Here is a 72089-nt window from a genome sequence, read left to right as displayed (position 1 = left end):
CAGTTCGGGATGGTTGGATGAAAATTACAATGGTAGTAAATTAAGTTTATTACCATTTTATTTTTCATCTCTGGGTTTTATTTGGACCATTTTTGTTTGTGGGGTGATGCTCCTTCGCTCAAATGGAGGAGTCGCCCCAGACTGTATCAGGGATTTTGCACCACCCTCCATGCCCACTTGTTGCTAATGGTCCACCCTCTATTCTCTAGACCCTGTCTAGCAGCAGGATCACTTCTCTAGTAAACTATGCACACTCTCCCTGCAGAAAGTTCTCACGCGCAGGGTCAGAAGTCAGAAGTCGTGGCGATTCCATTTGAGAAGCCCACTTCACAGATGTTGTGTCTACTAAGGTGGAGTAGTGACAGCATGAAACAAACATTTGCAATGCAATAGGTCTCGCATTTTCTTTAGAGTTAGAGTTATTGGTGTTGCAATGGAAATGTTTTTTACTTTTGTGTTTTGGAGGGAAGTGGATGTATGTGATGGCAATTGTATGTTTTACAATATAAATGTAATGACAAACTAGTCCAACATACCTTACACACAGAGACAGTATACATATGCTACAGACATGTAGTGCTTGTATGTAATTGAATGCAATCATTTTCGGTGAATGCACCTGCTACTTCCTGTCCTAGTACTTTTTTCTGGAAGGGGGTTATACTCCAATGGTTTTCACCTACAGCACCAAAGTAATGTTTTTCATACTGCAAACACATTAGCAATCCTATAAGATAAACAAACATGATATGTTTCTTTGTTTTTCAATGCTTCATTCTTTCTTCCAGCATAATATTTATTCTGTCATCTACAGCATACCTTATTAAAGCTATTCAGTATCTTTCACTGAAGTATGGCTTGTATGTAAGTTCTGCAGAAACAACACAAGGTTTAGACTTGTAAGCATGGTTAGCCTGCATGGTGACTTTAATAACTGACAAACACTGCTGTTGTCTAAAGTATGTTGTCACAAGTTTATTCGTTAGCCAGTTTAGGACAACATAAACAGCCTTGACGTCAGCAGAGTCCCATCCTGCAATAACTGCAGGCGCACTATTACCATTGGTAACCAACATTTCCCATATATTAATTCTAAACTCATTAAATGTAATTGAAGGGACAAACTTACTCCTGTGTCAGGGGAGCAACTAAGTTGCTGTTCTCTTTATTATCACCCGAAATCACCAATTTAAGAAGTTGACCACCAGTGCTTGACGCCAAGCAGGCCAAACAACACAAACCACTACATCAGCTGTATGTTTTTGAGCAAACCAGTAAAGGTAATCTAGGACAATGCCAAAGTGTTTGCTTTTTCCAGATATGGGCAAAAACTGGAAAGGCATTCCCGCCTAAGAGAAAAAAAATGTACACAGCTGCCAAGGAAATACTGAAAATCATGCTGCAACCCTCATCTCAGTGTCCAACGGGAATACTACTTGTCCTAGCACACACCTTTGAATTGACACAGTGTATCATACACAGAAACACAAGCGCCTGTGTTATGCTAGTTTTATTTTTATTTGTTTTATTTTATCTTTAAAGGTAGAGGCAAGGAGCAGCGATCTTAGAGCAGAGGGGCCAGGAAAACAAGGCACAGGGAGACAATCCGAACATAAATGAAAGAAGAGCGTCCCGACGGCAATCTTGGAGGGTTGCAAGAAGGCACGGACAATGGGAGTCTGGGGGAGGGGGAAGAAGGCACAGGCAACGGGAGTGCGGGCAGGAGGGGGCAAGAAGGCACGGATAATCGGAGTGCGGGTGTGGGAGGGGGGAGAGGGCAAGGACAACGGGTGTGCAGGCAGGGGAGGGGGTGAGAAGGCACAGAAAAAAATAGTGCTCTAAATAACACGTACCGTACAGTGTAACACTCGAAGTAAAGGGGCCAATAGCCATGGGAAGGGTACAAATGACGACATGGCCATAATAAGCCGAGACTAACAAGCCTCATAATCAATCAGAAGACAGAATATACAAAGGAAAAAGACAGAAGCCAATGAAAAATATGATATTATCTAAAGCAATGGGGTAACCCAGTGTCCCTCAGAACCTAGGCGTATATATGATACAAATAACAATCGGTTCTGTTGGGTCAAACTATTTCTTTGAAGTATTCAATATTCAATTAAAACAAAGTGATTAAATAAAAGCGAAAATCTTGAACACAAAAGAGAATAAACACATTTATCTCATTCATAAAGAAAAATGTATTTTACTTCATATTTGCAAATCTTTGAATAAAGTCAAGAATTATCAAGACATAAGAGCTGTCTGATAACTCATTAAAAAGGCGGCGCATGTGGGCGTGATTATAGTGACATGGTGAGTGAAGTGACAAAGTGACAGGTTTTGTGTATTATACAACAAGGTGAGCCAATACTGTACAAGTGATTACATAAAAAGATATTGAGAAATTGGTCCAATTACACATCAAGTAGTGGCGGTCACACTAGCTTAGTCAATGAATTACATAAAATGGTGTGCTAGGTGACCTAATGCATGGACCAAAAAACCGTCGATGTTTCGACTCTGACAATCTGCATTGGGGGCCAACCAAACAGTCTTTGTGCACTCAGGGCAGAAGTGGGCACACTGCTCCTACCCTGATCCCAGAGCAGCCCCGTCCACCCGCAACCAAACATAAAATGGTAATACCTACAAGGTATTACCATTTTATGTTTCTGCATCTCGCACTGTGAGAAAGCAGTGGGGCGACGTTCCTCAGCCCTTGTGGAGGAGCCGCTCCTACAAACATACGCACTCACTCATCACCAAATAAGGTGCAAATACCAATTATGTTATATCATGAAAAAACACTAGTCAAATAGATTGTGGAAAAAACAGTAAACATGCAGTGCTTGTTCAACTTTTATTTTTGGTAAAAGTACGAAACAATTCAATATTAGGTAACAACATTTCTTACCTAAGCCAGTACATTTCTTCACAAGTCATTAACCATGCTAGGCCACATAAAGATATATCTACTGATTGCTATCATGTGCAATGTCCAGTTGCTATTCCCAATTGTTTTTTATAGGATTGTACCTTAAATTAACATTTTGGAGTTACAATAAGCAGGTATGAGTCTTGCACATTTTTGTACAATCTGTGTTAAAAAGTAAACTTAGGGACTGATCACAAGTTTGGTGGTGCAACCGCAGTGCCACTGTGGCAGTGGTTCCTAGAATACCGCTGAGCTGGTGGTCTTCTGCCTGCCGTCTTATGATGCATGCAGCCCAAACCTCCGACTGCGGCGATGGCGTAGTTCCCACCCGGGCCGCGGCGGTCTAAAATGTTTGCGATGTACTCCAAAGCTATCAAGGCTGCGGTTTCCCGCTGAGCTGATTACGAGAACTCTGTTGAACTGCTAGTCCCCCTGCGGCAGTTCCCCGATGGTGGTAGATTGCCACTCTATGCTCACAGCAAAGCACCACAACAGTGGCCATTGGATGATTCAAAAACTTCACAACTGATAGCCATTGGCCAAGTGGGCACACCTGCAAATCACACTATAAAACACACCCATTCCCAGACCATGTCTTATTCTGTAGCACAGCATGACAGAGCAGCACATTTCCTCACATAAGGCGTTCCATTTTTCCACTATCCCATTTAACACCTCCACACACTTTAAAAAAAAAAAATCACTAATATCCCTGGGTGTTTTTTGTTAGTTATTGTCACCCACTTAAATATCTAGTTATGTTACAAACAAAAAATCCAAGTTTTTCAGAGGCTGAGTTGTCAATCATGGTAGATGTAATCATTTGATTGGTCACAATTGTTTAAAGCCCAAGTCCAACATCCTCTTCTTAGTAGGAGAATGGAAATGTGGACCAGGATAGTCAACAAAGTGAATGCTGTAGGTACCGCCCTGCGCATGCAGCTGGATATCAGGAGAGGTGGCATGGCCTGAGGTAGAAGGGCTGTTCCTTGGCCTCCAAGCATCACCTGGAGGCCCAGAACACTGGTGGTGGTCCTCCCAGCCCCCATTGCAACTCTTTCGCTGTAAGGAGAACGTCTATGCCATGCTGCATTCTGAGTGGGGTCTGGTAAGTTACACCTCTTTGTCACAACACTTCAATGTTCTGTATGCTCTCATCCCAGCTTTTGCTACTGTGTTCTCTATCTACTTTCCTAACATACAGCACTCAGAGTATCAGAGATGTTTGATTGTCAGTTTCAATGTCTATTGTTGCATATAAGATCACATGTGTCAATTTCCATTACATGCCACATTTTGCAATGCTGTCTATAGGTGATTTACTATTAAGTTATCATGATATGTGTAAATATGTAAATGTATGATCCAGCTCAACTGCATTTAGGCAACATGTATGTTGCACTAAACATTTGTCATGTGTTGGGAAGTAGAGATAGAAATACCTACAACTACCATGAGACCTTGTTTCTGTAACTCTTAACAAGAAGCAATAGTGTAATTTGCCCATTCTCACTTGGCAGTCACGTTCCAACTGATGTTCACCTCTCATTGAGTTACCCATTTGTCAAGTGTGGGTATGTAGAGATATACATGACTACAACTACTATGAAGCCCTGTTTCTGCAACAGAAAACAAGAAGCAATAGTGTTGATTGCCTATTCTCACTTGTCAGCCATGTTATAACTGTTTTCCACTTCTCATGGGTTGAGTGATCTACATGCAATGCTCTACTCAGAGATGTGTCTGCCTACTTAGCTTGATGTTATCCTGCAGCCATGGCTGCTGCAGGTAAGAACGGTGGGGCAGTAGGGCCGGCTGGGGGCGGGGGGGGGGGAATTTGACAGACTACCACAAAAGAAAATTAGATAAATAATTAATTTTCCCTTGTGGTCGTTTCTCAAAATCCCCCCAAACTGGCCCCACCGCTCCACCGCTCTTACCTGCAGCTGCTGTGGCTGTTGTCCTGGTCTCCTCAACTAAAACTATTGATGGCATGCTTGACACCATACCAAGTGTGTACCTCAAGTATATGTAAGGCATGAATGTAACTCAGCTGATTAGAAGTGGTAAGTGTCCCATTGACTCATCACTGCTCACATGGGGCCATATGTAGGAAGCCTAATACCGGTCGGTAACGGCCGATTTTCGGTAAATATACCGTTACCGACCGGTATTTAGGCTTTTGCTATGTAGGGGGATCATTTCATGATTCGGTAATTTACTGAATCGGTAAAATTACCGAATCGGTAATTTTACCGATTCGGTAAATACCGAATCATGAAATGAGATGTAGGGGGAGTGTGTCGTGGGTGTGGGGATTCGTTATTTACCACCAACTAAAAGTTGGTGGTAAATGACGAATAGGTGAAAAAAAGCATTTTTGTGCACGTTTAAGTGTGCAATGTGGCAGACATACATGCCCTTAGGGCATGTATGTGCGCCACATGTGCACACATGGACGAATCAGGGGTGCAACAGGGTGTCAATGTGACACCCTGCCACCCATGATGATGCCTCCCCCATTACCGATTCGGTATTTACCGATTCGGTAATGGCTACTGGCTTCCCATTCATTCCTATGGGCCTCCAGGCCCATAGGAATGAATGGGAAGCCAGTTGCCATTACCGAATCGGTAAATACCGATTCTAAAATACCGACACTTACCGATTCGGTATTTTTTTACCTACATTACATTTACCGATTCTTAAATACCGAATCGGTAAAATTCGGTATTTAAGAATCGGTAAATGTAATTTACCTACATATGGCCCATGATGACTAATATTAAATATACAACCAAGTTATGTGTTCATCTATATTGTACACAACTAGGCCTTGGAATGGTCAAATACACGTTACTTCTACACAGTGTTAGCTTAATGTTTGGGAGATGTCATGTTAATTCCTTAATCCAAAATTCAACATATCAGCACATCCAATGAGATTCTCAATTCTACTACACATATTGAATGTCTCCATATGTTTTGTAAACAAGTTCAATGCCAAGAAAATAGATCACAATAGTAATCTCTTCATATTTTGTTTATTCCTAGGTCTCTTCTTTCTGTGACACAAATAGTGTGGATGTAGATACCACACTTCACCAAGAACAATGTTCTCTATTTCTCAACAGGCTGATTTGGCACAGCACCTGGCCAGAGAGTTACTGTTGGCCCACTGAGTGAGCCCTCTGGGGCCACTCACACCCAGGCCACCATCGACCAAGTCTTGGTAGCCTATCAGGACTCTCAAGGCCTGATGGGCCATGTACTAATGGAAATCCAGGAGAGGAAGCAGATGCAGAGGGACATACACCAGAAGCTGGCCACCCACAAAACCAACATGTGCCAGCTCATTGTGCTGCTACAGGACATCAACACTACCCTCTACAGGGCCTTTCTACCACCATCTTCCCCTTCGTGTGGTCCAACTACATCCGGGCCCTCAACATCTGCGGTAGCTATAGGAAGGGAGGCCCTGTTAGAGAAAGACAAGTCTGTAGCCACTCCTGTTTCAGTAGCAGCAGATCCCACTTCCCTGGCAAGAGGGGACACCCTCCCAAAAATCCAGGAGGTGAGGATGGCAAGACACTCACCACCGCCTGTAAGAAACCTCACACCTAATTTCCTCCTGTGTGTGAAACACATTCACTTTGTGGACTATTTCCGAACTTTTTTCCATTTTTGATGGGAGTTGTATTTTGGACTTTAGACTTCAGACAATTTAGCTTCTCCAACTATAGCTTCATTCACCATAACTGATTTCTTCACTTTTGGTTTTAGCTGTTTGGTTTTGCACATTGTTTATTTTCTCAATGTTCACTGCAATAAATTCACTAGTCTCAAACTCATTGCCTCTTGTAGTAGCTCCCACATTTAGCAATGTATTTATACTCCCATGTGAACTTCACAATGCCAAAACAAGCTATTTATGTAAGCATGGATATGTTGAATGTAAGCAATGTTCAACTCAGGATCACAACCATGTAACACTAACACATACATACAAGTGTCTGGTCTTATAACATCTTTATTCCATTGTTCCAATCATAGGCTGACATGATGTCAGAAACATGACAAATCATATGTGACTCTAATATACTGTGTCAGAGATAACATTTTCAGTGGCAGACCTTAACAACATGGAAGGAAGGACACAGCTGACAATTTCCTATAGAATAGGCAACATAAAAATAGGTCTAAATCATCAGTTGGAGCCATATCGTCTACCTCACAAAAGGAATCCCACATAATTTAAACCAATTAACAGACACATGACATTACAACAGTTTCTGATCACAGGGTCATTCCAATCAAGTGTTGCAGCATCTGGTGGAATGTCACAAACAAATGTCAGTGATGTGCCACAAGCACTTTGGCCTCCAATGAGGAGACATATGAACAGCTACATACAGTTCATTCACAATGAAGATTTAACAAATGTAAAGATTGAATAGCATGATTTAGACTCAATACAACATTGTGTTAAAGCACATGATGGCACGCATTTTGCAGTAGGACCACCACACCACAAGGAACAAGTACAATGGAACCCTCTTAACCTCCATCCTATCGCTGTGCAAGCTGTCTTGGTACAGGTTTTATACACCCAAAGTCTGTGGCAGACATTCCCAGGAACAATCCATGTCCACTTCATACATCCAAACAGCATAATATACCGGCTAATGTCAAAACTCCGAAATGTTCAAATGAAGATGCCATGATGAAGGTACCTAAAACAGGCCAAAACAAAGAGATTAGCTATGACACCATACATATTACACAATTCATATAGTCAACTTCCAGAATACACAGTCCATGACAATATTCTAAGCCAAACAAAGCAACACTAACAAAAGTGAGCATCTGTCATAACTTTCCTCACACCTTTCACCAGATTTTGCCAGAGCTTTATCTTCTGAGTATTTCTTATAAACATCCTCTTCACATCATCACAACAAGAGTTGCTTTAATAGTCAAAGTCATTACATCTCACAACATACACTCATGAGCAGAAGTTGAAGATGAGATCTTGATGCAAGTCAGCTCCTTCCTCTTCATCACTAGCATCATCATTTGGCATTTCAGTATCTTCACCCAGTGGGTCATCATGGCCTTCATAGTCTGCAATATAATCAAAGTTCCAACGCAGGGCAATGTTATGGAGCATGCAGCAGTCCACAGGGATTTAACACACCTTCCCAGTCTTGTCCAGACATCTGAATCTGGCCTTCAGAATCCCAAAACCCACTCTACTGGGTGTTGTGTTTTTCCATGGGCCTCATTGAAGCCGACTTCCCCAGGCATAGTTGGATTCCTCAGCAGTGCCAACAACCAAGGATAGTTGGGATATGCTGAGTTTCCTAGATGGAATACAGATGGAAGTGAAACAATAAGTTACACACTTTCTGAATATCCCACGTGACATTGCCCACACAAAGTTAGGACAGATCAAACTTAAAAACAAGCCAGGCCCTCTCCAGTAGTAGTTGTGACATCAGCTTGGGTATGGTGCTGTTCCACAGTTTGAAGGAATCATGTGCTGATCCAGGGAACTGAGCACAGACGTTTGAGATGTACAAATCTGGTAAGCAGACAACGTGCACACTGATAGAATGGAAGTTCTTCCTGTTACGGTAAACTTGTTCCCTGGCTTGCAGTGGTACTAAGGCAATGTGGGTGCCATCAATGCCTACAACCAAATCTGTAAAAATCCTAATTCACCGTGGCAAATCCGGACATCTGGGAAACTGGATATAGCTATCCATGTGTCTCATCATTACTGAAAGCACGTCTCGTAGTACACCACTGAACATTGGTTGTGGCATACCACCAGATAAAGCCACAGTGTATTAAAATAAACCAGAAAGTGAAATACCAACATAAGTTTCACAATTGGTGTGATACATGTAGGATAATTGATTTGAGGAAGGAGATCAGGCTCCAACTGATGACATAAATCCTGTATTGTTTGCCTGTCCAAATGAAACTTCTTGATGACATCTCCTTCTTCCATAGTCTGAAGGTCTGGAAATAGGCTGTACACTGGAGGCTGATGCCTCCTCCCTTTCCCACGGTACCTATGTGAGGAGTGAAAACAATTTTGATACATTGGTCGCAGTGTTCAGAGTAACATACATGAAGAGTAAGTCAAATCTCATGAGAAAAAAAATAACTGCTTCATAAAGCATTACACATAAGTCACAAAGTCATTGTCTACAGTTCGACATCCACCAATAATGCCCACTGTGGCCTTCACATGTGTCTGTAACAGAAATGTGTGCATTATCCATTCAGAAATGAAAGATTTGCACAATAAAGATAATTTTAGGGATTTTTAGGTCAAACATCAATTGCAGTGTACAGTGCACCGCGAACATTTTGCCTTTATGCACATTAATGCACTACACAGAGGATTTATGTTCTGGAAATTACATAGCATTGGAGAATGTCAAATGTAAACATGTTAGCCCTCATTTGCAGAAGTGGTGACACACTTAACAGTCACCAATACTATAGTTCCAACCGATAAAATGGCAGATGCCTGACCTCACATATAGCACATTTGGAGCGAAGCCGGCGGCGAATGCCGACCGCTCGGTGGGCAGTTTAATCCATGGCGTACACAGCCATAGGCTGACATTGCTGATTGTGATGCTTGCGGTCCAATGGTTTTGTCCATCTATGTTGATGACTGCGTACATCTACACCGCTGTTTGAAAAATAAATACCTTGTCTCATGACACTGCTGCTATCAACAACCCCTCCACTTTAGCTGCTCTTTGACACCTCTGGGAGCAATCATGCCAGGCCAAGCAGGTAAGAGGGTCCATCCCTTCTCCCCAGAGGAGCTGGAGACCCTGGTTGGAGAGGTCCTCCCCCCTGTATGGCCCACCAGTCTCTCAAAGACATTCTTTACTCTGTTCAACTTCATCTTTTCCATTCTATAGGCTACAATGTGCCTCTGAGTCCCAGCATGAAAGCAGTATCCTTTTTCTTTCTTTTATTAACTCTTTTTTATTGAAAATAGGCGTGACATTTAGGTAAAACAGTTACATGCAAGTTGGCAATAAGTGTTACATTGTAAGTGGTTCATTAAATCATACGTGTCGCAAAATAAGAGTGACATTTACAATTGTACAAAGTTAGATCCCACTGATAAAATCCTCTCTGGACCTCGGAGGTTCACAAATCTCTCCCCTGTGGACATTCCTTTGCCCCCATATTTGCGTTTATTCGTTTGGGCAACCCCTGGCTTCGTAAATGGACTTCCCCGTGACCATACACCAGTCCATATCTTTACCCCAGTCTGCTGCAGTCGGTGGGCTCTGAGTCCGCCACAATCGGGCAATGTTCCTTTTTGCAACCATCATTACCAAGGTAACCCACGTTCGTTCCCTGGAGTTCAAGTCAGTAGGGTCCCATACGTTCAACAAAGCCAATTTAATATTGCAATGAATCTGTTGCCCCAACGCTTCCTCCCTCAGGCGCACAACCGCCTCCTAGTAACTCTGGATCACTCTGCATTCCCAGAGAGTACGAATACAAGTTCCCTCCTGCTCACATTGCCGCACAAAGCCACCAACTGGAGTGTAACCCATGCTAACCATCAGGGGCCCTGACAAGTAGGATCTATGGAGAAGTTTTAACTGCACCAGATGGAGCCTGGAAGAGATGGCCACCTCCCGAGGGGAGGCCACTGCTGCCTGCCACTCCTCATCATCCAGACCCGCCACATCGTGGTCCCATTTGGCTCTCAGGCGGGTCAGGTGATCCGTCATGTTGTTGATAAACTTTTTATAAATGAGTGATATGGCTTTCTCTGGTAGGTCACTGTCCAAAATTCTGTCTTCGAGTGGGGAGGATCCAGGGAGTTCACTACCCCTGGGAAGCACAGCGAGCAAGGCATGCCTAATTTGGAGATCTGAAATATTCAGACTTGGCTAGATCGTATTCTTGCTGCAACTGGGGAAAAGGGACCACCTCACCCGACTTCCATAAGTCTCCCACCTTGGAGATACCTATGTGGTCCCATCTATCGAAGCCCTTTGAGCGGATCAGCTTACCTAATTGCTCGCTGTGCCAGAGTGGCGTGGCCTGTGTGAGTTTTCCTTCCCATCCCAAACTCTTGGTAGCCACGCTCCACACATGCACCGCATGTCTGGTCGGACCAGTCAGGGCAGGCCTCAAAGACCGTACATATGGAGCACCCTCGAATCCGCCCCCCGGGAGGAGCCACCTGTTGATCTGAAAGGCCGGGTCACCCTGTGGCCTATACATACATTGGTTGATTGCTGCGAGCTGCAATGCCCAATAGTACTTCCTAATATCCTGAAGTCCGATGTCCCCATCAAACCACCCTAGCGTGAGTTTGTGTGTTGCAATACGAGGTGGTTTACCATCCCCAGCAAATCCCGAATGATACAGTCGAGTTCCTTGAAATACGAGGTGGCGACGGGAAGTGGAGTATTCTGTAGAGCATATAGGAATCTGGGAAGGGACATCATTTTGAATAGGGCCGCGCGCCCCAAAAGGGTCAACGGAAGCTATTTCCAGTGTTGAACATCTGATTTAAGACACACTAGAGGCGGCAGGAGATTACAATTGTAAAATCTGGATAGATCTGTAGAGACCCAGTTCCCCAAATATTTAAATCCATCGGCTGCCTGCCCCAAATGGCAGCCCCGAGGGAGCGAAGGTCGTTTGCCGTAAAGGACATAGAGCACAGATTTAGACCAATTTATCGAATATCCCGCAAACCTACCAAACATGAAATATGTCCAGGACCACATAGAGGGACGCAGCCGGGGAGGAAAAAAAGAGCAAGATATCATCCGGATATAGCGAGATGCGGTCCTCCCACCCTGACGTCCATTTAAGGCCCCTGATGATGGGATTCTGGCGAACCCATGTTGCCAGAGGCTCAAGGGTCAAGGTGAAGAGAAGCGGGGACAAGGGGCATCCCTGTCTGGTACCCCTGCCGAGAACTTTCTTTTGTTGATGACTACTTGGGCAAGCGACTGATGGTATAGAAGCTGCATCCAATTGACAAATTTGAGGCCAAAACCCAGTTTATGGAGAACTGCGAACATGTTGGGCCATTCGATGGTGTCGAATGCTGAAGCAACATCAAGGTATACCACAAAAGCGTCTTCTCTGATTGTGTCTACCCGGCACAGCACTCCGTGGAGCCTTTTCAAATTGAGGGTGGTATTTCTAGCAGGCATAAATCCCGATTGGTCTGGATGGACCAAGCGGGTGAGAACACTGAGCAGGCGAGTGGCAAGAACCTTCGCTAGGATTTTTGCCTCACAGTTAAGCAACAATATGGGCCTATAGGATGAACACTTGTTGGCTGGTTTATTCACTTTATGAATGACAACAATGTTGGCGAGTCTCTTATCCTCAGGACGAATACCCTCTTTTTTACTTTCGCTGTACATTTTGGTGAGATAAGGTGATGTTTTGCCTGCCGTGAGCTTGAACAACTCGATGGGAGACAGTTAGGGCCCGACTCCTTTCCCCCATGTAAATCCTGGATGGCTTTCTCAACCTCCGCGACTGTGATGTCGAGGTTGAGGCCAGAACACTCCTCCTTGGTGAGTGACGGCATCGAGATATCACGTAAAAGCGAGGAAGCCTCTTCCTCTGTATGTGGCGTGTGGGATGTGTAAACCGTCTGATAGTATTTGCCAAATGCGTACGCTATATTTCGGGGTGCAGTGAGGCGGGAATGGGAGTCTGATTCTATCTCAACCACTATGCGATGAGCCCTATCCCTGCGATCCAGCCAAGCCAGTAATTTGCCAGCCTTATCACCTACATCATAGATTCTGCTGAGCGTGGCCCTATAGTGCGTCTTGGCAGCCTCTGTAGCTGGGTTGGAGAACTCTTTGATCTTGATACGCAGTTTCTGACACACCTCCGCCGAATCCTGTATCCAGACTGCGTTCTCTAAGTCTAAGATTTCCCCATCTAAGCGAGTCATGTCTGCTCCCTTTTCTCTACGCTGTCCCGCAAACTGGGTCAAGACCACCCCCGTAAAACGACCTTGTAGGCCTCCTAAAGCAAATTCATCGAGTCAACCGACCCTTCGTTTTCCTGAAAATAAAGGTCTGACTCACTCAAGACCTTGTCCCTGATTTGGGGAGTCGTGAGGTACCAGGAGGTAATCAGGGCAATACAGCCGACTGTGGGCTCGCCTACCTCTAGGCGACACAGTATGGGTGAATGGTCTAAGATCCCCCTAGCCAAGTGCTGTATGTCCTTGACAGTGTGAAGTTGATGAGCTAGCATCAGCACATAGTCTATACGGGACATACTGCGATGAGGGCCAGAGAAGTAGGTGTATTGTAGTTCGGCCGGGTGCAGGTCCCTCCAGACATCTACCAGGCCCATCGCTCCCAAAAGCTGTGGATCCGCCTGCAGGAGGGCAGCAGGGTTCTCTGGGGCCATCGGTCGAGGGAATCAGAGACAATAGAATTGAAATCGCCCCCGATCAACAATCTGCCATCAGGCAAGTCTAAAAGGAGATCCCCAAGATCTATGAAGGCCTGAGTGTGCAGTCCCGGCGGTATGTAGACAGAAAGGAGATTGAGCGTGCACCCCTCCCAGGTCCCGGAGACAGCCACGAATCTTCCCAGGACATCAGTGCGGACCGAGTCAACAGTCATGGGGAATGATTTTCAGACCAGAATACCCACTCCCCGGGAACCAGAACCGAAGGCTGAGTGTGCCACCTGCTGGAAGCCCCATCGCAACCGGGCCTTGCAGGCAATCCCGAGCAGGTGAGTCTCCAGCAGGAGGACAACATCTGGGGAGTGATGTTTTAGAAATTGGAGAACTACGCCCCACTTAATCTTATCTCCCAGTCCATTGACATTCCACGACAGCAACTTGAGCTCCTGTCTAGCCGTCGTGCCCATCACTTCTTATTATGAGTACCCACAGTTGCAAAAGGAGCCACCCAGAAGGTCCCCCGAGGGGGAGACACTCCCGTAGACCACCTCCCCTTTCACAAAGAGATATACCATAGATATGGAACTTAAAAATATCACTACATGAAGCCAGTCAAATGTGTCACACCTGAAAAACAAAGAAAAAACAATACAAATTAAAACAATCCCCCCCAACCCTTGCAAAACCCGGACAACATTAACCTGAACACCCTTCCTGCCTCCCTGCATGGCGGTGTCAGAACCTCCAGCCCACCCAAACTTGCGGAGTGCCTATCACCCACCCCTCAAACTCATGGATGCGTGTAACCAACCAGGCACCCGTCCCTGAGACTTAAGCAGCCGGTGATCACACAATTTAGGTAAATATAATCATTAGGCACCAGTCAATAACCATAACACATTATGGCCATCCCAAGGAGGTCTGGAAATCATCAATCAATAGCAGTTCGGTCACTGAGAGGCCCCTGCCCGTGACTCAGTCCAGCGGTTAGTGGAAAGTAACCCTGCCCACAAAGAGTTTAGCATACAGACCTTTCATTAAGACCCTCCAGTCGCTGCCTCCCATTCGCGGGGCAGCGTGCTGCTGTCGGGTTCATCAGCACCCTTCGTGCCCTTTGCTCCTCGGGCACGATTGCTCTTCCGGCCCACAGTGCGCCAACCATCCAACCAGTCCCAGGCCTCTTCAGGGGTGACGAAGAACCAAGCTCTCCCGGTTGATTCCACCCTCAACTTGGCTGGGAAGACCAACGCGTATTTCAAATCCCTCTCGCGAAGCGCCTTTTTGACGTCAAGGAAGCTGTGGTGCACTTTAAGGGTAAAGTCCGGAAAAAAGGTACCTTGACTGTACTGAAAAGTTAGTGGGGGCACCGATCTGGCTGCTTGAAGGATGATGTCCCTATCTCTGAAGTTAAAAATCCTAGCCAGCAAAGGCTGGGGAGGGGCATCTGGTTTTGGCCTGCCGCCCAGCACCCCATGTCCCCCATTCCACAGAGGAGAAGTTGGAGAGACCCCGTGGTTTGAGGTGATCAATTCCTCCATGAACAGGTCTGCCGCCGGCCCCTCAGACCTCTCTGGGACCCCCAATATGCGGACATTGTTGCGCCTAGGGCGACCTTCATACTCGTCCAGCTGCGATTCTAGTTTATTAGTGTGGGCCTGAAGGTCATCCATCCTGCCTTCAGTCGTGTCTTCATGGAGCGCATGTCTGCCCAAATAAGGGAGACTTCAGAGGACACAGAGTCAATTTGTGACTCCAACAAAGTACGGACGGTCATGATGGCAGTGAGAATATCCTGCAGAGTAGGTTCTCTCGCTTCTCCTTCGGGCTGTAGCTTCTCCATTGCGGCTGCTTCCGCCTTTGGGTTCACACCAGGGGCCTTGTCCCATGCGAATTTACTCACCTTGGCCTGGACCGCTGTTTTCATGCCCCAACCTCCAGTCATGGCCCAGCCGCCTTAATCCGAGTGTGATCCAGGGGAACAGGGAGGGAACCAGCTCAGCGCCTCCAGCCAGCACCGCCGGACATCGATAGAGGCCCCTCTGTGAGGCCAAGGATAGTGATGTGGGCAGGGGGCCATCTAGGAACAGGCAATGTTGTCAGGCCGTTAGACCAGATCCCCGAGGAGAAGGTGGTAAGGCTTCCTCCAGGCCGCAAGAGAACACCCCACCTGTGTGCGAGGGACCGGGCACGACAGGTGTGCAGAAATTGTAGTGGTAGCTGGGCTACTGCTCGCAATGCCACTGTCGTGGTTTCTCTGCAGCTAAACAGCGCCCAAACCGGTCGTGAGGCCTCTGGGCCGCTTATCTTGCCACTTCAGGTGGGGGGCGGACCCCTTGCTTGCACCGCATCCAGCGATGACTGCCTCTGTGCCCTGCGGCTGCAGCGATCAGCCAGGCAGGCCACCCGCAGAGCCCAGGCACCGAGGAACAACAGTGTCACGTGCCTCCTCCCCTCTTCCGCCCCGAACAGTAGGCAGTGAGTGGGGCCGGTTCCAGCCGTCTCGGAACAGACGATGCACAGCTGTGCCTTGGGGCCAACAGTAAATCTCTGGGCCACCCCCCCAGAGCAGCTACATGGCTGGCAATAACTGTCCCACCATGGAGGCAAGCGCTCTCACCATCTGGCGTCTTCAACACTCGGTGCGCAGGTGAGTGCCGTCCTGATCTGCTCCAAACGTGCAGCCCAACGCGAGCCCCGAGGCCCGCTCAGTGTCTAGGGATGCAGCGGCGAGTGAAAGTATTTAGTCGGGCGCCGCGCGGCCCAGCTATTCACCTCGGGCCACCGCTCAGTGCTCTGGCAGTCCCCGGCCCCCCTCTCACAGCTACAGAAACTCAGCCGGCTCCGATCGAGACTCCTGCCCAGGATGGAGCCTCCAGAGGCGTTACGGGTGATTCCCGGGCTTGGTCTCAGCAGCCCCACCGGGCCGCAGCGCGCGTCGTCAGACTGAGAGCCGGACCTGCTAGCCAGAATCAGCGGTCACACAGCTTAATCATTCCGCAGCGTGTTCCGGTGTTTCGGTGCCACCAAATGCTTTTGAAAACCAGTTGAGAGTCGGATAAGTGGACGGATTAACTCAGGAACGGGCACACTCGGTCAGAGCCGCCATAGGAAGCGGCCATTTTTTTCGGCGGTTGGCCACGCCCCCCAAAGAAATCAGTATTCTTATTGTGAAATGTTGTGGTCCCTGCATAGGACAATCATGTAATGGATTATAGGGAACTGTACTTTGTGGACTTAACATCACCATTGTTATAACCCCAATATACTACATATCTATGCATGTATACATTTTATGGTACCTATGATATATTTGCTAATCAGATCATGATAAATGTGCAAATACATGTATAAGCTTTACAGTATGAGCTGTGTCTGTATACTGTAAGAAGCAGTTGAGGATGATGTTAGCTAGATGTACAGTCCTATATATCACTGAGCCCAGATCAGGCATTGCCAAAATGTTGTCTGGGAGCTAGCTATACATCATAGACCCCTTCAGAATGCCATACAACCTTCAGATCACATATTTGATAGCCAGAAAATTAAATTTTATGCATTGAATTGGTGGAAACGTGATGTTCATTTGGGATCAGTATGCTCAGCCTACAGAGAGCAAAGCCTGACAATGAGTTATGCCCATTCAAACCAATCATACAAGACATACAATGGTATGTTGAGTGTCATTCCTGTAACAGTGCCACATTTAGCAAAAGCTGTGCCTTGTGATTGCAGTACATACCACACAAACTCAATCAGACGTAGAATGATATCCAATTAAGTGCTCCACATGTTCACACATCCCCAGAGAGAAAGCTCCCAGTGACACACATGCCAGCCCTTTCATTGTGACCGTAGTCTTAGGATGTAGTCTGTACTGTGGTACCAGGATCTATGAACTTTATGCACTAAGTCAATGGGCCTGGTTGTTAAGGTGTCTATATAATCATGCACAAGTAGTTTACCTCATTAGAAGTTCACATTGCTGTGTTGTGTGTCATATTACCTCACATCACAATACATGTGGGATGGCCCTGGGCTACAGAATGATAGTGGGCTTGCTTAGTTAGTGCAGGTCATGAGCAGGGTTGAGGATAGTCAGCAGATGACTACGAAAGTGTATATTCATGTTTATTAGTGTTTAGCATGTGATATTTACACATATAGTGTGTTGACTATTGATTAATACTTGTGCTAGGTGTCTACAAAATGTGTATAAAACAATCAGATAACCAAAAACTTATAGTTACAATCTGTTTCTTCGTCTATTGCATCCATACATGTCAAATCCGATAAAAAAAGGCATTTGGAGAGCCATCACCCAGAAGGTGCGAACCCTGGGGGTCTTTAACCGGCACAATATCCATTGCAGGAAGAGGTGGGAGGATATGAGGCATTGGACCAGAAAGATTGCGGAGGTCCAACTGGGGAAGTCCTTCCAATGTGGATGGGGCATGTGCCAGACCCTGATGCCCCCTAATGGCCTGCATACTGGCGGTGGCCTACTCGGAGCTTTATGGGTAGTTGAAGCCCTGACAGCAGCTACAAGTGGGTGACTCCTGGCCAGAGTCATACATGTTACATTGTTAACTTTGTGTGTTACAGGCAGACATTTCCCCATCAAGATTGGGGATGGCCCATCTGTGATGCACAAGAAGAATTATTGTTTGCGTACGTCTGCCAGTAGGTGCATGCTGATGTGGTGTGCCTCTTGTCTTTATGACCAGGAACACAGCATAGTCCAGTCCACCACCAATTCGCTGTCTTGAGCAGACACCTATCTGAGTAAACTGATAATTAAGCTCATGTCCTTTGATGTTCTGTCTGTAAATTGTACCAAACAGGCCACTTGTCTTCCTTTCTCATGTGATGGTGGCCCTATTACATGTGGCATGGTATACAGTGCACTCTTTATGCAGTGAATTTACAACCCTTCCTTTTGGAAAGTTGTTATTCAACAGTGACATGAGTGTGCGAACATCACTGGTGTCATCAGCAAAAATGCCTACATGTTGCCCCAGATATACATTTCCCTCTTGTTAGTTCATCTGCAATAGTGTTTCAAAATGTATTTACTGACTGGTTACATGCATCAGGGAGTGAGATGTTGAAGTGTGAGTGTCTACAAGGCATTTGAGTTTGCTATACCAAAGAGTGCTGTGATGTGCCATCCCATTAGGACTGAAGTGATCCCACATCTTCATGTAATAGATATTCATTGACACCCAACAACCTTCAAAGGGCTATTGGCTTGTAGGAATGCAATCTATGAATGGTGTTATCACCTGCACAAAGCAGGCTTGGGGATGTTCATATTGCCATATGAATTCTTATGTTGTATGAATTTGGAGTATCTATCTCCCAAAATGTTGGCCCTCAATGTTTCAAGGCTACTTTTCTATGCTAAATGTGATACATAGCTAAACTACTTCAGTACAGCTTTTATTGGGGTTTTCAGGTAGTAGACATATCATGAAGTTTCAAGCCGAAATTGTCATCAGTGCGCAATGAGCAGTTGCATGACATGATTTCTGCTGCAGCAAATATTGATGGTACATTGGTCTTTAACTTGGCCTTTATGACATCATGATGTTATACAGGAAAAATAATATTTGTTGAAATCTGTGAACATCGTGTAAATGTAAACATTGTAGCTATCGTATTTGGTAGCATACTTTTACTATGGTATAGTGCAAGAGTCAAAGTTTATAAGGTGATCAACTATCCTAGTATGGACATAAAGATGGAGTGTAGACAAGTCCATCAATGCATTTTGAGCTGTCTGAGGTTCAGACATAAGTGGAACCAACTTTTTACAGGTTATGTAGCATGCATGCATGTGCTCCTGCATATTTAGAAGTATATATAGTGAACCATGAAGCTGGTGTGATATGTGCACATAATAAATGTTTTCTGTTGATATGAGATGGTCAGAAAGGGTCAGGTGTGGTAACGCAGTTGCAATAAACCTATTTTACATGTCGCTTCAGATTCATCCAGGGAAAGCAAAGGAGAAGGGGCCAATGTCATTGAGGACACAGTTGGTCACAATGGTCCCGGGCATGAAAGCACAGACACAGAGGAAACCAGTGTACAGGAGGGTGTGGGAGTTCCACAGAGGACACAAGCTCAAGTTCTTCATCATTTGAGTCATCCTCCGGTGGATACTCTAGAGTTGTGTCATACCCCACAGGATTAGTTCTACCTTCAACCCTGTCCGTCACCCCAAGTTCCATCACCACCATCCCTGTTGTCCCCCACACAATTGGCCGGGCCCGCCCCTCTGAGTGGGGAGCCATCACCTTCACTGCAGGCACCTCATCCTCTGCCACCCCTGCTGCCCCAAATGAGGAGGCTATTGACCTCCTGAGCAACATCTCTGTGGGTCAGACTGCACTCCTAAATGCCATCCAGGGGCAAGGCAGCCAGCTGACACTGATGGTGGCCTACCTGGAAGGCATCCACTGTGCTATGTCTGGCCTACAGAGGTCTTTTCATTCTCTGGCCTCATCGCTCATGGCAGCCTTCCCCATCCGATTTCCCCATTCCCATGCTTGTCCGAAGCACATGCACAGATCCACATGCACACACTTCATCAGACCCAAGCACCACACACAAACAAAAACACAAGAAAAATCACAGACATGCAACCACTCACCACTCACGCCCCTCACCACCACCCCAACATACCCCTAAACACCACAGCCACAGACGCATCCCCAACCACCAGCATTCCCACAGATATCACACCAGCACCCTCAGACCTCTTCACAACCACCAGCATTCCTGTAGATACCACACCAACACCCACAGACCCCTTCACAAACACCAGCATAACCACAGACACCACACCAACACCCACATAGATCTCTCCAAAACCACCAGCATAACTTCAGACACCACACCAACACCCAAAGACCCCTCTACAAACACCTGCATACTCATAGGTACCACACCAACAATCACAGGCCCCTCCACAACCATCAGCATGCCCACGGACACCATACCAACACCCCCAGACTCCTCCAGAACACCCATGTCCACATCACACACACCAAAAAAACACAAACACTCACAGTCACCCACAGAATACAGAACACACAGGAGATTCCGCATACACACCTCTCACTTTCACTCCCTCTACCTCGCAAACTAAACTCCCTCCCAAACATCCTGCCCATTTCCTCCATGAAAGTGGCCTATTTGCCTTTGCCCTTAGCCCGGTGAAATCCAAAACACCCCCTCTCAAAGTCAAAAAACCTTTCCCAAAGCCCAACCCATCCCTTCCACATCCCAATCCACCCCTGAAGAAACCTGATCCCCCACCCACTAAACACAGCCAAACCCCTAAGAAACCCATGAAAACCATTCCAAAAGCCCAACTCATCCCTTCCACATCCCAATCCAGCCCAGAAAAACCTGACCCCCCTCAACTAAACCCGGCCATACTCCTAAGAAACCCAAGAAAACCCCTACCAAAAGCAAACCCATCCCTCCTTAAGCCGAACCCCCTCCTCCCAATACGATCTTCGGGGTGCCTGCCATGCCCAATGGATGCCCCTTTGTGAGGAGGTTTACTGGCAGTGTCAGTAAGGGCAAGTGTATTGGCACATCATTGTGCTGTGGTGCAGATGGCCATTGGCCTTTGTTTGACATGTTTTCATGAAATAATTAAACATTTTCATAGTTTGGAAGACAATATTCCTGCCATTACTTTTCAAATTATTTGATGTTATTGGATAGTTTGTGATGTGAGATTACAGTTGTGTTCGTTTCTTCCCCGATTGGTGATCTAGTTGTTAGTATGATCTGACCTTGGACCCAGTGCTGCAGTTAAACAGGAAAAGGGGAAATGTTGAATGGATGTATGCATGGGATGAAATCCAACTGAGCCTGACATTGCATTGGGTGGTATAGTATATGGTAAGTATTTCAGCTTGGCCTGGCCAATGTCAACATCATTTAGGTTGCACTTCTCCCTATGATGTAGGTCGGATATGTGTTTGATGTGTTCAAGTTAGATATTTGTTTATCCACACATTGAGGGTTGTTGGACCTTTCTGCCTTAGGGCGGTCTCCCCCTACATTTTTGCCCTTTTTGCCTCCCACTTGACCATACATTTTTGTTGGACTTCGGACTCTGGGCGCCTTACCACAGCTAAACAGTGCTAAGGTGCAGGTGCTCTCCCCTACAAATATGGTGACATTGCCATACCCACCACAGGTCCCTGCTACCGCAGTGAGGCCTACCCCTCCATAGGCTAACATTGGGAACCCCCTTATGGAATAACTTCTGAATGGGACATAGGAAGTATGTCATATTTGGTATAGTTGGGATCGTAGCGGGGAACCCTCTCTAGTGGTGTATTGGGGTTGGGCGTTATTACTTTAGCAATCCCACTTTTAAAAAGTGGACATTTTCCTGCCTGCACTTAGTTTGTGCACTGCAGATTCCCCCCTCCCATCTGTATGCTGATAGCCTTCCTGGGCTGTGAGGAGAGAGTGGTGATTCACACCTTTACACTTGAATAGACTGGGCTTGGCTGCCCCAAAATAGACTTAACTACCCTGCCTTTGTCACTGTAGGCAGCCAGGAGTCAGGTCAGGGAAGGCAGGGACCACCCCAGAAACCCCTAGACCCTTCCAGAGCTTCTACTCCCTTTCTAGCGAATCGGCACCAGGGTATAAAAGGGAGGGTCCTGGCCACACATCTTTTCACACCCCTGGATCAAGAAGAAACTCTGCTGGAGTAGAGACTGCTGCGCCAGAAGGATTGCCGCCTTTGCTGAGGCTGACTGCTCCCAGGAACTGCTGCCCCACCTAGCTGAGCTGTCCTGCTGCCTGCTGATCTTGCCCTGCCAGAGGAAACTAAAAGTAACACCTCCAGAGTGTCTCCATTATTTTCTTCTTTTGACTTGCCCCCTGGTTACTGGGGGATCACAAAAACAATAAAGACTGCAAAGACTGTCCCTGCAATACTGTGCACGCAGAACTGTGCCCAGCTTCACCCCTGCCTTGCTGGAAAAGGGAACTTGTGCTCAAGATCCTGAATTCACCGCCGCCGGCCCAGGAGCCTAAATGTGCTGTGTGCCTGCCAACCCGTGAACTGTAAGCGCTGTGGAGAAAAGCCTGTGTGCCTGTACTCACCGCCTCCGGCTCGGGAGCCGTGAGAGCCCTCTGATTCCTTCATCGCCGCCGGCCCAGAGTCCACCGACGTCAGAGCAGAGCCACGCTGGGAGTTGTGCCAGCACAGAGGGACACCCGGCAACAAGGGGCTCATCCAGGAGGAGCCGCGCTGAGGTCCTGTGAGCGCGATGCGTCGCCAAGCAACCCGACCACGTCCCGGTGATCAGATGCTGCCTGGAAGAGTAACGCGGGAGCCGAGATGAAGGGTTGCCCAGCAACCGGGAGCTTCCCGTCGATCAGCTGTTGCCGCCAGGACTGTCTGCCTCAGGAAACGAAGCCGTAACCCCCCAGCCGGCGTGTGTGTCTCTGCCTGGGGGTAGATTGCAGGGTTGAGAGGGGCTGCCCAGATGCCCATTTCCATCCTGCTAATTCCACGATCGCTCATCTTTTTAAGGGCATACCGGCACAATCACTGACTGCGGGGTCAGCTGGGGAAAAATATAAAAAGGGCTCAAACCGTTGAGGGTCATTATTGATTGGTGCCGAAGTAACGCGTGTTGGTAAACCTACGTTTTAGATAACTAGAGAACTGCTTTACCCATATACTGTTCCTTAAAGGAATACCGGAACTACATGGTGGTTTTCGAAAAAAGGAACACTACCAGAGAACATTCAGAGAAGAGCCTTAATTGTGTATTTTGGAGTTTTGTCATTTTTGGTCTGGCCTAAATTTATATAAAGATATCTATTTCGTATAAATACCTGCGTGGTGTCCATTTGTGGTATTTCTGGTATTTCACTGAGTTATTGGGGGTGTTGATGCAAGTACTTTGCACATTGCCTTAGAGATAAGCCTGTCTGCTTGTGCCAAGCTACCAAGGGGGTGAGCAGGGGTTTTCAACACTGTGTTTCCCCTTAACCTGACCAGAAGCAAGGGTCAAAGGTACCTACCTTTGCCAACTAGAGACCCCCAGTTCTAACAAGGGTGTTAAATTGTCATACCTTTTTAGACATTTGTAGGGACATGTGTCCATTTTCTTGTGTGTACCTTACACCTACTTTACCTTAATGTGTGACAAATGCTGTGCTGCTGTGTTTACTTTCATGACTTGCACTTACACATTTCCTACCAACGCATGGCACTTTGTTATACTTTTGCTTGTCCCTGATAGACTTCAAGCCACAAATCCTATGCACATAGAGGTTTTAAGGCATGTACAAAGTGGATTGTGAGCCAGGTCCCCAGCCTTTCAAGGTTCCCCCTGGTAGAGGCATACCTATTCTGCATTCTTCAGACTTTTTACATTGATCCCTTGAATGCTTCTTTGACTGATTATTTGTAATCCCCTATACTGACATTACCTTTTAATATGGGTGATGTGTGAGAGTCCATTACAGAGTTGTAGCAGAGAAGGTGTGTTTAATTTTCATGACACGTCCGTACAGATATATCTTTGATATGACAACAGGACCTAGGATGGGGGCACTGCGAGGGTGTCACAGAGATTAATAGGTGTGATATTAATAAGGAGGTGCTGTTGTGTGACACAATTTAATGCACACATCACTGTCACTGATTATGATATGTATAAAATGTCTACTTGTGTAGTGTACTTGTGCAGTGTCAGTGGCCTGGCCAAAGAGAACATCATAGAGTTGTATTTGGGTCATACATAGAACACAATTCCTAACATCGGCACAAAAAACATGTTTGGCCCAGGGACTCCAACCCCCTTGCCAAGTCCATGGTGGGGCATCTATTTGCTTAGGAGTTGATGGAAACAGGTAAGAGTATAGAATGCCGTTGGTTGCGTCCATGACAGTGTCGATTTTGGGTGTCATCAAACAGGTACAGCAGTGGCAGGACATGTAGGATCGACTCCATGGCAGCACAGGACATGTGGAGGTGAGTACAGTGAGTTTCTGCCTTATACTCCTCCCTTTCCGTTCAGATGTGGTGGTTGGACCACCACAGTCATGTCGGGGGAAGGCATTTTGTAATTAGGCCAGTGGTAACACTGGCGGTCTGCCCTCTGACAGACTCATTAGCCTATGAGCCTATCCCGCTTCCACAGTCGGGATTTCCCGGCAGTGGCAGCTGCACCGTGGAGGTCTTTCATCTATGTAACTGCATGTGTCGTAATACGGCAGCCGGACCACCAGCGGTGCGGCTGGGAGTCCGGTTGCCACTGCCATGGTGGTCCCAAGACCACCGAACTCCTAATCAGGCCCTTAGTGTCATCACATTCATTCCATCCTGTATTGTTCTTTAAATATGTTTTATAGTATACCGAAACATTGGTTTGTACATGATGGAAAATAATGGCAGTACAATTGAAAGTGTGCCCAGAAATGGAAATTTGGCTAGTTGTGAAATCAGTAATTAAGTTATTAAGCTTGATATTATCTGGAGCGCTGTTTTGTATTATTACATCAACATTCTTATTTATCATAGTTATCCAAAGTGTTGACACTACCTTCGATATACAGTTAGAACAAAAGTTAGAGTGCACAGCTGGATATATTACATTTTGAAATTATATGGATTTACAATCAGGAATAGGAAAGTACACTAATATTTAAAATTCTATAACTGTTGGGAAAACATTAAAGTGTTGGAAACATTCATTTTTCCAAAAGTAACTTACACCAAAAAGATCTGTATGTGGCAAAGTCTTGTTAGCTATAATTTCAAGAATAGCGATACAGAATACTTGCAGATCTTCTTGATGATTTATAGAGAAGCAAACTGTTCCTGTACAGACATCAACAATATCTCTACTCCCATTTGTAGACTGGCAGAGTTCTTTTTCAGATTGAAGTAGCGAATACAGATTAGTTACAGTCTTACAGAAAGGGTAATGTGTATTTTCTATAGCTAATTATTTCACTAACGTTAAGTAGAATACAACTTTTACAGTTTTTTAGTAATTAATATATTTAATTTTTTTGCCATAATGTGTCCATTTACTGGAAATACATACTTTATGTAGAATTTCAGAAACAGTTTTGTTAAATTGCACATTATCCAATTCTCAATATTTCAAGTCCATAATTGTATTTTCTGAGTATACAATATCTGGACACAAGGGAGCAGATTTACAAGCCCCTTGCGTGACTTTTGTGCTGCAGTTGCGTCACTTTTTTGACGCAACAGCGGTGCAAACAATGCGGCCTATTTACAACGTGACGCATCTAGGGAGATGCGTCACGTTGTAAAGCCCTGCGTCACATTATACCTGCGTCAGGTATAATGTATGCAGGGTGGGCGTTCCCAAGCAGGAAGGCCTCGTAAAAGTGACTCAGTGAAATCTACAAGATTTCACGACGCCACCTTTAGGACACCACTGTGTCAAAACCTTATGCCTGCTTCAAGCAGGCGTAAGTAGTGACGCAGTGTAGTGGGAATAGACCTCAACACACATTGCTTGAGTTGCGTCGTACTTGCGACACAACTCCAGCAATGCGTGACTTTTCTGCCAACAGATGCATCAGAATTTCTGATGCATCTGTCAATCCTTGTAAATACAGCGCATCTATGGTGGCGCAAGGGTTTCTAAGGGTGGCGCAGGGAAAGTGACGCATCTGTACAGATGCGTCACTTTCTTATAAATGTGCCCCATGGAATTTTGTGATTTTCTACCAAAGTATTGTGCATCAGTGTAGTCCGTAATTAAGAGCACCTTTTGTGGATTACAGTGTAGCAGACCATAATTAATTTTCTCCAATTGTATTGCTAGTCCTTTATCAAAGTATAAAGTCTGTATTAGTTGTTTTATACTTGAATGATGAGTGGAAAACATTTTAATGTCATGTAAAGTTAATATGCACATCTCATTTGAAGGCGCCGGAAGAATGGCCTTTTAGCTGGGTATTATTTCTAAGTGGGCAATTGTCCATTTCTTGCTAAATATTAATTTTAAAGTGTGTTTTCTTAAACGTAGTGATAAAGTGCTGTAGTTTTTCGATTGATTTATTCTAGATTTTGCATATTGAAGTACAATTCCATTTGTAAACAAGATGCATAGTATAGTTCAGATATATTTGTGACTTTTTTCTAAGCCTACCATGGACCCATGCATCATTGCATAGCAACGTCCTTGATCAATGACAGACAAGACTCAATAAGTGTATGTATGGTAAGTCGCTTGATAAAAGTCTGGTTCTGAACTGGACGTGTGTCTCCAACAGCCTCCAAATATGTTACAAAAGTTTAATAATATATCATTTATATGTCAACATTTAATGTGTGAGTGTTTTTCTCGGATGCATAGTTAAAATCAATAATTTTCTGTTTACAGTAAACATTTTCTCCATAATATTTTGAACATATTTTTTATGTTTCAGTCTGGCAACATTGTTTCTGGGATTGGGATAATTTTGGAGCAAATTTGCAAGCACTCTCTTTTTAAGCTACTTACATATGATCATGTGACGTGAAATCTGTGTGGCATAGCTCTAGATATACTGTTATATTATGAAGGTATGCAGTATTGTGAATTTGTTATTCAATGTGTTTCTTTAGCACTCTTTGGGCTATGGTTGTAGACCAGTATTACAGATAACCAATCACAGTCTTTGTTTCAAAAGTATTAGCTCTTAATATCATGCAATTTGGCAATGTTCTACCCCAGTACATAGATATAGTACTTTCAGTTAGTCATTAAGTGTTTGAGTAACCTGTTTGGTAGACTTCAAGCAACATGGTTCGTGTGAGGACAATTAGAAAAAGTTATATATTTTGGGCTAGAGAATATGCCAAAAGAGTGGTGTTGACCATAATTCTGGTTTAGGAACCATTGATATCACCTTACTGGTTGTGAGCATCCCCAGTTAATAATTATTCATTGTGGAGGGGATGATATAGGTAACCTCACTGCTGTTTGAAAAGAGATAGATATGAAAAACTGCAATCAGGTGTTGAATGACTATATTTCCTCACACCCATTTTGTGTGTATCGTGGAGATGGTGCTCATTTCCCCTCCCAAAGCAATAATCTGTTCCTTACTAACATCCAACAATGGCTTAGAAATCATATCAATCCAATTATAACACTTCATATCAAAGGCTCTTTTAAGAGCCAATCTAATCCTCAAAAAAGTAACAGTGAAAATATGTGACATCTTTGTAAAAAAGAATTTTAGGTTACCGCAGAATTCTTTAGACACATCACAAGTAGTACCATACTCCGTACATTAAAGAAAAACATATAGTGACTTTTCAATATTTTTTCATACTTTTTACCACTTTAATAAAAGGAAAAATTGTTGGTTTGGAAAACAACACATTAGCCAATCACATAATCTCTTGTCATCGCTATGTATTGCGGTACTACCATGACAACAGATATAAATAAGGTGAAATACCTTATAACTTAAAAAAAACTTACTTTGCTTATCTACTCTAACCAAAAGAATCATCTGTGGTACCCTAATATTTAATAATGGAAAATGTCTGCAAAATCCAACTGCCCATTTTTGCAGTACTTGAAATACAAAAGTCAATGTGAAATGCATTGGAGTTCAAGCCTGTTTTAGGACCCCCCTTTTTGCTTTGCAACCCTTTGACCAAACGCTGCAAAACTTACAATCCTCTGACAATGTCATGGGTGCATCAAGTCTGCAAAGTTTCACACAGAGTCACAAGATGGATGTCAACCCTTCCTGATTTGAAATGTTGGCAGCCAATCAGATTGAAGGCACGATATCAGGAGGTTTCACCGATCCTCTGTGTCACCCACTTGGATATCTGAGAAATATTTAAACTTCTCAGGAACTATTGAACGGATTTGCACCATTTAACAAAAAGAGTGCTTTCTGAACAAAGAACTACATTTTTTGAAAAATTTGGTGTAATTCCGTTGAGCAGTTTGGGCTGTAGCCGTGCCTAAAGTTTTCTATGGAAATTAACATGGAGAAAATGCATTTTGGGACTCTCCTTTTTCTCAGCCCCCACTTGACGAATCACCCTGAAATTTTTAACACACCAGCTACATTGAGTGGGCCATTAGTTTTGTGAATTTTGCGAAGATTCATCAAACTGGGACAAACATATTGGTAAAAGAAAAAATGCCTTTTGAATAGAAACAAGGTCCTAGCTATAACTACCTACTGGTGACCGCCCTGTATCATCTTATTTTTCAGTGAATTGCCATGTTTTTTAAAAGTAATTCCCAACTACGACGTACCTGTAACCTTTGTATTTTGCTGTGAATATATATATATATATATATATATATTTAGTACCAATTGGCGATTGCCAGTAGGTAGTTATAGTTAGGACCTTGTTTTTATTCAAAAAGCGTTTTTTCTTTTGCCACTATCTTTGGCACCGTTTGACGAATCTTCGTGAAATTTTCCAAACTAATGACCAGCTCAGGTCAGCTCCTGTCTTGCGTGTGATTCGTCAAGCGGGGGCCGAGAAAAAAGTGGGTCCCAAAACACGTTTCCCCCATGTTAATTTCCATAGGAATTTTTGGAACAGACTACAGCCTGAACTGCTGAACGGAATTACACCAAATTTGGCAAAAGGGTAGGTCTTCGTTCAGAAAGCGCCATTTTTTTGAATGGTGTAAATCTGTTCAGTAGTTCCTTAAAAAAATTTAAAAATTATAATGTATATATCTGAGCACCGAGGAGGGTTCACGATCCCTCCCAACCACATGCTTCATTCTGATTTGCTGCCATCACTCCAAACCAGAATGTGTTGGCAGCCATCTTGTGACTCGGTAACTGAGTAGCAAGAAAAAGGAAAAAAAAGTTAAAAATTAAAAAAGGGCGCAGGGTAGAAACACCCTGACCCCCTAGGCCTGCTCAGGGGGTCCCACAGGGATCCCCTGGCACCAAAAACATTTTTTGAAAAAAAAATCAGCCGGAGTCGCACTTGGTGCGCAAATCTGGAAGACTTTTTTTTAAAAAAACGAAGTGTAGTCTCCCGCACTTTGTTTTCTTAAAGCCCCCGGTTGGGCCATGTTCCGGCAGCAATATTTAATAATGGTGCATGAATAGCCTTTGAAATCCACCACGGCAACTGGTGGATTTCAAACATTGGTTGACTTTACGAGTCCATCATCTTGGAAGGTGGAAATTCAAAATCAGCCTGTAGGGACGCAGTGCTTTGCAGTCAGAGGCAGCCTGACGAGATAATGGTAGTTGTACATGTAGCGGTGGCCGCTTTACTTTTGTGTTTACGGTGGGTCATAGGACGGTACTTCACCTGGGCAGCACAGCGTCAGTGTGTGAAAAATGTATGGCAAAATACGGAGACGCCTGTAAGCAGCGCATCCACAGGCAGGTCGCATAGACATTGAATATGAGGAGGGAGCGGGCAAACAGTGCTGTGACAGGCAGTTCGGAGATGACAAGCAAGTAGAAATCATGGAAGTTTGCGTAGTGTGGGATACCCGACCCTACAACCATGGCAATTCCCAATAAGTGGAGGAGTCGGTTGATACATGGAAAACAGAGAGGACGTTGGCCCCCCAGGAACTGCAGGACACACATGGACATTGGACAGTGTAGGAGCACAAATACCCGAAGCCCTGCAGTCAATAGGTGGGGACTGTGGGAGGGGCAGAGGGCAGGGACTTCCAGCAGGGCAGCCACTGAGCACCGCTGGATGTTCCCCTCCGGTGCTATACCACTTCCACTGAAGAGCGGCATGCTGCACTACAGCAGGGACAGGCATCTCTCCTCACAGATGCTGCCTCATTGGACAGGGCCTGCAGTGAGAGCAGCATCGGGAGCACTGGGCAGCACCCGAGTCAGACCTGTGCCAGTCCCTGCTGTGCAGTCACCGCAAGCGACTGGCGCAGAAGATGTCGGATGCTCTCTGTACCGAGATTCAAATGGCAGCCAGTGCTCTGGCAGATGAACGCAGAGGCACCTGCCTGGATTTGGATGGTCCCTGCCCCTGCGGGTCTCTTTTGAATAGGTGCTGTGCCCCCTGCCCTTTCTGGTCTTCTCTCCATCTCCTTTCCTGCAAGGAGTACCTAGCTGGCAGGTGCCCTGCGACCACTTCTTGCCGCTGATGCCCATGCCCTCTGTCCCGAAGCCCGCTGTCCATCAGTACACTCTGCTGAATGGACAGGTAATCTTCCTTAGACAGCTGCCTGCTCTGGCTCTCGCGAGGCTTCCTTATGATGGGGGACCGTATCAGACAGAGATCAGAGATGCGAGCTCCTGGCTCATTCATTATATATGATGTCTGCTGTAAATACCCACTGCATGGAGAGAAGTCTGCTCAGAATCCCAGGGCCGCTGCACCCAAGAAGTTTCAGCCAACCTATGTGCCCAGTGCAAACCCACCTTTCATTTTTACAGGGGGGATCATGATTACAAAATGAAATATCAGACATCCCGTCCCCTTACGCTTTTCCCATAATTCACTAATCGGTCCAGTCGCCTGTATCATACTTTGCAGACCATTAAAATTCCATTAACACCAAGGGAGTCTACACATATTTCACCCCATGGGAGGGTGGTCGCCCACACTTGAAATGAACAGCGTAGATGTGCCATACACAGAAATACAGATGTGGGAAACTATTGAGAAAGTCACCACAGTAAATACTTTATGATTGGCATGGTGTAGAGAAACTGTATTATTTGACTGCTTGGGAGGAAAAATAGAACAGCTGTGTGTGTCCGTATCCAGATCATTTGGGAATAAAAACAGAAGCAAATATATCCGCCCTTTTTTAAGTGGTTTGGGGTCATTAAGCTTCATTGGAAATTTCAGGTTGAGAGTTGGCGGGGGCAGGGGGCGTTAGGCGGTATATTAAAAGGCAAAGCATGAAAAATATCTACATATCACGATAAATAAAACAGTTTGCTAAACTAACAATTCTAAAATGGGTTTATAAGTTTTTTGGCGATTCCTTATTTTTCAAAAATAAATTTGCTTGTATACTCACAGGGAGAGCGCTGTTTGGCCATTCAAAAGTGACTGATTTCCTTAGAGCAGTTACTTTATTATGGTTGTTTATTTCCAGGGTTTGAAACCAGAACATAGTGCCTTGAACCTTGGCTCCTCCACTTGCCCAGTTGTTTGAGTGATACTGAGTGAGTCGCTTTTTCTCCCAGTGCCGTTGTTCCAATATCAGTAAATTCGAAAGCGCCTAAACATGATTTAATTGACATGGAGCGCTGTGAAAGAAAAAAAACATGTTTGCGTGGTGTGCACTTATACCAGGAACTATTCAATAAACTTGCTTCCCGTTGCAGAAACTTGGTAGCAGGCATGAATGTCCTGCCAAACACTTACGCGAGGTATCAATTCATTGAATTTGGATCGTTGCTAGTAATAGGTTCCTTTTTTCAGATTCCAGACTTTTTTATGTACTTGTAGTCATCCTGTGAGACCCGCATTCAACTGCTGGTTCTTGATGATAAGTCGATGCTAGATGGACAGATGGAGGCAGCACAAAGTACAGGGGAGCTGCAGTGCATAGAATATTGTTGCAGAGAAGTGCAGGTTTATTGAGAAATCAGCGGTTTTGTTCATTACTCAAACCTGGTTTGACAGCCCCCCATATGAAACGTTGGAAACCCTTCTCAATTTATATACAGATTCCTACCTCAGGATGTCCAAGTGAGATTTCCCACCTGACTAACCGCTAAATTCGCCCCATGAGACCTGAGGTTGTGTTAGTCAGCAGTGATTTTCAGCCGTGCAGCTTTGGCACGCGCTCCGTAGATGCAGCTCATGAATAAACACTTTGTGTGTATAAATATATGTGTGTTTGTGTGTGTGTGTGTGTGTGTGTGTGTAGATAGATAGATAGATAGATAGATAGATAGATAGATAGATAGATAGATAGATAGATAGATAGATAGATAGATAGATAGATAGATAGATAGATAGATAGATAGATAGATAGATAGATAGATAGATAGATAGATAGATAGATAGATAGATAGATAGATAGATAGATAGATAGATAGATAGATAGATAGATTATTGCCAATGTAAATAAATGTGGCCCATAAACCCAATTATTTGCAGACACTGTACAAATAAATGCACATTAACACATTTATTACTACAGTGAAGAGGTCAACTTCCAGTTTAGTACCACAATATAACAACACTGACTTGAGAAAAACAGAGTGTACTGCCGTTTGCACATAACTATTTCTGTGCAAAAGGCAATGTCCTCCTCCTAGCCAGGAAGTTTTCTCAATGTGGATTTTCCTTACTTTTGAAATATAATCCCTTCAACTCTATTTTCGTTTAAATATATTTTGTTAAAAAAAATATACATGAACAAATGGCATGATATAAACCATAAATTCAGATGCAGCGTATACTATGCTTTATATATTATGATTGTTGAAGGAGTGTGGGCACATTATGAGTCACTCGAGGCTTTGCCTCTCGTGATTTATGGCCCCTCCCCACAACACTAAACAGTGGCAATAAATTAAATTTTACACTCTTCATATTTGTGTATCGATACATATAAACATACATATAAGCTAAACTATGAACTCAATGAGACAATTAAAAAGAAGGAACCACTGAGGAGCACTTCTGGACCTAGTCAGAGGTATGAGCTGCACCACTGGAATTATGGGACTGTTTGGCTGCACCGACCTTTGCACAATTATACACTTACCGCATATGCCACATAATCCATCATCTGCTGCATAATCTGCAGAACCAAAAAACATTGTTTCTAGCTCAAACAGCTCAAACATTACCACAAATGCAGCAATAAGTGTTACAGCGTGGTGGAAGGGCCTGTATAAACCTAGAATGGTCGCCTATTACTTATTGCTAAATGTGGGTATTAAATTGGTACTAATGGTGTATAAACCACTCTTGCTTCTTTCTGCGCCTCTCTTGCCTCTTTCTGCATTTCTGTTGCTCTTTCTGCAACCCTCATGCCTCTTTCACACCACTCTTTCCTGTGCTCTCTTGTTTCTCTTGTCTCTTTCTGCACTTCTTGTGCTAGTTTCTGTATCTCTCTTGCTTCTTTATGCACCTCTGTTGTCTCTTTCTATACCTCATTTGCTTCTTTCTGCCCCCCTCTTGCCTCTTTCTGCACCCCTGTACCCTCTTTCTGCACCTTTCCTGCTTGTTTCTGTACCTCTCTTGCCTCTTTCTGTACCTCTGTTGGTTCTTTCTGCACTTCTCTTGCTCGTTCTCCACCCTTCACACCTCTTTCAGCAACTCTGTTGCTTCTTTCTGCACCTCTCTTCCTTCTTTATGCACCCCTCCTGCCTCTTTCTATACCTCTCTTGCCTCCTTGTGCACCTCTTCCACCTTTTTCTGTCCCGCTTTTGATTCTTTTTGCACCTCTGTTGGTTCTTTCTGTACCCCTCCTGCCTCTTTCCGTACCTCTCTTGCCTCTTTGTGCACCTCTTCTACCTTTTTCTGTACCGCTCTTGCTTCTTTTTGCACCTCTTTTAGTGATGTCTGCACTGCTTTTGCTTCTCTCTGCACCACACTTGCCTCTTTCTGCACTTATCTTGCTTCTTTCTACACCTCTGTTGCTTCTTTCAGCAATTCCTTTGCCTCTTTCTGTACTTCTCTTCTTTCTTTCTGCACCCCTCCTGCCTCTTTCTGTACCTCTCTTGCCTCTTTGTGCACCTCTTTACCTCTTTCAACACTCATCTTACCTCTTTTTGCACCTCTGTTGGTTCATTTTGCACTGCTCTTGCTTCTTTCTACACCTCACTTGCCTCTTTCTGCACTTCTTTTGCTTATTTCTACACGTCTGTTGCTTCTTTTAGCAATTCTCTTGCCTCTTTCTGCACCTCACTTTCCTCTTTCAGCACTTCTTTTGCTTCTTTCTAAACCTCTGTTGCTTCTTTCAGCATTTCTCTTGCCTCTTTCTGTACTTCACATGCTTCTTTCTGCACTTTTCTTCCTTCTTTCTGGACCCCTCCTGCCTCTTTCTGCACCCCTGTTGCCTCTTTGTGCACCTCTCTTGCCTCTTTCTGAACTTCGCATGCTTATTTCTGCACCTCTCTTGCCTGTTTTGGCACCTCTGTTGCTTCTTTCTGCACTTCTCTTGCCTCTTTTGGCACCTCTGACTTAGAGGTAGTTTTAATCCCTCTGCCCTATTATGTGCTAGGGCCTTACAGGGGAGTTCATGCCAATCACAGGGATACCTCAACTCATAGTGTACCCTGGTGTATGTAGGTGTTTTCACTGTATTCTAAGTGTTTTTCAGCATAGCACTGGCTCTGGGCCTGGTTAGTCAAAGTCAGTTACCACCAGTACCAGTCAGCAAAAAGTTGGGGGCATAGGATTACTTTGCAGCAAGGCCTCTTTCTGCTCCTCTGTTGGTTCTTTCTGCATATCTCTTGCTTCTTCCTGCACCTTTCTTCGTCTTTCTGGACTTCTGTTGCCTCTTTCTGCATTTCTCTTGCTTCTTTCTGCACTTCACTTGCTTCTTTCTGTACTTCTCTTCCTTCTTTCTGCACCCCTCCTGCCTCTTTCTGCACCTCTGTTACCTCTTTGTGCACCTCTCTTGCCTCTTTCTGCACCACTCTTGTCTGTTTTAGCACCTCTGTTGCTTCTTTCTGCACTTCTCTTGCCTCCTTTGGCACCTCTGATTTAGAGGTAGTTTTAATCCCCCTGCCCTATTATGTGCTAGGGCCTTACAGGGGAGGTCATGCCAATTACAGGGATACCTCAACCCATAGTGTACCCTAGTGTATGTAGGTGTTTTCACTGTATTCTAAGTGTTTTTCAGCATAGCACTAGCTCTGGGCCTGGTTAGTCAGAGTCAGTTACCACCAGTACCAGTCAGCAAAAAGTTGGGGGCACAGGATTACTTTGCAACAAGGCCTCTTTCTGTACCTCTGTTGGTTCTTTCTGCATATCTCTTGCTTCTTTCTGCACCTTTCTTCATCTTTCTGGACTTCTGTTGCCTCTTTCTGCATTTCTCTTGCTTCTTTATGCGCTTTTCATCATCTTTCTGCACATGTCCTACCTCTGTAGGCACAGTTAGAAATTAGCATTAAAAAAAACCTTTGAAATTCACTATTGGTTTGAGGGACGTTATAGTTAAAAATTAGCATTTAAAAAACCTTTGAAGTTCACTGGAAAAACCATAGGTTTCAGGGACGTTATAGTTAGAAATTAGCAGTTAAAAACCTTTGAAATTCACTGATAAAACCATAGGTTTCCGGGACGTTATAGTTAGAAATTAGCATTTAAAAAGCCTTAGAAATTCACTGAAAAACCACAGGTTTCAGGGACATCATAGTTAGTTGGACATTTCACTCATACAAAACCAGAGAAATTGGGCCGTTATAGTTAGTTGCGCTAACCATAACTCGCGCCCCCGCAATGCACTGCTGATGATGCCACATATTACATTATTCATGACATAATCAGTGACCTCACTGATGACATCTCAAATGACATCGCTTTTCCTATGGAAACTACGTCCTAACAATAACTACCTAGGTTTTATATACACGTATATATATAAATATTTATATATATATATATAAATAAATATATTTTTCCACGAATGATGCTGCTCATACGCCGCCTCCTGCCTTGTGGTGCCGGTGCCAGTGATGAAAGCAGCAGCCATCCAATAATTCCTTAGAGCAACATTCCACGGTCCAGAATGGGAAAGCAGCACACCAAGTGATTAGCACCAAGATCTAATGTGCAAAACAATGCGTTTCAGCTATGAAGCCTTTGTCAAGTTACGTATATGTATATAAATAAATATATAAATAAATATATATATATATATATACATATATTCACTGAAAAACAAAGGTTACAGGGATGTTATAGTTATGCTCAGATTTTATATGCACAAACCTGTGAAATTCAGCAGTTACAAATACCTGAGCTAACTATAACTTACGATCCCACAATGCACAGCTTATGAACTCAAATATTACATCACTCATGACATGGTCAGTGACATCACTGATAACATCTCAAATGACAACACTGATGACATCATCCAGTGAGTGTAAGTGTCTCATAAACATTTGTGAGACTGAAAGATAGATAATAAGCTACTGAATCAGTTAAATTACTTTTCTTTCTGTACTATGTATGAGTGATACTATTTCTCACATATGTCATCTGAGTGGTTGTTTGACTGTATCCATTTGTGAGTGGGTCTGTGTGTGTGTGAGTGGCTATATGGGTGAATACATGGGTGGGTCAGTAGCTGTATGGGTGAGTGAGTGGCTGTATGAGTGGCTGCATTGGTGAGTGAGTGGCTGTTTTTGAGTGGGTGTTTCGTTAACTGAGTGGGTGTGTGAGTGGCTGTATTGGAGAGTGTGTGTGAGTGGCTATATATATATGAGTGAGTGGTTGTGTGAGTGCTTCTATGGATGTGTGAATGGGTAAAAAAGTGATTGTGTGGTTGTGTGAGTGGGTGAGTGGGTGCATGAGTGATTGTATGGGTGAATGAGTGGCTCTTTTGAATGGCTGTATGGGTGAGTGGGGATGTGAGTGACTGTGTGGGTGTGTGAGTAGCTGTATTGTTGAGTGAGTGGGTGTGTACATGGCTGTATGGGTGAGTGAACAGCTGTGTGAGTGACTGTATGGGTGAGTGAGTGGCAGTGTGGGTAGCTGTATGGGTAAGTGAGTGTCTGTGTTAGAGGCTGTGTGTGTGAGTGAGTGAGTGGGTGTGTGAGTGGCTCTGTGGATGAATAAGTGGGTGTGGGAGTGGCTGTGTGGGCATGTGAGTGGAAGTTTGAGAGGTTGTGTGGGTGTGTCATTGGTTTTGTAGATGATGTCATAAGTGATGTTATCAGTGATGTCATTTGAGATGTCATCAGTGGTGTCACTGCCCATGCCATTAGTGATGTATTATGTGAGGTCATAAGCAGTATATTGTGGGGGGGGGGGAATTATAGTTAGATAAGGTAACTACAACTTCTGAATTTCATGGGATTTGTGTGTGTAAAATCAGAGTCTAACTGAAATGTCCTAAAACCTTTGCTTTTTCCAGTGAATTTGTAAGTTTATTTTTAAATGTTATTTCCTAACTACAAGTCACCTTTGGTTTTTTAAGTGAATTTCTAATGTTTTTTAATAAAATTTCCTAACCATGACCTCCCTGTAACCTTTGTTTTTTTGTGTGAAATTCTACAGTTGTTTACTGTTATTTCCTAGCTATCACTTCCCTGTAATGTTTGGTTATTTAGGGAATTTTACGATTTTTTAAAATTTGTAAATCCTATCTATAACCTGTAACCTTTGAGTGTGGGCATGTGAGTGACTGTATAGATTGGTGAGTGGGTGTGTGAGTGGTTTTGTAGGTATGTGAGTGGCTGTAATGGTCAATGCGTAGATGTTTGATTGGCTATGTGGCTGTGTGATTGGCTGTGAAAGTGGCTATATGGGTCTGTGAGTGAGTGTCTAAGAAACTGTATGGGTGGGTGACAGGATGTGTGAGGCTGTATGGATCTGTGAGTAGCTATGTGGGTGTGCAACTGGTTTTATGACTGGTTGTATGGGTCTGTGAGTGGGTGTGTGATTGGCTGTATGGGTCTGTGAATAGGTGTATGGGTGGCTTTATGGATCTGTAAATGGGTGGGTGAGTAGCTGTTTTGATCTGTAAGTGGGTGTGTGAGTGGCTGAATGGGTGAGTGAAAAGGTTTTCGGGTGTGTGAGTGGCTGTATGGGTCTGTGAGTGGGTGTGTTAGTGGTTTTATGGGTATGAGAGTGGGTGTCTGTGTGGGTGTGTCAGTAGGTGTGTGTGTGACTGGGTCACAGAACCTCACCTTCCTCATTATCCTCATTATCCTCATTATCCAACAAGAGTCCACAGTTTTGCCCGAAATATCCACCCAACTGGAGTACTCTCTACTGCTTAATTACTAAGTGCTACCTCCTTGGGAAATGTCCACTGTGTATTCTGCACTACATCTGTGTAATGGACTATGAGGAAATGTTTCCAGTGGCCTTGTGTGCCTTACAGCAATGTGATTGTTCCTTGTGTGTCTTCATCCAGAAATCTGTGAGAAGATAACAAGATTACAAAGAAGTAAATCTCCACCAAACAAGGGTCTTTCCTCTTAACTATATGAAATAAGTGTTTGGCTGAGATGTCCTCATATTCCTCGGCTTCAAGAAAGTGTCACTAAAATCGGCAGGAAATGCACCAGGATGCCTTTTGGTAAACTGTCCATAATCCTGGCATAAGGCAGGAAGACCTTTGCATGTTACTAATGTGGACAGAGTGGGGCCAGAGGGGCGGAGCTTCCAGGTTATTTGCCCATTTGCCCACTCATAGTAACTTAAAGCAAGAACCATGGACTTTGGTCTCACCAGGTAAGGCCAAGTAGGAACCCACTGCATAGTCACTATAGATTGTGCTCTAATAGATAAACGATGCAGTCACCACCAGGAAGGATATCAGATCATCTTTCAATGTGAATTGCTGAGAAAACTCACTTGCTTTGTGTTCACGAAGCCCAGGAAGTTAGGATAATTTGTCCTTTACATAAGTGAAGCTTCAACGAAGGCACCTGCTATGTTTATACTAAACCAGAACCGTTGTCTTTCGAGTTAAAAATGGCCACTTCCTTGTTCAGGTTTAGTAAAGCATCAAAAGACATGGCTTTTCACTTTGGATTTGATTAGTTATCCTTGAATCCTGTTTGCTCCTCTGTACCTTACCAGTGATGGGCAGTGTGACGATACCTCTTAGCAAACATTGCACCTTATAAATTAGCAATCAAATCAAATTGATATTTGTAAGTGCCTAATGTTGAGGTTTAATGTCTGTAACATGAGCCTCTGGGCCAGAAAGAGCAGCCAAAATGTAATGGGGGAAGGGGGCCATGAGGCCTCCCTCACCAGGCTGATTTAGCCCCAGAGACCCCATCCCCAGGGCCTGGCTTCTTACTCCTGTGTGCCCTGGAGCCAGGGCACCCAGTGTACTACGTTAGAAACCATGGGGGGAGCCTCAATGCCCCTGCAGTCTCGGCCACCTCCCCGCCTGCAGTGGGAGACAGCAATGCTCCCACACATAGGGAGCAGTAATAAAATGCTGCTCCCCACATGTGGGAGCAATATTTTCATCAGTTTCCATGCCTGCTTGACAGCAGGTGGGGAAACAGATGAAAACTCCACTCCTAGTAAGCAGGAAAAGTTATCCTGCACCTTCCTGCTGGGAGCAAGGTTACTGAGCTGTCAAAGGTCCAGCCAAGAGAGAGCAAACTGCTATCTCCTGAGGGTGGGCACCTCAGGAGATAGCAGGAGCCTGCCCTGGGGGGTGGCAGTCACCAGGGACTTTATTGGCTCCGGGAGGTGGGCCACACACACACTACTCCTTCAATTGGCATAGACCAGCCCAGGGTTGTAGTGGTCCCTGAGCACTAAATGGCCCAGTAGGAGGGCCGCAGTCACGCCCCCTCTCACTTTTATATATTCCATAGGCCCCAGGAAGTTGGAGGTCACCAGGGCCCAGGGAGCCTGCCTGACCCTTCTCTAAAAGTTTTATTTTAGCACCAGGGAGTTGGTGGTCCCTAGGCTACAACAGCTTCTGCGGGGGTCTGCCTGGCCCCCTCTCATTTAAAAATCAAGCCCCGGTGAGGTGGTCCCCGAGGCTCCCTTGGGCCCATGGAGGGGGGTAAACACACCCTCCTCGATTATAGTTGCACAACCCCGGGGAGGTGGTGGTCCCAGGGACTCAATAGCACCTTAGGAGGGGGACCCATGCTCCCCCTACTACTTTTTTTTAAATCCCACATGCCCCGTTGACCTGGCCCACCCAGGACCTATATTATAAACAAGCGCAGGAGACTGCAGTTTTTTTTTTTACATAATTTGCTATTTTCGGCATATAAAAATGTCCCCTGGCGAGGTCCCAGCACCAAGGCTATGGGATCAGGATATTCCTACCCTGCCCCCCTTCTGTATTTTATTAATCTTTCCAAGCACAATAAGACCCAGAGAACACTTTTTGGGGGAAATTTCATCAAGATTTGTCAGCCGGCGCCAAAGATATAGTCAAGTCAAAAAAGAGTGGTAAAAGGCTTTGGCCATTGTACAGCTCGGCAAGGATAGCACTGTGCTAAAGCTATGCTTAAAGAATTTGCTGTGGAAATAATAAAAGACTCTGTCCCTTTCTATCTCGGTGCGGATGGTACTGTGCTAATCCTACGCTTAAAGACTTTGATAGATAAGCAGACATTTGATGTGAGCAAATTTAGAGTGTCGCTGGTGTTGAGAGTGCTTAATATTGGAGCTGCTTTCAACCTATACTTGAGAACTACCCAGAGTTCTCAATCTATGTGTCACTCTTTATATATATTGTTCTTCTGGTGCGGCTCGGCTGCATCAGCAAGGACCTTTGAAACATATATATACATATATGTACATATTACCTACTGGTGGGCGCCAGTAGGTAGTTATAGTTAGGACCAAGTTTCCATAGGAAGAACATTTTTTGTTTTGCTTATAACTTTGGCGTCGTTTGATGAATCTTCATGAAATTTTCCAAACTAAGTCTTTGTTCATATCAACTCCAATGTTGAAAGTTTGGGGGTGATTGGTCAAGGGGGGGCTGAGAAAAAAGGGGGGTCCCAAAACGTGTTTTCTCCATGTTAATTTCCATAGGAAACTTTAGACAAGGCTACAGGTCGAACGGGTGAACGGAATTACCCCAAATTTGGCAGGGAGAAGGGTCTTGGTCTGGAAAGCATGCTTTTGTTTATTTGGTGTAAATCAGTTCAGTAGTTTTTGAGAAATATCAAAATTTACAGATATCGATATTTGGGAATTCTGCTATCTGATTGGCTGAGGCGTTACGAGCACGAGCTTTCTGCTTATTGGTTGAGAGCACTGCAACCGGTTGCAACTAGGAAGTGTTGGCCGCCATTTTGTGATTCTGTGGAAGCGAGTAAGGGGAAAAAAGGGTGAAAAAAGTAGGAAAGAGAGGAAGCACTGTAACCTCTGTGGGGTGTTTAGGGTGTGCTATAGAGGGGGTGCGAAGTGAACTACTCATACCTACCGGTCTGAAAGTGCTGGGTACGGAAATTAAGTGAGGTATTGCATAGAGTCTGATGCTGCTCAGGTGAGCTGCTGCGGGTGTCGGGATGAAAGCGTGAGCCTAAACTGCGTGTCTTGTGGTGTGAAGTCATGTGCCCTGCCCGCTGCAGAACACCTGTGGAAGTAGTGTCAGCATGTGTTTATACCTACTAGGACAAACTACTGAAAAAAGGGTGAAAAAAGTAGGAAAGAGAGGAAGCACTGTAACCTCTGTGGGGTGTTTAGGGTGTGCTATAGAGGGGGTGCGAAGTGAACTACTCATACCTACTGGTTTGAAAGTCCTGGGGTACGGAAAATATGTGAGGTATTGTCTAGAATCTCTTGGTGCTAAGCTGAGGTGCTGCCGGAGTCGGGGATGAAAGCGTGAGTCCAAACTGTGTGTCATATGCTGTGAAGTCATGTGCTCTGGCCGCTGTGCCACATCTGTCAAGTAGTGTCAGCATGTAGTTATACCTACTGGGAGGAACTTTTGTTTCAAACATTGTAACTTGTGTATGGTGCTTAGGGGGTGTTATACAAGGAGTGCAAAGGTAAATTTGCACATATCAAATCAATACGGTATTTGTAAGGCACAAACTACTCACCCCTATGGGTCTGAAGACCCTCGAGGACGGAGTGGAAATTATGTGAGCTATTAAGTGAGCTATTGCCCAGAGTCACATGGTGCTGAGCTGAGGTGTCCAAAGGTGTCCTTCATAAGCATTTCGAAACCTACCCCAGTCAATGTGCCTAGGTCATTTCCACCACAATGCACAATCATGAGGTCAGGGTGTGGATGCTAAGAGGTTTTAACCAAAGGTAGCAATTGGCGCCACTTCAATCTTCTCTGTGCAAACCATTTAATGTCTACATTATGTAAACCTAGGTCTAAGTCAATACGTCTGTGTTCTGCATACCTCTTGCACCAGAAAATATAGCTATGTCCTACGATCCACACTAGCATTTTGAAGGTATGGCTGGAAGGTATGGAAAGATGCTTGTAGCTCATGCAGTTCCTTGGAAGAATATGTTTAAAGATGGGGAACTACTTTTTTCTGCCATACAAAATGATACATGATTGGGAGATGGAGTGCATTCTTTTTTACAAGTAGGGTGTACATTTGTTTTGTGGAAAAGCATCTTTGTGATTGGTTAAGAAAAAGCAGTTTCAACGTAGAGTACATATCATAGGATAAAATTTGCTCAACTCAACCACACCTGCTACTTGCATTTGGAAGCCACTGTTTGAACTTAAAACAATCGCAAACTTTTAACCTGCAAGTGCCGTTAAATGTTTGAGAAAATGTTGCAAAAAATATATCGTTCTAGAAAGTGTGTTGATAGAATACGTTGCACTTCTGACTTCTATGTTTTGTTGAATATTAAAAAAACTGTTTATATGGAAAATTAAAAAGCAACCACTAGAGAGAAGTTTTGAAACGTAAAAGAATCAAGGAACTATTCTAATTTGTTCTTTACATGTATTTATGTGTGGAGGAACAACATTATAGACACCACAGCACCAGGAAGAGGAAGAAGCAGGAAGTGGGGAGACGGGGCAGATGGACAGAATGGCGCACATTCACAATTAAGTACAGCACAAATATAGGCAAACAATGGCCAAAATGAAACACACCAACAAGGAGCACAAGTCACACAACCCGCCAACATCACACCACTGAACAAGCATAGAAGTGAAAACCACGCTGCATTCATTCAGGATGTGCACAAAGGCCGGTCGTTGGTGTTGTGGGATGTCTGCGACCGGGGTCATCATGGATGAGATGCCCAGCACGTGGCACATGGGCGAGTTCACTGTGTGTTACGTTGCCAAACAGCTGCTCCTCCCTTCCACGAAGCCCCACACTTTTGTATGGTGCGCAGTTGTATCTCGTGCACTCGTACAGCACACCATTGTAATGCCTATTCGCACATGTCCTGCAACATTCCAACTACACCATCACAGTGCTGTTTGGAGGTGGTGCATGCCACTTTACAACATCGACTGCTGTGGCCCTTGTGGCAGGCCACACCAGAACACAGAGACACACTTACCGCACTTCCTGTACATGGACATGTCCGAGACACCCCGTTACCCTTGCCGGATAGGCACACCCCTGCACTGACGTGTGTACCCCGGACCAGCGCACGCTGGTTGTGCATGCAGGAGGATGCGTGTGTAGCTACATGTCCAAGCTCACTGTCAACGCTGAGATGACAGCACACTGTGATGTTGCAGGACTCTTGCCTATCATGCTAAGACAATGACCACAGGGACACACTTGCTCAGATGCCGGGTTGGGGGGCATTGGCGGTCCTGGAGTTGTTGTAATGAGTCTTGTGGCCCTCATGGGTATCCCTGTATCATGCTCATTGACTCTATGGCACCTGTGGGTGTTCTGGTGTGGCTCTTGGCTGTGTTCCCTTTCATGGTGCAGGTAGTCGTCCTGCTTAACACCAGCAGAATGCAGGTGTAAAATCCCTGGTGCTAACGTGGCTTATCGCCGGAATTTGTTTCGCATTGCAGTTGGTGTGAAAGTTGTGATGTGATTTTTTTCATGTGCAAAACAATATACGAACTGGCAGTGTATCTCGTCAAGATCCAGCACCTGACGCACTATTCCCAATCAATATAAATACAATGAGATTTCTTAATTGATTTTGTGTGCAGCCACTACCTCAGTGAAATTCAATACAGGATTTTAGTATTTAGAATAAATCGCAAAGGTGCACCTCGTGTCTTTTTGCACGGGAACGGCTAGTCTGCATTTCATTATCAGCACTTTAATGGAAGTAAAGTTGAGATAAATCTAACACACTATTCAGAAGTTGGTGCAAACTGCAGACATCACCAGTATTCCCGCGATAAGTGCCCCAAAATTTAACACCACGGTGGACTCGATCAAATAACAGTAATAAGAACAAGAAAGAGTCACACAGCAGTTGAGAGAACAATCGAAAACTTTATGATTTTTTTTTTCAAATGTTACTTTTTTATTAACATATATATGTAAACGATAAACTATTTTCAAACTTTTTTTTTAATTAACATATATATATATATGAACGATAAACTAATAAACAAAATTTATCAAAAATAATACAAAACAACAAGGTGGAACATTCCCGTGGGGACCATTGATGTCGATGACAGAGCCTGGAAAATAAAGCACAAAATAAGGACGTGTGTAATGGGCATATCAAAAGAGAGAGACACAGAGAAACAGAGATGGGAAAAAAAGCCAGAGAATAAAAGAGAGGGAAGGAAAGAAGGGAGTGAGAAAGGGAGAAGGAAGAGAGAGAGTTAGAGAGATAGAAGGTAAGGAAGGAAGAGAGAGAGAGAGAGAGAGAGAGAGAGAGAGAGAGAGAGAGAGAGAGAGAGAGAGAGAGAGAGAGAGAGATAGACAGACACTGCTGCCCCTGTGCATCCATGAGCAAATAATTACCTGGTGCTACTCGAGTGTGCAGCAGTGGGCACTCCACGTGCCCGTCAAAACTCCGCGCATCCCAGATATGTCGCTGAGTCCTGAGTCATGAATGGCGGAGACCTCATCAGCTTCTCCGTGGATCACACTGATGTCGTTGAGTCCTGAGTCATATATGGTGGAGACCACATCATCTTCTCCACGGCCTGGGAGATCTCACACATGTCGCTGAGTCCTGACTCATCAATGGCGGAGACCACATCAGCTTCTCCGTGGTCCGGCAGATCTCACACATTTCGCTGAGTCCTGAGTCATCAATGGCGGAGAGCACATCAGCTTTTGGGGCCGCTAAGCCTGTGGAACTCAAGTGCGTGCCACGTGGTGGTAGGCCCCTGATGGCCATATGAACTTCAGGTGGTACTAACCCTGTGCATCTGAAGTCCGCGCCAAGGGGGTGGCACGCCCCTGACGGCTATACAGATCAGGGTGCGACTAACCTTCCTCACAACTTTCCAAAGACTCTTTATGGTTGAGACACGTGGAGCATCCGCCATCTAGTCAGCACCGGCTATAAAGGATGTGATGTTGTCGATCTATATATTATACGTGTCACCGGCCTTGTATATGGAAATATGCCTCACTGATCAAAGGGAGTCTGGTGCTGTGGTCGCTGCCATGGACTTGGGGTCACTGCCATTCAGGACTCAGGACACAGTTACACATGTGGGATCGGCTTATGTTGGGCAGTGTAGACTGCTGAGTGTTCATTTGTACTTGAAAATGAATTTGGTGATTGCACTAAAGCTATAACTGATATAAAAAATGTTCAAGAAGAAAGGATACTAAAAGGATATTATGGAGATTTGAGGCCTGTAATAGTTACTTGCCTAGTGGACTCTGTAGTTAATGAATGAAGAAATAATTTTCATTGTGAGCCCTACTGAGTGCAGTGTAGGCGTATGATGAAAAGATTAAATAAGTATAGAATACACTGACGAAGTGTTGTATTTTCTGAGTACAATCTTGTTGTTAGAAATTAGCATTTAAAATTGGAATTGCGAGCTGTACTGCCTGCAGTGTAGACTGCTATTCCATGTTAGTTTGCATTTGAAGATTAATTTGGTCATTGTAGTAAAGCTATAACTGATATAGAAAAAAAATCTTGAAGCGGGGATACTAAAAGGATAATATGTAGGATGTAGGACTGTGATTGTTAGTTGCCTACTGGAGTCTGTAGTTGCATATGGAAATACGCCTCACTGATCAAAGGGAGTGTGGTGCTGTGGTCGGTGCCACAGACTTGGGGTCACTGCCATTCAGGACTCAGGACACAGTTACACATGTGGGATCTGCTCATGTTAAAGAGGGTTAGTGGCACCACGTGCTGTTGGCCTTGCATCTGAAAATATGCCTCACTGATCACAGGGAGTCTGGTGCTGTGGTCGCTGCCACAGACTTGGGGTGACTGCCATTCAGGACTCAGGACACAGTTACACATGGGGGATCGGCTTGTGTTAAAGAGGGTTAGAGGGAGTACGTGTCACCGGCCTTGCATATGGAAATATGTCTAACTGATCAAAGAGAGCATGCTGCTGTGGTCGCTGCCACGGACTTGTGGTCACTGCCATTCAGGACTCAGGACACAGTTACACATGTGGGATCGGCTTGTGTTAAAGAGGGTTAGTGGGACTACATGTCGCCGGCCTTGCATATCGAAATATGCCTCACTGATCGAAGGGAGTCTGGTGCTGTGGTCGCTACCATGGACTTGGGGTCACTGCCATTCAGGACTCAGGACACAGTTACACATGTGGGCTCGGCTTGTGTTGGACAGTGTTAGTTGGCACCACGTGTCCAAAATTCAAATTGCGAGGTCTGCTGTCCACAGTGTAGACTGCTGAGTGTTCGTTTGTACTTGAAAATTAATTTGGTGATTGTACTAAAGATATAACTGATATACAAAATGTTCAAGAAGAAAGGATACTAAAAGGATATTATGTAGATTTGAGGCCTGTAATTGTTACTTGCCTAGTGGACTCTGTAGTTAATGAATGAAGAAATAATTTTCATTGTGAGCCCTACTAAGTGCAGTGTAGGTGAATGATGAAAAGATGAAATAAGTATAGAATACACTGACGAAGTGTTGTATTTTCTGAGTTCAATCTTGTTAGAAATTAGCATTTAAAATTGGAATTGCGAGCTGTACTGCCTGCTGGGTAGACTGCTATTCCAGGTTAGTTTGCATTTGAAGATTAATTTGGTCATTGTAGTAAAGCTATAACTGATATAAAAAAAGGTTCTTGAAGCGAGGATACTAAAATGATAATATGTAGGGTGTAGGACTGTGATAGTTACTTGCCTACAGGAGTCTGTAGTTGCATATGGAAATACCCCTCACTGATCAAAGGGAGTCTAGTGCTGTGGTCGCTGACACGGACTTGGGGTGACTGCTATCCATAACTCAGGACACAGTTGCACATGTGGGATCGGCTTGTGTTAAAGAGGGTTAGTGGGACTATGTCTTCCCAGCCTTGCATATCGAAATATGCCTCACTGATCGAAGGGAGTGTGGTGCTGTGGTCGCTGCCATGGACTTGGGGTGACTGCCATTCAGGACTCAGGACACAGTTACACATGTGGGATTGGCTTGTGTTGAACAGAGTTATTGGCACCATGTGTCGCCGCTGTTGCATATGGAAATATGCCTAACTAATCAGAGGGAGTATGCTCCTGTGGTCGCTGCTATGTACTTGGGGTCACTGCCATTCAGGACTCAGGACACAGTTCCATATGTGGGATTTTTCTGCTTGTGTTGAACAGGGTTAGTGGCACCACATGTCGCCGCCGTTGCATATGGAAATATGCCTCACTGATCAAAAGGAGTCTGGTGCTGTGGTTGTCTCACGGAGTTGGGGTCAGTGCCATTCAGGACTCAGGACACAGTTCCACATGTGGGTTTGTTCGGCTTGTGTTGAACAGGGTTAGTGGCACCACGTGTCACCACCGTTACATATGGAAATATGCCTCACTGATCAAAGGGAGTCTGGTGCTGTGGTTGTCTCACAGAGTTGAGGTCACTTCCATTCAGGACTCAGGACACAGTTCCACATGTGGGATAGGCTTGTGTTGAAGACGGTTAGTGGCACCATTTATCGCCGGTGTTCCACAGTGTAGGCCAGAGGTAGCGGTCAGCAAGGGACCACAGCCACGTGCATAGGTTGGTGGCCCCATCGGCCCGTGTAGTGCAGGTTCAGTCGCACCACGTGTCGCCGGCCTTCCATATGGATATGCCCCTCACTGATCGAAGGGAGTCTGGTGCTGTGGTCACTGCCATTCAGGACTCAGGACACAGTTACATATGTGGGATCGGCTTGTGTTGAACATGGTTAGTTGGCACCACGTGTCGCCGGTTTTCCACAGTGTAGGCCGGCGGCAGCGGTGAGCAAAGGCCCACAGGCAGGTGACATTGACTTGAGCTGCACAGATTGGGAGCATTTGGTCCTCTTAACCCATTACAGTCTCTTACACAATTTGCATTGCTACTAATCTTGAATTGTGAACCGTGTAACCCCAGTGTAGGGTGGAGGCAGCGGTCAGGATGGGTGCACAGCCACGTGGCGTTGAGTTGAGCTGCACAGTTAGTGGCACCTGGAGTACTCAGCATGTGCGCACCCTGCAATGATACGTGGTGGCGGCTGGCCGCACTGGGAGCATTGTGTTTTTCTAATGAATACTGCCTTGATGAGGCCACGTGGCGATGACTTATGGTGCAGTGAGTTAGTAGCACCTGAAGCACACCGCATGTGCGCAGCCTACGATCATGCGTGGTCCGTGCGGCCCGCACTGGGAGCAACGTGTCTTGCGACTGGACTGGGACATCTGCAATTGCCACTGCATCTGAATTGTGAGCCCTGCTCTCCGCAGTGTAGATCAAAGGCAGTAGTCGGTACAGACATTAGTCTGCGGTGCTGTGCCCCTGGGTTCGCAGGGGGCCCGTGTTGAGGAGGCCCACGGTTATGGCGGCAGGCATGTGCCAGGGTGAGAGCTGCCACTGTGACAGACTTGTTGGTCTTCCCACAAGTGAACCACGCCTAGGGCCTGGCCTATTTATTCATACTGCTACACTGGAGTGGTGTACGTTAGAGCAGCCCACTCCGCTTCCGCTTCCAGGGGGGGACAACACAGCTACATGACCGAGATCTTCCCCACTGCCTGAGGTAACATGGTTGCGTCCACTGTGCACTACACTTTAAGTAGCAATAGTATATCTCCACATGGAGAGGTTTGTGCTTTGCATAGTGAGGTCTGTGCAGCACATCAGCGTTACACTTGGCATTGTGTGCTTTATTGTTGATGGGTGACTTGCCTCCTTCATATATAGTTGGTTGCCACTTCTCCCAACATTCAGCTATTGTGTGGCTGAGGGGCATGGCGTTTTGGGAAGGTCCTGTTTTGCGGTGCCTCTGTGGTAGTGGGGGGGTGGTGCGGGTGGGAGGTTCTGGTGGTGGTGGCACTGGGTGTTGTGGCCTTGTTGGGTGTCAGAGCTGCATGATCAGTAGCTCTATCACGTGTTGGTCTTTAGATGTGGTTGTTAGTTGGGTCCAATTAATGGAGTAGATAGTCGACCTCCTTACACCAGTTAAAGGTTGATGTTAATTTGTTACCACTAACTCGGCTTATCGCCTGCTTTTTGGATCGCATTGCAGATTTGGCTGGTCGTTGAAAATATGGGGAAGTGGTGTTTCCGTGTTTTTTTTGCACGGAACCGACTACTTTGCATTTCATTAGCGTTAGTTGTGGCTCTCGTTTGTGGCGATTTTGTTGGCGTAAGGTATCAATGGAAGAGTGGTGAGATTTGCAGTTTTCACCACGTTGAGAATGGGATGATGATTAAAAAACACAGAAAAAAAGATAGGTTTAATGAACATTATAATTAGAAATTAGCATTTAAAAAACCTTTGAAATTCACTGAAAACACCATAGGTTTCAGGCACGTTATAGTTAGAAATTAGCATTTAAAAAACCTTTGAAATCCACTGAAAAAACCATAAGTTTCAGGGATGTTATAGTTTGTTGGACATTACACTCATAGAAAACCATAGAAATTCCCCTTTTATAGTTAGTTGAGCTAACAATAACTCGCACCCCCGTAATGCACTGCTGATGATGTCACATATTGCATCATTCATGACATGGTCAGTGACATCACTGATGACATCACTGATGACATCTCAAATGACATCACTGATAACATCACTGATGACATCATCCACGTCAAAATCTGATGCACCTCAACAGACCCTAATATAACACTTGATACACCCACTCTAAAATACAGACTATAATTTTCGAAACAATGAACACACCAATACCAGTTAGTACATATCCACTCATAATTTGTAGGTCTACACACACATCCATTCATTCACCCATACACTCACTCATACATGCACTCACCCATCAATACAGCATTATCATATCCAGTCACATATCTATACAGACACTCACACCCGCCTCTCATTCATAGAATTATTCACACACCTAATCAGTAATGGAAATAATCAATCACACTTTCATTTACTCACCTGTACAGTTATACACATACCACGTCACTTATTTAAACAAATACTAACACATACTTACACTTTAATGCAATAACTAATACAAGCACACACTGATCCATACAGGCACTCTCACAATCACTCACTCTCACATATAGTCATTTATACAGTCCAACACTCATATATACTGCCTTTCACATATGGAGTTACTCACACATGTACCACTGAGGCATCCATTCACTCACCAAGACACTCATACACACACTCACCCAGCCATACAGACCTTCACAGATACAGACTTGAACACATATACCTAGTGAATTATCCACTCACACATCTATGCACAGAGTCACACCCCCCACCCACCCACACAGACACTCAGGCACCCATACAGATACTTAGACAAGCAATGAATAGCTCATATAGATCTTCATGTAGTTGCTAACCAAACCATGGAACTGCTTACACACCAACAGACAACCTAAACTATGTGAATGTCTGTATCAGTCGCTAACACATGCATTAAGCAAGACACAATTAATCACTCACTTATACAGTCAGTCACACACCTACTTAATCATCCACCCTGACTCTTATACACCCATTCATTCTTCAATACACCTTGGCATATATATATAAAACATATTTACATTTTATAGAAACACACATTCACATGGATGATGTCATCAGTGATGTCACTGACCATGTCATGAATAATGTAATATGTGACGTCATCAGCTGTGCATTGCGGGGAATTTCTATGGTTTTCTATGAGTGAAATGTCCAACTAACTATAACATCCCTGAAACCTATGTTTTTTTTCAGTGAATTTTAAAGGTTTTTTAAATGCTAATTTCTAACTATAACGTGCCTGAAACCTAGTGTTTTTTCAGTGAATATATATATATATATATATATATACATTTTTCAAGTTGAAGAGCATACAACAAGTGACTGCAGGTCAATCAAGTACATCAAGTTCAGATACTGCACCACCACATTCACTGGATGCTGTCACAGGGAAGACCTTAGGTCATTACAAATTTTATCCAGCTTGATGATGATGCACAAAGCGCGACTCAAGACGTCTCTTGTATAAGGAGTTTCGGCATAGAACAAAAAGCACCAAGAACGAATTTCAAACCTCAGTCCACTTATATGCCAATATCTCCTTTGGACACTATAGACATTTTTGAGGATTCTGCCAAAAAAGATTTGCTAAAATTGAGATCCACAATGTCAAGGAATCTAGAGAACAATCTCACCGCAGGGCAACGCACAGCCCTTGCACAGTTAACAAGTGATCCTGATCTGATCTGCAAACCCTCAGATAAGGGTGGCAATGTGATGTTGATAACACGAGAGTACTATGAACAAGAGGCACTTAGACAACTCTCAGATAAGAAATGTTATATCCCAATAGCAAAGACCGAGTACATTGAAAGCATCAATGAATATCATGTGCTCATTCAAAAATGGGCGGATCAACAGATGCTCAGCCATAATGAATTTAAGTTTTTGACATGTCCTTTGCCTGTTACGGCAACATTTTATCATTTGCCGAAGGTACACAAGAACACCGTTCGACCTCCGGGACGCCCAATTGTGTCCTCCAGGGTTGTCTTATAGAAAATATGTCTCAGAATATTGATTCTTTTTTGGCAGAATTTGCACACATGCTGCCCTCATACATTAAAGACAACACTCATTTCATCAAAAACATCATGGATACACTATGGGAATCAGATATGTTGATGATTGTCCTAGAGATAACCAGCTTATATACCTGTATCGAACATACCAAAGGAGTGAGTGCTGTACAGTATTTCTTAAAAGGAAGATCCTTACAATTTACACAACATAATGTTCTGCTGACAGAATTCATTATATGTTGTTTAATGAACAATATCTTTCTATTTAATAAGCAACACTACCGACAAATACAAGGTACGGCTATGGGCACCTGCTTCGCTCCCAGCTATGCAAACTTGTTCGTTGGCTGGTGGGAGAAGCAGGTGGCCTGGGCCGAGCAGTACAATCATTGGACACAGTGCATCATTGCATGGCACAGATACATTGATGACTTGTCTATCCTATGGAAGGGGTTTATAACTGAAGCAGAAAATTATATCAATTGAATAATAACACCTTGAATCAACATTTCAGTGGGCATCTAAGCACCACAGAGGTATCTTTTAGATCTTACAGTATTTGTGAGAGATGGTAAAATTTGTACAACTCTTTTTAGGAAAGAAACTGCGGGAAATTCCGTTCTTGAAGCACACAGTAGCCATCAAAAATCATTAAAAAATAGCATACCTTATGGAGAACTATTACGACTAAAAAGAAATTGTTCTCTAGATACTGATTTTCAGAATGAGGCACTAGCAGCTATTGAAAGATTTAAATTGCGGAGCTACTGCCAAGATTTGTTGACCAAAACTTAAATGAAAGTAAATAACATCCCACGGCAATCCTTACTACGGACTAAACAGGATATGAACAAGCAAGAGAAGGAACCCCTTAGGTTTATTACAGCCTTCTCTAATGAAACAGGCCCATTGAGAAAGATTCTGTGCCGTAATTGGCATATCTTAAAAACAGATGGGGTAATAGGAAACTCATTACCAGAATATCCACAGCTAACCTTTAGAAGGAGTAAATCCTTAAAGGATATTCTGGTGAAAAGCCATTATGAACCTATTCCATATGTTCCACGTATCAGTAAACGTACTGGCTTTTTTCCTTGCCTCAAATGCAAGGCATGTAAACAGAGTAAAACGGTCTCCACATATAGAATCTCAGGCATAAAGAATCCTAGGATTATAAATACGTTTTTGACCTGCAATACGCCTTTTTGTGTATACTGCTTACTATGCCCATGTGACAAGCAGTACATTGGCAGTACGATACACCCCACAAAGTGACGTATTCTAGAACATGCACGAGCAATAGAGCATCAGGACTTTATGTACCCAGTTGCCAGACATTTTGCCAAGTTTCATAACAGTGACAGAAACTCATTAACATTTTTCTGTCTAGATCATGTACCACCTAGTGACCGGATGGGCAATCGAGAACTCAGATTAAGGCGGTTAGAATCCCGATTTATAATTGATCTTCAAACTACCGCCCCCAATGGCTTGAATACAGAAGAAGAATTAGCTAGTCACTTGGGCTAGGATATGCGATCTGGTCCGTTCTCTCGATTTTAGCTGCGTAAAATCTATTATCTACTATAGAAAGAAAACAATGTCACTTTAGTTTTGCCCTTGCCTCATGAGACTCCTTCTTCCTTTTATCATACAATTTTGTGTATTTTTTTATTATTAGACTAAGTGTTTATTAGGGGACAACCAGTTTCATTATGCATCTCTGCAGTTATAGTTAGATAAGGAAATGTCCTATTTAGTTAATTTTGTGCAATGTATCAAGGCTTGGGAAGGCCATCCAGGGCTTAATTTTTATGTCAAAACAGTGAGATCTACTAGATGTAATGATTAATATTTTCATACTTTTAAAATCTAAATATCTGCCTGTCATGTCACTTTATTGAATGTTTGTCCCCCGTTGAGACTGCCAAGGCATTAATGCAAAGCGTGCCCATTCAGGGCTTAATAGTGCAACTCAGTGCTTAAAATGTATGGTTTGGAATCATGGTCTTGATTAGTTTAAGAATAGCAATAATATCAATTTTTCTCCAATGAACTGTTAAATGAAGTTGTTTTGCAATAATGATTCTTGATTTACATTACCACGCTACGATGAGTTGCATCTTGTCGGCGCCTTCACTTGTAATTACGTTTTGGAGTCTGTTTTTCATGTTTATTTAGTCCGAACCGGAAACACTTGAAGTAAACCGGATATAATTTTGTTGTATGCACTGCATTTTGTAAACAGACGAAAAAGGTGCGAACACCGAAACGCGTCCTGGCAAAATACTCTCGGTGAAATAAATTTAAAACCGAGAACCTTGATGGAGTGCGGGCCCTTCATTTTGCGTGCGAAGTGATGTTTTTGAGCTGCATATATATGCATCTAAATAGAGATACATCTATATAGATATACATTTATATATATAGATATATATACAGATATATGAATAGATAGATACACATACTTAACTATACTTACCTTGCGTGGTAAGGGCATGCACGGTAAATGGTGCATTCTAAAGGCCTTGTGTGGTAAAGACTGCGTGGTAAAGGCAGTTTCCCACATGGGGCTCACTTTGCCATGTCCCGGAGGCCCTCAAAGGATGATGGAGAGTGGCTTATTCATGCTCCATGCGTTCTCATCCATAGTCTCCGAGTCCACAGGGAAGCCTGGGTGCCATTTTGAAAGCTGTTATTGAGTGGCTTTGAGAAGAGGCCCAAGTGCATGTTGAGATGGGAAGAAGGCAATTGCTGTGAGTAGATAGGGCAGTGCACCCGCTCTTCAGTACACACCATTGCCTCTATTCTTTCTACCAACATAAAGAACAGCCTTTATTTCTGTCAAAGAAAGCTACAGCATTATTGTGGTTCTTCGCTATATATGCAAAAGTAAAAGGATCAACAGTGAAGCCTATGCCTGCTCGTGGATCTTGAAAGCATCAGTCGTTCCTGGGAATTGTAGTCTACCAGTCATGCCTAGGATGTGCAGGAAACTGCTGTCTATGATCGTTATATCATGCAGGAGTATGAAGAGGGAAATCCGACTTTTCAGTCAGAACTATTTATTATTACTGAAATGTGCTTCAATGCACCTGGCTTGCATCACAAAAAATTGAGGTAGATCAAAACAAAAACATACCAGCAAAAGCAACTTCAAAACAGACACTTCGTTTCTGGGTTCATTGCTGGGAATGTCAGTCTACACAGTTGCCTGTCATTTTTGGTGTGAAGCTATAGCAATGGGAATTCACAGAGAGCTACTTCTGCCACTCCTTTCATTACCACGTGTGGTCATGCTCACATTTGAGCACCCAGCTGATCATCAAGTAAGCTGCCAGGTGCTTTACTTGTTGCTTAAGTATCTGCAATGCTTGGGGCATTCCACTTGTTGAAGGAGGTGCTCTGTGGTATCACCTTAAACAGTGCTAAATTTGTAAATAAATAAATGCCAGGGCCCTCGTCAGGAGATGACTACAGCTTGCACCATCCACTGTGTCTGCCAGCTTTGCCAATGACAACCGTTACCTATCACACTGTTACAAGTATGACAATTCTGATTATTTTGGGCCCCCAAAGCTATAAGAATGGCTTAGGTGGCATGTATAAGTAATTTTAATGTACATAGAATTAATAAACAACTGTTGTATTTTTCATGTCTAAATTAGACAATGTCACCATATGGCAGACTGTCATAAATGCTTGTCTTGACAATCAAGTGCAGGTGCCAAGCACCGGAAACCATAGGCTAGGGTTAAGCACTGTCTTAACAACACTTTACCCAGTTTCCTAACAGGCTCCTCCACGGCTTTCTGCTGACTACAGCCAGATGCTCTACCCTGATGAGAGACAAAGTCTGACACTCCTTGGACCTTCTCCTGCTCTCTGCCTCTGGCTAGATAGAATGTGAAGCAACTCCTCCTCAGATGGGAAGCAGGTTCTCCATCACAGGAGAGTGGACCACTGAGCATACACAAGCCTGCTCTGTGCCCACTGCAGGATTGTGGCAGCAGCAGCATCAGAAGAAGCCCAGCCCTAGTACTGGGGGTGCTGTGCCTGAAGTGCAGCCCCATTCTAAATCAACCAACAGATTTATCCAAATGATAAAAAGACAAATACATTTTGTTTTAAAAGCTGTCTTGACGCAGTGCAGTGCATGTTTGTACACATCTACCATACTATTTAAGGGGGAACACCTGAGTAGCCAACAGGAGTGCAAAAAGCACATTTTTAGGAAGCTTCACAGGGTCTTCCTGATTAAATGGGGAATAAACATGTGGGAAGAAAAAAAGCTTCTCTATCATGGTGTTTCTAAATCTCTTTTTCTGTTGATCACATAAGTTATGGCAAAATCACATCTTTTAAACAAGTCCTATTTCAATAGTCTAACAAACAGATGCAAATGAAAAGTATTACCAACATATCAAAATATATAAAAGGTGCAGACAAGGTACTGACAACAATGGCAAGTTCAGTAATGACAAGATTGATGTTGAGGAAGGCTCATGGTATGTTTGTTCCTGCATTTGACTTGTCCTGGAATTTAGAAGTTCTGTATATTGTGAAGATTAGGGATTCTAATCCAAAAGACAGATGATTTAAGGGGTGGGTTTGGAGGTTGAAATGTCTGAATAAGCTCAGGCCTTGTGGGATTCCACTGGAACTCAATAAATGAGGCACACCTTTTATTAAGAAGAGTGTGTACACATCACCTTCCTTCCGCTGAATGAGACATGACATGTGTTATACTCATTGGGGTATATTCACAAGAACGTGTGCTAAACATCACCAAAGAATGTTAACGCAACTTTACACATTGCAGCCTATCGCGGGACAATAATCCCGTCCCAACGTGGAATTCACAACAAGTTGTCCCCATGCGATAGTTTGCCAAATCCGCAGCCAATGCCCGTGATACAACCACCTCGACGGAGATAAAAACACAAACCCCAACGCAAAAAAACCTGCGATTGGCCAAAGCACGATGAGGAAATCAGCGATAGGCAGCGCCAGGCCTGCAACACACACCTGGCAGGTGGGAAAAATCACCATAAAAGTAGAAAAAACACCCAAACACAAACTGACCAACACCCAAGCACCATGGAGTCAGCCGGAGCAGGTGCAGAGGATGAGCGCAACCCCACAAGCACCCCAGACGACCAGCTCGGGATCTCTGGGACAGGGAAGGGCAAGGACAAAGAGAAGAGGAAGACAAAGTTCAGTCCGCAGGCGAACAGGATCATAGTCACGGAGGTGATTGAACACCATCAACAACTGTTCATCACCTCCAATCTGTCATTGGGCACCAAAAATGGAATATGGCGGTACATCGTGGATGAGCTGAATGCTGTCGGAGAGCACAAGAGGACAATGGACGAGGTCAAGAGGAGATGGAATGACATCAAGCAAAAGACCAAGGAGAAACTCGCAGCCAACCAGAAGGCAGCAGTGCAGACTGGAGGTGGGGGCCCAGCGCCACAGCTTGTGCTGGATGACATGGAGGAGCTGGTGTCGACAGTCATCAGTGTGGATACTGTGGCAGGAGTAGGGGGATCGGACACTGCTCGACAGGACACAACACAACCACAACAAGATGAGTGACCACCAGGTGCTGGGGGGATGGGTGGAGATGGTCACAATGGCACACATGCACAATCAAGCAGAGCATAGTGCACACCCTCAATGACTCTGGGTCATCACCCAGATCTACAGACTGTCACAATGTACAATGCCATGCTGTCTGAATGTCAACATGTACCATGCGGCTACATACATGTGGACACATTGCAATGCACCATCTCCCCTTCACATTGTAGGGCCACCGTCAACACTCACTGTAAAGCAGTCCCAGCCACTCTTCACTGATGACAAGGAGGACAACCCCAGCATCGACGCACAAGCCCTCCTAGACATCATTGACATCATCTGCTGCTCACCTCCAGAATCAGGTCAGCCCAGCTGCATTAAGGAGACCCCACCCACCACCCAAACCACCCAGCAGGAGGCACCCACGGATCCGGCAGTCTCCCAAGACCCCCACAACACACATCCTTCCAACGCCGTGTGCTGGAGGGCCAGAGGGAGATGGCTGACCAGGTGTGGGTGGGGTTTGACCTCATTGCTACCAAACTGGATGCCATCCTTGGGTGTCTAGGCCTGCTCCATGGTCTCCAATGAGCCCTGACTGACATCGCTGCAGTCATGAAGCGGAGAGAACACCTGTCCACTCAGAGGGGCTCCAGCGATACCAGCCGTGAGCTGGCACACATGCGGGGTCTTATGGAGGACTTGGTGCGGATGGAGGCGGAAAGGACGGCAGCCACCGCCGCACACCAGCGAAATGTAGCTGGGATCTACCATTCCCTACAGACCCTCATCATGGCATTGCTGCCACAAGGCATGGCGATGATGTATGCTGCTGCCCCCAAACCATCCACATCTCCACCCCCTGGAGTGCCATTGCCCCACAGTGCGGCTGTCGTATCCACTCTGGCACCTGATGTGTCAGTGGCACACAGTGCCACAGCCGGTACTGCAACACCCACAGGTGGGGCAGAGCACACATCCGGGGACGAGGACGTGGATGGGTTTGTGATCAGAAGGAGGCACTAGCATTCATTTCTACCACCTGGCCTGTTTCTGCTTGGTGCCGCACATGGCCCCATGACCTTCCACTGATCCCCGATATACTCCGATGCACTCACCTTGGGCAGCGACATGGACTGCCATATCCTGTTTGACGACCAATGACATGGTGACCAGACTGCCAACTGTACCCTTCATCTCCCTCAGTACTTGTCATCCCCGGATGGACTCTGGCTGGCCCTCCAAGGGCCCATATTGTGTAGTGTGCTTAGCATTGCCCTGTACCGCTCCAGCTGCAAAACTGCACTGGATCTGCAATAAACATCCAGTAGGGCACTGCTGTGTTATGTCTTTCATCATTCATGTATGGATGTGTGGATGAATGTAGGGACAGTGATTTCCCTTGCGTCAATGATGCTCATCCTGTTGGATGCCAGTCAGAGGGTGCTACATTGCCTATTGTGCTCCGGGTGCTGTGGACACTATAACAGGGACACACGCATCAGTTACTTCCTTGTCCGGACATGGACTGAACCACGCCCAGAGCCCACAAGTCATTGTTGCAAGCCCTGCGCTGGTCCGGCGTATGGCAGGTCAGGCCACTCCGCTTACGCTCCGAGGGGGGGCCCTCATTGCTACACGTCGCAGGCGTACTCGCTGGTGGTGTGCAGGTCACTGGTCTAGTTGTCAGCATGTTACAGCCACTCCCTGAGGGCAGGTTTGCACGCACAGGCGTCACAGGCCATGTGACTCCCAAACATAAGGGGCCGACAAAGTCACATTCCCCTCTGCCGGTGGTGACTGGATGACGGACGCTCCACAGTTCTCAATCATAAAGGGCCCATGAGTTGTTGCACACAGGGTTAGTAGCACCCGAGACCTTGCTGCCGTCACGGGCCTACCACCACTTGGCGCTGACTGGGGTTGCACAGGGTTAGTGGCACCCAAAGCTTTGCAGCCGGGACAGGCACAGGCACCCCGCCACGGGATGCTGACCGGGGGATGTATGTCGTTACAACGCACACTTTTACAACGCATGCACTTACAACGCATTTATTACAACGCAACATCCACTACAACGCATTCCATTACATAGCATGACACTACAACGCATTTTTAAAAACTACCTTTACAACGCATTCCATTACATCGCATACTACCTTTACAACGCATACCATTACAACTCATAATATTAAATTGCATTTAAGGTAAGTATTAGATAGTATAGGGGTAAAAATTACTATTCTAACTCCAGGGGGTGCAACAGTAGGGTAATTGTTGGATAGTATAGGGGTAAAAATTACTATTCTAACTCCAGGGGGTGCAACAGTAGGGTAAGTGTTGGATAGTATAGGGGTAAAAATTACTATTCTAACTCCAGGGGGTGCAACAGTAGGGTAAGTGTTGGATAGTATAGGGGTAAAAATTACTATTCTAACTCCAGAGGGTGCAACAGTAGGGTAAGTGTTGGATAGTATAGGGGTAAAAATTGCTATTCTAACTCCAGGGGGTGCAACAGTAGGGTAAGTGTTGGATAGTATAGGGGTAAAAATTACTATTCTAACTCCAGGGGGTGCAACAGTAGGGAAAGTGTTGGATAGTATAGGGGTAAAAATTACTATTCTAACTCCAGGGGGTGCAACAGTAGGGAAAGTGTTGGATAGTATAGGGGTAAAAATTACTATTCTAACTCCAGGGGGTGCAACAGTAGGGTAAGTGTTGGATAGTATAGGGGTACAAATTACTATTCTAACTCCAGGGGGTGCAACAGTAGGGTAAGTGTTGGATAGTATAGTGTAATATTATGCGTTGTAATGGTATGCGTTGTAACGGTAGTATGCGATGTAATGGAATGCGTTGTAAAGGTAGTTTTTAAAAATGCGTTGTAGTGTCATGCTATGTAATGGAATGCGTTGTAGTGGATGTTGCGTTGTAAAAAATGCATTGTAAGTGTAGTGCGTTGTAAAAGTTGCGTTGTAAAGGTTGTTCCCCCTGACTGGGGGTTGCACAGGGTTAGTGGCAACCAAAGCTTTGCGGCTGACACAGGCACCCCGCCACGGGACGGTGACTTTGGGTGCACTGAGATAGGGGCACCTTAAGTCCTGAACGGGTGTACAGCCTGCGATGATGCCCCATCCCGGTGGTCCGGACAGCTCTGGTTTTGTGGGCCCTGCTGGACCGCAGTGTAGGCCAGAGCCAGCGGACAGCGCAGGCATACCGCCACGTGGCGTCGCTTCCAGGATCACAGAGTTAGTGGCACCTATTGGGCTGAGCGGGTGTGCAGCCTGCGTTTTTGCCCTGTGCACTGGTATGTCCTCTGCCATAGCGAAATCAAGACCCAGCATCACATGTCAGACCTGGTGGCCTGCGGAGCGGGCTGCATGATGTGGAGGGCCCCAGACTTGTGGCTTGCAGCGGCACGTGGTGGGACCTCTTGTCTGCACGCCGGTGGTGGAAGATGAGCAGTGAGGCCTGGGTGTGCATGGGCGGGCATGGACCAATGGGCGGCGGGAGAGGCTGGGGTGGCTCTGCCTGGGTGTGCATGGGCGGGCATGATCCGATGGGTGGTACGAGGAGCTGGGGTGCCTCTGCCTGGGTGTGCAGGAGCAGGCAGGCGATGTTGTCTTGTGCAATTGTGTGTACTGTGTCAATCATGTATCTGGACAATGTTTCAGATGACGCGTCTATCTCAGATGTGTGACCTGGTGAACTGCAATACATACCGGCAAGTGATTGGAGACACACCGGTGGCAGCAGGTGAGCAGTGTGGCCTGGGTGTGCAGGGTCGACACACTCTCTCTCCCCCTCTCTTCTTCTCTCTCTCTCTCCCCTCTCTTCTTATCTCTCTCTCCCCCTCTCTTCTTCTCTCTCTCTCTCTCTCCCCTCTCTTCTTATCTCTCTCTCCCCCTCTCTTCTTCTCTCTCTCTCTCTCTCCCCTCTCTTCTTATCTCTCTCTCCCCCTCTCTTATCTCTCTCTCTCCCCCTCTCTTCTTCTCCCTCTCTCTCCCCCTCTCTTCTTGTCTCTCTTTCCCCCTCTCTGTCCGTCTATCTCTCTCTCCATCTCTTCCTCTCTCTCTCCTTCGCTCTCTCTCTGTCCTTTGATGTGCGCAGGACACACCTTCTCATCATGATTTTTGTCTTGCAGGCTGTGACCTACGGATTGTCCCGAGGGGAGTCACCATGTGTCTTCATTTCAGTTCAGTGTTCATTTTAATAAAGTTTAATTTGTTGCTTCGAAAGTGAATGTGTGATGCTCATTTTTGTGACCACATATGCATGTCACCAGTTGTGATTGTGCGACATCATGCAGATTATTTTGTACATGTTTAGGTGTAGCTGATGTGGCATGTTTTTGGTCGGGGGTGCAGGGGAGGGTGGGTCCTGGGGGTGGTGGCGGCGGGTGTTGTTGCCCTTTCGGCCCTCTGGGCTGCATGTTCAGTTGCCCGGGTGCATCTGTTGTCCTTCAGGTGTGGCTCTGGGCTGGGCTCCCTTTTGTGGTGCAGGCTGTCGTCCGACTTTGCACCAGGTCAGAGCAGGTGTTAGTTTCCTGCTGCTAATGCACCTTATTGCCTGTTTTGTGTTCTTATCGCCGATCTGGCTGGTTCTTGAGAGTGTTGTGGAGTGGATTTTGGCACGGAATGCCTATTCTGCATCTCATTAGCGATAGTTGCGGGGGTCATTTGTGGCGATGTTTTTTGCAGCTGCTATAACGGGTAAACTGGTGCTGTGGGCTGTTGACACCAGCTTGTGAATGGGACGATGTTTTTATCACAACTTTGGCTGTGATAAAGTGCTGTTAACTCGGTGATAGGTCCTTGTGAATATGCCCCATTGTTTTTAACTCTAGACAGTTAAAAGATAAAATCATTGCTAGCTGGTTAATAACATTATAAATAGAACCTGCTCTAAATATTATCTCATAAACTATGAACAGTATTGCTCTCGTATCCCTCGCGGTGCTACACTCAGAACTCATAGATAATGCATACCACTTTACTAAGGTGAAAGTTCATCGTCCTATGTGAGTTACATGAGTGTATTGTCAGTGGCATCTTCGGGCAACATGTGGAGGAACAAGGGGATAAATACGATATATTTTGTTTTAAACTTGCCTGCTGCTTTTGGACGCCTCCTTGATGCTTCTCTGCTCCAGCTCCCTTGGTGCTCCTCTACTCCCCTCCCCACCCAAACCAGATGCTGCCCTCATGCCATTAGCCATCTTGAGAGAAGCTCCGGGATTGGTCTGAGCAGGCTGAAGTGCTGCTCAGTTAGGGACAGGGAGCCCCTGCCTCTTCTCCCACCGGGCTGCGCAACACAGCTGGGTTGGGAAAATGCTAAGTGCCCATGTCAGTTGCACCTACCACTCCTCCCCCCTGGGCCTGGCTACTGCTGACGCAGAGCATGACCTCACCCCTCACTAGACTCGGATGACTTGGCTGAGTAAGTGAAAAATAAAATTATCATAAAATAGTTTTATCATCATTTTCTTTTTCATTTGCTGACTTTCAGCTGTGGGGCGACGCTCCTCAGCCATAACAGTCTCCCATGTGTAATGTAATTCCAAAAGAGGTTTGGCTGTTTCTTCCAACAGTTTTGTAAATCTTATCTTTTTATGTCTGTTTACAAAGATTTTATAACAGTCCTTTCCCTCCTCTAACTCCTGCTACTGAGTTAGCTACCTGTGCTGCCCATGTTGTTCATTTGCTGTGCTGTGAACTCTGTATTAAACTTTATGCTGCACAAAAGACAAAGCAATTCACATTGCCAATGCTTGCTTGAATTCATGATGAGAGCGAAGAAGTGAACCCTATAAAAAAGTGAGGAGGCTTCATACCATGTATAACACCTTCCACCAAATGCTGGCATTTTAGCCAACATCACTTTGTATGCTGTGTATTTTCAGCTCATAATGAGAGTATTAATAGAAAAACTACAAGCCACACAACGAACAGGCTGTTTGCTGAAAAGCCAGGAATGGCTGATGGTATTACATGTCATGGTGCCAATTGGCAGTCTTGTGGAATGCAGCATAAAATCTTGTTCTAGACTTTCTGCCTTTCTTCCTTGTAGGCAAAAATGGGTCAGACAGTCCGCAGGATGAGTGCAGGGATAGCCTTTGAAATGCATAAAGGAGCATCTCATTACTAATACCTAACATTAACACTCCTTGGAAAAGACAGCAAGCTAAAGACACTTTATTTACTACAGCAATGTGAGAAGAAGCTGAATGTGTATGAAGGGACACCGAGGGCCTGAATCACAAAGGTAAACATTGACCTGAAGTCTAATTTTAAACCTGAAGTCTAAAGGCCCGATTCACAAAGGGAAAGTTAGACTCCAGGGCTAGGTTTACCTTTGTGAATTTGCCCCTTAGGCTTCAGGTCTAAACCTGGAGCCCTGTCCTCTGCCTGCAGGTTTGAGTGATTTAGATGGAGCTTCTGCAGCACTACTGTGATGTGCACAGCCTTTAACAGGAGCTGCACTTGCTACAGGTTCAACACCAAGAGGACTGCCAGTCCCTAAAAGGTTCTGTATTATATTTCCTTATTGAAGGCTCGTTTTGATCTGCATTAATATAAGCGGCTATTGATGCCATAGTGCCTAAGGGGTACAGCGGCATTTACGCAGAATAAAGGAAGTCGGGGGCATATTAACAAGGGCTTTATCTCTGCTTTAAAAGCCAAAAAAGCAGAGATAAAACTAGCACCCTATCAACAACAGGGTGCTAACATGCAAATTTGCATGTTAGCACCCTTTTACTCTACGCTTCCCCTTGCATCTCTAATTAGATGCAAAGGGGGCGTTCCAGAGTAAAATAATAGGAGAAATGCCGCTAAGCGACCTTTCTCCTATTATCAAGAATATCGCTAACCCTGTTAGAGACAAAAAAAGCAGCGCTAACCGCGGTTAACGCTGCTTTTTTGCGTCTGGTATTTTTCTGACTTAGCCATGATATCCTATGGAAGGAGGATATCATGGCTAAGTTTGTCTGTCCCTATCAACAAGCTAACGTGAGATTATCGCTGGGTTTCCAGCGATAATCTGACGTTAGCCAGTTAGCGTGAGGATTTTTATCGCTATTGAGATAAGCGTTGCTAATAGCACGGTGCGCAAGAGCTCAAGCACTGTTTCTGTACAGCAGCAGTTTGTAAAATAACCTGGCATTTCACAGAGAAAGTGCTTAGGGTTGCATCCAAACTTACCTAATTATCTCTGGAAAAGAAAACAGGGTCTTACACATCCTGCAGGAATGAGCAGCACAGGTCCAAGTAAGAAAAAAATAATTTCTTTCACAGTTGAACAGTTAGTAGATCAGTTTCCTCAATCCTTCAGCTATGAAAGAAATTATTCTTTAATTCTTGGCTGGGCCATGTTTGCTGAGGCTACTTAAGTATAGTTGCCAAGAGGCCTCACATCATGTGGAACCCCTTCAGCAATTTCTGCCTTTTTTGCATGCAGCAGATTGCATTCTCGAACATTTAGCTTTGCTTCCCCATTGACAATTACCAACATGCAAATTATGACGGGCTAAAAAGGCAGGACCAACAGAAGGCATCACACGTAACGCAAGAACAAATGTCAACAATGCAAAGGGCCATATTAGCAAGCAAATGCGATAAATATCTCAAAACGCGCTTAGAGCATTTTATTTTATCGCTGTCTATCGCTGGATCACATCGCAATCTTAGCGACGTATTATCAACGCTTTGCTAAAATGCGATGTGAAATCCAGCGATAGCGGGGATTAGCGGTGGAGAAATCCTGCGATAATGCGAGTGCGATACTGAAAAGCTTGCTAATCGGCAAGCATGGACTCAACAAAACAATCCACCTCCCATGTTAAAGGTGGTTAAGTAAACAATTTTACAGGCATTAAATAGTTGCGATGAACGGTGCTTAGCGCACCTTTATTCATCGCTTTGCGGATATGGCTCTGCATTGATAATAGAGCTATGGTGTGTTAGAGGCATTATTCATTACATTTTAGTGAGGAACACCTACTTTTCATGTCATTAGCGATGAAAATCACTGACATGCAAAGCGCCAAAACAACGGGCGCTATTGTCAGAAAACTGTTGCTAACAGCTATTAGCGGCAGCTTGCTGATAGGGCGATAAATATATTGCTGCTTTAGCAGCAAAAAGTGCCGCTAAAGCGGCAATATTGCCCTTGATGATATGCCCCTTGGATTTTCGAAACCAATAAAGGTACTCAGCGCTGAGGTCTTATTCCTCTATATCATCATGAAACTGATTGATGACTCACAATAACCTCATAATGGACAGAAGGGGCTACTTTATCTCGCAAATACACGTTTAACATAAAACAATTATGTTTTCTTCAACTAAGCACTTTCCAAATAGAACAATCTATTCAAATGACATAATAGCGATCCCTGTCTCTTTCCTGCAAAATTGCATCCACCATGCAAAATGTCAACATACATGCTCTGTAGATTTTGTTAATACCTCTAGAAACATATGAGCTGTCACCTTGGAGTACAGAGTTATCTAAATAAGAAATGTACATAAAGAAGTATCTCTTAGATTGAGCAGGATATATTTTTTTTAACGATTCTGTTATTTTAAATCACTTATATGTCTTAAGTTACAACATTCATGTAGAAGAGTACCAGCGTGCCCATATCTGAATTCCAAAACAACAGTAAGTCATTAACATAGCTTACCTAAAAAACGGAATAATTGGAAGTGCGTTTGTTTTACCTGGTGCTATTTCGAACTTCTTGTCCTGCCGTGAGGGGAACGGCTTTCATCGGGGGAGTCCTGTCTGGCGGTCTCCTGTGCTCCTGTGTGATTTCCACTGCCGTGAGGGGAACAGCTATTACAAACTTCACTTCCCAGCATCCCTTGCCCCGGGCGCCCTGCCACATACGCAATCAGGCAGCGCCGGGGAGGGATTTAAGCCCACTGGCAGCCCCGCAGCGCGGGAAGCGCGTTTGTTTTACCTGGTGCTATTTCGAACTTCTTGTCCTGCCGTGAGGGGAAAGGCTTTCATCGGGGGAGTCCTGTCTGGCGGTCTCCTGTGCTCCTGTGTGATTTCCGCTGCCGTGAGGGGAACGGCTATTAAAAACTTCTCTTCCCAGCATCCCTTGCCCCGGGCGCCTGCCACATACGCAATCAGGAAGCGCCGGGGAGGGATTTAAGCCCACTGGCAGCCCCGCAGCGCGGGAAGCGCGTTTGTTTTTCCTGGTGCTATTTCGAACTTCTTGTCCTGCCTTGAGGGGAACGGCTTTCATCGGGGGAGTCCTGTCTGGCGGTCTCCTGTGCTCCTGTGTGATTTCCGCTGCCGTGAGGGGAACGGCTATTACAAACCTCACTTCCCAGCATCCCTTGCCCCGGGCGCCTGCCACATACGCAATCAGGCAGCGCCAGGGAGGGATTTAAGCCCACTGGCAGCCCCGCAGCGCGGGACGCGCGCGGGCTGCGCACGGGCGAAGCCCGGGACAAGGGCAGGACCGTCTGCGGATGTCAGAGGCCAGAGGAGGCCGGGCTGGGCCCCCTTAGTTTTCAGTTCCCCTCAGGCTCTTGTTATCTTGTCTACGTTAACACCTAGAACACTTAGGACCCTAAAGACTAGATACATCAGGTACTGCACTAACGTGTATTGTCTAAGGAATGAGCAATATTCATGCCCTTGCATAGGGTATGCGGCAGTGAGATCGGGACATTGTGAGGATCGTGCTCGCAGACTTGTGCCAATTGCTATTCATCTAAAGCACATCCTGTCATCACTTGTGATCCTCTAATGGGCAAAAGAAAGGAAATGGAGGGTGTGGGTGGGCCAAATGGTCCAAACAATAGGGCAGGCAAAGAGAAAAAAGCTAGGAAGCAAGCTAAGAAAAAAACTAGTTCTAATAACTGTGTCATGGATAGGATTGACTCCCTCATTTCCGAATGTGAGGGGATTGTGGGGGCCGGCCCGACAGCTAACACAGATTCTTCCAACTTGTCACCCCATAAAGATACGTCAGCCCCACACCCTCTGGTCGTGCCATTAATGTTCCAAAAATCGCAATGTAAGGAAACTGTTGTTTGTAGAAAGCCCACCCAACCAGAGCCAGTTTCCAACTTGCCTGGCTCCTCATCTCAATCAGCTCCTGCTCCCTTTCAGGATGGAGTGTCTGACACAGTCTCTCCAATTACCTGCACAAATCGTTTTGCAGCATTAGCAGGAGCATCTGATTATACATCTGATTATACAGATGATGTCCAAACAATATATCCTATTGTCACCCTGAAGCCAAAACAAACTGAGACAAATAACAAAGACCTACCATCTATACAGTCTCTTTCCAACATGGTAAAATCACTTAGGGAGGAGGTTAGCTCTTTGAAATCAACTATAGAGGAGCTTGTGACTACTGTCAAACTTTTAGTCACTAACAGTACCCTGCACCCAAATATCTCTTGTACACCCTATAATCCACACTGCATAGTACCACCAGAAAATCACCAAGACAGCTCTACGCCTCAAAATCCCCTCCCCGTCCTCCAACGCTCTAACAAGGCTTTACCTAATTCATCTGCAAACTCTCTTGGGCAACATCCTATTAATATCTCACATAAACGCTCCTATTCTCAAGTAGTAGCAAAACATAGAAGCCCAATGAAAATCTTACCCACTTCCTCCAGTGGTGGCCATGCATCTTTTCAACCAAAATTGGAACCCACATCCTCCAACCATCAGGCTCAGACAGTTTATATGGTTAATGTACCCAAAATAGGCACTAAGTTTGAAAATACTGAATCTTTATTAAATAAGTCTATTCACTGGTTGCGACACGTCAGGGGCTGTCGTTCACTGATCAGGGAGGATATAGCTAGGGTGAGAAGATGCACGGTGATTAGCCAATCTTGGGACTGCATCGAGCTTACCCTGGTCAATCCTAACCTGGCAGAAAATCTCCTGGCATTAGAATATAGATTTTGCTCACCTGTTTCCTCCTCCATACAGGTCAAGCGTTTCCCTACAACCGCTATGGCCAGGGCTCATGACAAAGTCCAGTTGCTACCTACCCCTAACAGCTGTCTACTTGAAGCCGTAGACTGACTAGGGTTGACTGCCCCTAGGGAGTCTGATCATGTTTTATCGTTTAATATTTCTACCATCTTCGATAACATTGGACTAAACATCATCGCTGACGAAGCCCAAGTTTCTCAAACTTTACCTGCCTATAATAATAACCACTCGCCTATTGGCTCAACAACTGTGAGGGAGGTAACAGCTAATAACACTTATGACCAGTCATCGATCTTGTCTCACCCGAAATGTCCCAATCTTCCCCATAATGAAATTTCATTAACACAGATTAAGGTACTTTCTTGGAACATTGCAGGTCTCTACAAGAAAACCCTTTTACCCGATTGGAACACCCTGATTGAGAAATATCATATCTGTATGTTCCAAGAAACATGGAGTTTCACTCCACTATATAAATCCGGTTATGTTTGCTTCTTCAAACCCGCTATCTCCATGGGGAAGGGGAGGCCTTCTGGAGGCCTTACTGTTTGGGTTAAAATAGATATGGGGTGTGTACTTACTGAACGTCATTGTGACAATCTGGACATTATACGGCTTACGATCAAGGGTCATAGAAGTGGTACAACTGTGGACCTGTTTAATGCATATATAAGAGGCACTCCTGGGGGCAAATTGTCAAATACTGTATCCTATTTAGAACAGGAACTAGCTAACTGTTCCCCAAACTCATGTATCATGATTGGAGCTGATCTCAATTGTACCTTTGAACCTTTAGATTCAGAGGATTTGTTGGGGCAAGTCGACGCAGACAATAAGCGGGGAGTCCCTTCGTTAAATTTACCCCCAATCAAGAAATGGTCTCAGCTTGCAATTCAGATCAATGCCCTAACACTTAAATTTGATATTAAAGCAGTGAACGGAAGAACTCCCTCTGATACTACAGGAGCAAACACATTTAATAGGATTGGTAGCTCTTCGCGAATTGACTACATCCTATTAGATTTGAGGTTATGGAAACAAGCACCGGACATGGAAGTGGTTCCCTCCACTGACAGTGACCATAACATATTAAGTATGACCATAATGAATCCTTGGGCTCCTCTCCCCCACAACAGTCAGCCTTTAAAACCCCTGTTGTTTATAAGAGAACTAGTGCCCTCTAACTCTAGAAGATCTCTCAAATGGCCCAAAGTTCTTGCTCAAGATTCATCGATTGCTGGCATAAGCCAAGCACTAAGTGCAAGCACTCGCTTACTATCTGAGGCCAACAAGGAACCAGAGGGTTTAGCGAAAATACCAATTTTGTATAATAACATGATAGTTCAGATAGGAGCTTTTTTCACAATTGATACCCAAGGTAAGACAATTTGCAGAACCAAAAAATCCCATACCTGGTACAATGGAGATTGCAGGGGGAAAAAAAATGACCTGATAATGGCGATCAAAAGTAAAAACTGCCCTCTAGTTAGAGAGACTAGAAAGGCCTATAAAGCTGCAATTCACCAAGCTAAACTTGACTGGGATGAATCCTACTGGCAAGACCTAAAAGATGCAAGTTTAGCTAGGGATGCCAAGCTCTTTTGGAGTAAGGCCAGATGGGTCGACACTGAGGACCCTGACATGATTCCCAATCATATTTTAGCCGAGGACTGGTTCAATCATTTCAAGAACTTGTATTCAGAACCTGAAACCCCTGGGAGTAGTGGGACTTATAAACAAACTATTTTCCATCTTATCCCGAACTCTTCTGACATCTTTACTTTAGAAGAAGCCGAGAAGGCCATAAAGAAAATACTTCCATCTAAAGCTCCTGGACCAGATGGCCTTCCAGGAGACCTCCTTCTTGCAGACCCCCGCAATTGGGCAAATTATATTACTCTCTTAATCAACTCAATCTCTAGAGGGAGTCCAGTGCCAGATTCATGGAAGGGGGCAGAGGTTGTCCCAATTTTTAAAAAAGATTCCATGGATAACCCCGCCAACTATCGTCCTATCAGCTTGATAGATGTCATACAAAAAGTAGTTGGCAGGATTTTGTTACAGCGAATCCAGCAATGGATTGAGGAAGAAAATATACTCTTGCAATACCAAGCTGGATTCAGGGCATGCACTGGGACGGTGGACCAAGCCTTCAGACTAGTTTTAATTTATTGGAAGGTAGTTTTGATTGGTAAAGGCAGCATCTATTTTGCATTTATTGACTTAAAGACTGCCTTTGACTTGGTCCCCCGTGCCCAGCTTTGGCATCTGTTGGAAGACATGGGGATGCCCCCACTACTATTGAATATCTTGATTCGATTTAATGAAGACAACTTCGCTCAAGTGAGGTGGGGATCCCAGGGACAAAAAACAGATAGGATTACTGTAAATAGAGGAGTTTGACAGGGCTGTGTACTGGCCCCCACATTATTTTCTTTATACATTAATGGGGTCGTTAGCTATTTACAGGAATTTCCATCTAATGCACCAGCCCTGGCGGGCGAACAGGTTCCTACTCTACTTTTTGCAGATGACACGCTCCTCATTTCTAAAACGCCAACAGGGCTTCAAAAACTCCTAGATAGATTTTATTCCTTTTGCCAAACTAGGGGTTTGACTATAAATACCACCAAAACCAAACTTATGGTGTTCAATCCCTACAAACCTTTTAGAAATAATTTTAGCTTAGAAGGAACAATTTTGGAAAAGTCCCAATGTTTGACTACTCGGGAATAAGACTGGATGAAAACATGCGATGGAGGTTTCATATTGACAAAATGCTCCTAAGCCACAAGCGTGTCACAGGCATTTTAAGCAAAAAACATCGCCTGTCATCGAGCAGACCTGTGGCTCCTGCTCTATCAATTTACACAGCGAAGGCGGTCAGCTCCGCCCTTTATGGAGCAGAATTGTGGGGTTTCGAAAACAGCGAAAGCATCTGCAAGTCCGAGCATAAGTTCCTAAGAGAACTAGTGATGGTCCCCAGAAATACGCCTCTAAAACCACTGTTAAAAGACCTAGGCAGACATTCTTTTAAAGACATAGCGAGACTACGTCCTGTGCTTTTTTGGGCCCGCCTATGTCGGACCCCTGAATTGGCCAATTACTTAGCAGCATTAACAGAAATTATGACACTAGATGTCAGTAAAAAAATCAGCTGGCTGGCCAATCTCAAAAAATCTCTTTATGCCTTAGGTCTAAAGGAACATTGGGACATGCAAACTCCCCCTGGTAAGGCAGATCTTAAAAAATATTACTGGGCCTGGGTTGATGCACAAGAACATAGCAACCCAAGAATTTTCTCTCCACAAGAATTGCGCGTCTTTTGAACCATACCTTGACTTTATAAAAACACCATGAGATAGAGCGCTATATATCCAGTTCAGG

Source organism: Triturus cristatus, chromosome 4_2 (genome assembly GCF_964204655.1).
Source record: "Triturus cristatus chromosome 4_2, aTriCri1.1, whole genome shotgun sequence".
In the NCBI taxonomy this organism is placed as follows: Eukaryota; Metazoa; Chordata; class Amphibia; order Caudata; family Salamandridae; genus Triturus; species Triturus cristatus.
The sequence above is the reverse complement of the archived record's forward strand: the minus strand, read 5'-3'. Positions refer to the sequence as shown.